This window comes from Lottia gigantea, assembly GCF_000327385.1.
Source record: "Lottia gigantea unplaced genomic scaffold LOTGIsca_9, whole genome shotgun sequence".
Taxonomy (NCBI): domain Eukaryota; kingdom Metazoa; phylum Mollusca; class Gastropoda; family Lottiidae; genus Lottia; species Lottia gigantea.
The window spans coordinates 3,222,074-3,294,162 of record NW_008710950.1 but is presented as its reverse complement, the minus strand read 5'-3'; the positions used below and the strand labels follow the sequence as shown (position 1 = coordinate 3,294,162).

General features: G+C 31.1%; 6 protein-coding genes across 6 annotated transcripts in view; 3 read left to right on the top strand and 3 right to left on the bottom strand.

Moving 5' to 3' along the window:
• LOTGIDRAFT_229832 (hypothetical protein) overlaps nt 1–11,861 on the bottom strand; it is a gene marked incomplete at its 5' end in the record, with an annotated part of 14,164 nt that extends 2,303 nt beyond the window's left edge. Inside the window, 14 exons of the mRNA XM_009068369.1 lie at nt 54–176; nt 341–404; nt 1,558–1,613; nt 1,829–1,930; nt 2,413–2,526; nt 2,933–2,976; nt 3,210–3,290; nt 3,552–3,753; nt 6,900–7,027; nt 7,816–7,883; nt 9,447–9,503; nt 9,773–9,902; nt 10,298–10,368; nt 11,761–11,861. Of these exons, the coding sequence (XP_009066617.1) occupies nt 54–176; nt 341–404; nt 1,558–1,613; nt 1,829–1,930; nt 2,413–2,526; nt 2,933–2,976; nt 3,210–3,290; nt 3,552–3,753; nt 6,900–7,027; nt 7,816–7,883; nt 9,447–9,503; nt 9,773–9,902; nt 10,298–10,368; nt 11,761–11,861 (1,341 nt within the window). The remainder of the gene's footprint in view (nt 1–53; nt 177–340; nt 405–1,557; nt 1,614–1,828; nt 1,931–2,412; nt 2,527–2,932; nt 2,977–3,209; nt 3,291–3,551; nt 3,754–6,899; nt 7,028–7,815; nt 7,884–9,446; nt 9,504–9,772; nt 9,903–10,297; nt 10,369–11,760) is intronic.
• A 3,129-nt stretch (nt 11,862–14,990) lies between these two features.
• On the top strand, nt 14,991–32,609 carry LOTGIDRAFT_108840 (hypothetical protein; the record flags this gene model as incomplete). Its single annotated transcript, XM_009068368.1, has 25 exons — nt 14,991–15,175; nt 15,689–15,820; nt 17,418–17,590; nt 17,750–17,912; nt 19,338–19,642; nt 20,496–20,679; nt 21,057–21,211; nt 21,436–21,520; nt 21,754–21,818; nt 22,265–22,402; nt 22,728–22,849; nt 23,094–23,196; nt 23,403–23,648; nt 24,089–24,280; nt 24,702–24,776; nt 25,039–25,198; nt 25,554–25,609; nt 29,778–29,872; nt 30,527–30,596; nt 30,753–30,904; nt 31,274–31,332; nt 31,564–31,642; nt 31,846–31,995; nt 32,206–32,353; nt 32,515–32,609. Coding segments are annotated over 25 exons (3,387 nt in total), but the record flags the coding sequence as incomplete, so codon positions are not given.
• Nucleotides 32,610–35,064: 2,455 nt separating this feature from the next.
• Nucleotides 35,065–38,946, top strand: LOTGIDRAFT_203296 (hypothetical protein). Its single transcript, XM_009068367.1, has 5 exons — nt 35,065–35,159; nt 35,903–36,095; nt 36,327–36,497; nt 36,683–36,892; nt 38,070–38,946. The coding sequence occupies exons 1-5, from the start codon at nt 35,100–35,102 to the stop codon at nt 38,390–38,392; spliced, it is 957 nt and encodes a 318-aa protein (XP_009066615.1). The 5' UTR covers nt 35,065–35,099; the 3' UTR covers nt 38,393–38,946.
• A 583-nt stretch (nt 38,947–39,529) lies between these two features.
• Nucleotides 39,530–41,569, bottom strand: LOTGIDRAFT_184623 (hypothetical protein). Its single transcript, XM_009068366.1, has one exon. It carries the CDS (start codon nt 41,494–41,496, stop codon nt 40,612–40,614), a length of 885 nt encoding a protein of 294 aa, XP_009066614.1. The 5' UTR covers nt 41,497–41,569; the 3' UTR covers nt 39,530–40,611.
• A 275-nt stretch (nt 41,570–41,844) lies between these two features.
• On the top strand, nt 41,845–52,022 carry LOTGIDRAFT_229828 (hypothetical protein; the record flags this gene model as incomplete). Its single annotated transcript, XM_009068365.1, has 12 exons — nt 41,845–41,994; nt 45,310–45,535; nt 46,185–46,412; nt 46,830–47,015; nt 47,696–47,922; nt 48,188–48,376; nt 48,590–48,753; nt 48,933–49,053; nt 49,432–49,635; nt 51,097–51,184; nt 51,528–51,657; nt 51,884–52,022. The coding sequence occupies exons 1-12, from the start codon at nt 41,926–41,928 to the stop codon at nt 52,020–52,022; spliced, it is 1,971 nt and encodes a 656-aa protein (XP_009066613.1). The 5' UTR covers nt 41,845–41,925.
• Nucleotides 52,023–56,421: 4,399 nt separating this feature from the next.
• Nucleotides 56,422–69,394, bottom strand: LOTGIDRAFT_229827 (hypothetical protein; the record flags this gene model as incomplete). The annotated part of the gene is made up of 16 exons (XM_009068364.1): nt 56,422–56,648; nt 56,901–56,971; nt 57,160–57,265; nt 57,459–57,653; nt 58,023–58,163; nt 58,474–58,587; nt 58,851–59,007; nt 59,609–59,635; nt 59,979–60,044; nt 60,244–60,330; nt 61,063–61,164; nt 61,677–61,780; nt 63,042–63,122; nt 68,790–68,897; nt 69,199–69,288; nt 69,353–69,394. 16 exons carry the CDS (start codon nt 69,392–69,394, stop codon nt 56,595–56,597), a joined length of 1,545 nt encoding a protein of 514 aa, XP_009066612.1. The 3' UTR covers nt 56,422–56,594.
• Between the last annotated feature and the right edge of the window lie 2,695 nt (nt 69,395–72,089).

Genomic DNA, 72,089 nt, shown 5'->3' with positions numbered 1-72,089 from the left:
TAAACTACACACTATATTATTATAATCCATAATGCTTTCAGAAAATAACTAACCTTGACTTTAAGCTGTCTGTTAGGAAGATCAGTATAACATTTATTCCATAAACCAGGGTTCCAATCATGTGTTCTCAGAATAACTTCCACTAATAACATATCAGATAGAGCATCACCTACTGTCTACAATAAGTTAAGTCAAAATAACATTCTTGTTTGTAATACAGGAAAATCTATATTATAATAGCAAAGTATTCACTAGCTGATTATTAGCATCACCACACTATTAATCTTTTATTTATAGAGATTTTAGGTGAGGTTAATAAAAAGAAAAAAAATTAACTAACCTGATTAATTAAATCTATCATTGTCGAAAGTCGTACAATTATTTGTCTCTTGTCTGAACTTAAACTGAAATAGAATCATTCAATAAAAATGTTGCAATCTAAGACTTGATGTTCAGTAGCATAAAAGATAGCTTGCCAGGCAAGGTTATATACACCCACTGGCAGCTTTGATTTTGAATAAAAATATTTAGCAGTACAGTAACAATCACCTGTATGAAATATTCAACCTTCAGTAAAACACTTCTATTGAACTCTTTAGAGCGATACTGAATAATATTGAGTATGAGTTATTGCCCTTGTTCTTGAAAACATGTTCAATCTTTAGCTCGTGAAAACTCTAAAAGACAAATATTCAATTTTCAGGGCGGTACTGAATAATAAAACCAAGCTTTGTCAGAATCATGCCTTCTAGAATTTTTACGAGCTACAAATTGAACAAGATTTCAAGAACAAGGGCAATAACTCATACTAAATATTTTTCGATTTTTCTGATTTTCAACAGGCTTTATCCTTGGCTTATAACAAACAGTCAAGTCAAGTTTCGTTAAAATCCGTCAAGAATTGTGCCTTCTAGAGTGTTTACAAGTTACAAATTAAGAACAAGGGAAATAACTCATGCTAAATATTTTTCGCTTTTTCTGATTTTCAATAGGGTTTATCCATGGGTGATAACCAACATTCACACCAAGTTTCGTCAAAATCCATCAAGAATTGTGCCTTCTAGAGTGTTTACAAGCTAAAATTTCAAGAACAAGGGCAATAACTCATACTAATTATTTTTCGATCTTTCTGATTTTCAATAGGGTTCATGTTTGGGTGATTACAAACAACCATACCAAGTTTCGTCGAAATCAGTCAAGAATTGTGCCTTGTAGAGTGTTTACGAGCAATTGTGAACCGAAGGCCGGACATGGGTGACGGCAATATACGCCCCCCATTTCATGTATAAACATTCAAAAAAATAATCTGCTATAGAAAAAACTAAATAGTCCTAAAGTTTTTTCTATAGCAGATTATTTTTTTGAATGTTTACCGATGTGTTGTGCTATACAGTATCCACATTATTTGGATCAACCAAAAATGGACCAGTAAAAAACTTTGTGAAATGGTTTGTGTGTCTTATATTTTATTGAACACCCCATTTCATGTGGGCGTATAAAAAGACATCATTTATAGTACATGTAAATGTAAATATCTTTAAAATTCTTAATATTTACCTTGAACCTTGTTTGGCTTCTTTTACCTTCTTCATTGCAGTATCACTAAATAACACCTAGACAAATAAATATAGAATTGAAATACTCAGAAAAAGAAAGAGGAATAATAGCATATTAAAGGCAATTATATAGTTGCTCACATGTTTTTTCCCAAAAAGTCATGCTCATTTTGTATAAGCTTGTTGTTATCTTTTTGTGTCTTGTATTTTAAAGTCTTTGTCATAAAATGAAATTATAAAGATCTATACACTTAAAATAAATTCAGTCTTACAGTTCCATGTCCATTAGCTTCAAAATATACACCAATATCAAAATCTTGTGCTTTATGATGTAAATGTTTTACCCCAGTTGGCACACAGGCTACAGGAACTTTCTGAAATCGAAGACATTCTTAATACAGAAAATTGAGAGAGATTTGTATTTGATATCAATTTATGCAACACTAAAATCATTCCCTCTTCACTTAAGGGATTAGGGTGATTGAAAGTAACAAGTTATTGTTCAATATAATGTGCTATATTTAGTCAAATAAGCAGAAGTAAGTAATTTGGAAAGGTTTTGTAGGCCTACGATACAAATCTAAAAAATTTTCTTATATTTATCCAAGCCATTACTGTAAAGTATATAAATAATAATTATTATCAAAAAGGGGGATACAAATGGTATTATTTGGGAATCAAACTGAATATTGAGTACAGAAGTTGAGGCAGTGTTCAAAAGTTCTCCCTGTATAGTCTTCATGTCTTGGGATTGATTACTTGCTCAATCAGTATCACCTTCAAATCAGCTAAGGAATGGTTGATTGAGTTGAAGTGGTTCCCAATTTTTGGTAAAAAATTTTTTATTTATGCTTACCAACTGCTGTGTGATATACTGAGTTGAACTACCATTGGCATAAGCTGTTTGTACTAATCCTAGGTTTAAATCTAATCCACTCCTACTTACTAAATCTTGTAAATAACCAGCCACCTAAAAAATGATAGTGAAAAAGGGTCACATTCAACTTGGGTATATGTTGTTTGGATTATGATATCATTAAAAATTAGGGCACTATCCAGTTTTTTTTAAAATGACAGCAAAACAGGAGAATAACTTTGTCACTAAATGTTGAATATATTCGCATGAAAACATACATCATGGTTATCAACCATAAGCTGTATGTTTTTGATTGGCACAGGCAATTACCTATTTTGTGCCATTAGCTGTAATAAAATCAGTTTCAGATGTAAACTCCATAATCAGACCAGCTGGTACAAACATGGGAGTTAAAGTTAATGATATTTTACTGAACATGGAACCAGATGATAGTCATAAACAAGTATCTTTATACTTCTAGAACTGTTCAAATTACCAATGATTACTCAGGAAAACTTACTAATGTAGCTATTTTATCACCATCTAGTAATCTAAATATACCATCTGAAATATAAATCAGTCACACCTTTCACTATATAACTTTTAGATTTATACAATTAGATAAGATTATTATTCTAGTATACCCAGGAAATTCAAAAACAGATATGTACTACATAAATATCATAATTGAAATCATACCAGACAGGTGTTCATCCTGTCAATACAGCTTCAATTTCAAATTGTTAGTCTTGAATGCCTTGTAATGGTGAGATAAGTAAAGACATATCTATGCTTACCTTGATCTAAATAATAATAAACAATTCTGTCAGCATCACCATCATAAGAAGCACATCTTACACCCCCTTCAACTTTCATACCTACAATAATACCATATAGTACCTAATTACACTATGTTAAAAAAAAAGCTAAACACTGACAGCTTCATTTTCATCTTTAAGTTTATGGTGAAAGTACAGTTCAAAATATCATAAATCTGAAAATTGCTTCCATGTTTCCATATATCAATATATCAGTTGCAATGCTTTCAATACAGTTACATTCCATAGGAGATACATATATCGATTTATTAAGGAAATTTCTTTTCTTTTTAAATTAAAAACAGTGTATTTTTCACTGACCTAGTGGTAATTTTTGTTGAACCTTTACATAATCAGCACCACATTGATAATTGAGTTTTCCTTCTGTCCCATCATTAAAGATTTCTATATCTAATAAGTTATTTAAATGTTTTAATAGCAGTTTTAATTTTTCAGCACCAACACCATTTGCACCATCAACATACAACTTCTTTTTATAATGTTTTAATGATCGAGAATCTTGCTATAAGAAGAAAATAATAAACAATTATAGTTAAAAGCATTTTGCATTACATCAAGAGTTCATCAACATCAAAATAAAGCTCAAAGCAATGTCAGTTTCAGTATGATTTATTAAATTGAAATACTTAATTGACTAATACAAGAGCAGGAACACTCCCTGACATGACTAAAAGATAGCTTGCCAGGCAAGGTAACATATGTCCACTACCAGCTGTCAGAAATAATAACAAAGTGGTGGTTTAATATGTGAAATCAGTCATCCGATTTTTAATAATTTCAAGCTTTACTAAGATCTCATATCAAGTTTCATCAAGATAGTATAAAAAATGTAGTCTCTATCAGTCCTTCAAGCCAAATTAGATGCAATAAATTAATTCAAAGGCAACAACTCCAAAACCGTTCACCCGATTGTTACCAATTTCAACTTGACGGAGATCTTGTCCATATCACAGTAGAAACTAAAATCTAGGAGAATTTAAAAACCCCCTAGGACAAAGTCCAATTTTACTTTGTCCTAGTACAAACTCCAATTAGAGTTTCTCCTATGGCAATTTTAAATTGTCCTAGGAGAAACTTAAATTGAACTTTGTCCTAGGACAATTTGGAATCCTCCTGAACAAGTTTCAGGACTTAAATTAACCGATTCCTTCATGTATGTAAACTATATTTTCTGCACAAATTTTTGGCTTTTTTTTTTCTTTTTTTTGAATGTGTAAATTAAAGAAAGACATTCACTAGTGATGTTAATATCACAATTTGGAAGGACATTCAACAACAAATTGACATTATCCAGTTAATTGATTATATTTGTTCAAGTTAATTAATAATATATATTTTGAGAAATATCATCTAATATTAACTCCTATTAATCCACAACTTGACATTATCCAGTTAATTGATTATATTTGGCTCAAGAAACATATATAAAGTGGCCATTCTGTGGTGCCAATTCATTACATGTTTCTGAAGGAGACAGATTAAACCATCGCAATGTCTTCTCCAGCTCAAACAGAGTTCTACAGGTTGTTAGATGAAACAGTTGCTAGTCTGTCTAATAGAAATAAAGATACCTATTTTGTAACACAAGAAAAGTATGATCGTGCAATTGCTGCATTAAAGCTACCTAAACGAGCAAAGTGTACGGATACTGCTCAGTTCAAATTCTGGTGTAATAAACATTTTAAGCTTCACACAATTGGATCAACAGATATTTTGTACTGTAAGAAGACTTCCCATCCTATAGTCACCAAAGAAGAGATGAATGTTACCATCAAGAGGGAGTTTTCATTGTGTATATAATCACTAAGAACCTCAAACTTTTGATTTTGTCATTTTGACACATAAACCTGATTTTTATTTTCGTATCACATACATGGTACTATACAGGAGTCGGTTGCCAGATCAATGTCTAAAATAAAAAATGTGTTATTACATGTATTTTATTATTATTTTGAGCAATATGTAAATCTTATAACTTATCATTAATAAATAATATATATCTTTTCAGATGTCATGGAGGTATTGCTCACTCTGGACGTGACAAGACATGGGACGAGGTTCGCAACAACTATGGGTGGATCAGACACGAAGCAATTCAACACTTCCTGAAGACATGTTCCACACGTAGTGTTCGTCAACCACTGAAACAACCACAGACCAGTAAGCCTATCATATCTTTGGGTTACCTAACAAGAGTGCAAATAGACCTTATAGATATGACAAGTAGACCAGACAAGTGGATATTGCACATGCCAGACCATTTTACTAAGTTTAGTTGGATTTACCCTCTAGTATCTAAGCATGCAGCTGGAGTGGCAGAGAGACTTGTTCAGACTTTTTGTTTATTTGGATGTCCAAGACTGCTTCACTCTGATAATGGACGAGAATTTGTGAACCAGGTTATTGATGAACTGAAGAAGTTGTGGCCAGGTTGGTGATTTTACAAGGTCGTCCAAGACACCCCCAGTCACAAGGATGTGTTGAGTGTGGAAATGGTGACATTCAGAAGAAACTAGGCAAGTGGTTACAAGAACATACAGATCAAGGTTGGTCTCAGGGACTTCTGTTTGTTAACTATGCTATAAACACTTCCAACAGCAGTACCACAAGCAAGCCACCATATGCAGGAGTATTTGGGCAAGACCCGCGTACCGAGTTTTCCATGTTAGAGCTCCTAGACGCTGAAGGTCTCACAGATGAAGATATGATACCATCAGAATACATTGAACTAGAGGTCTCTCAGGCCACCTGTGTAGCAGACGCAGAACCACACCAGCAGTTAAACGTGGACTAGAACAAGAACTTTACCATCAAGGCAGTATTGTGGCCACAGGAATTGATGTAAGGAACCAAGAAACTGTGCATGGTGTAGAAGTTACTGTTCATGAACGGGTGTTCCAGATCACCAGTGTCCATGATAAGCAGCATATTCCTGAGAGAGAGGCAACCCATTTGAAGAACCACTACAAGAAGGTCAGTTCACGCTGTGGTCTTTAGCAGAAGCCAACCCCATCTCACAGCCAAGTACTCCGCACAGCAAGGTCAGAAAAATCGTTACTGAGAAATATTTGAAGTCCGCCAGCGAGTAGCAATCCCGTTACAATGAAGCAGTATCTAAGTGTAATAACTCCAAAACCGTTCACCCGATTGTTACCAATTTCAACTTAACTGAGATCTCATCAATGTATACATGCATACTAAGTTTCATCAAGATGGGATAAAAAATACAGCCTTTATCGTGCATACAAGCATTTTTACCAAATCAAGGGCAATAACTCAGACACCGTTCATCCGATTATTACCAATTTCAAACTTGACCGATATCTCATCAATATATACATGCATACTAAGTTTCATCAAGATCGGATAAAAATTGCAGCCTTTATCTTGCATACAAGCCAAATTTAACGCATTTCTACTAAATCAAAGGCAATAAGTCTAAAACCGCTCATCTGATTATTACCAATTTCAAACTTGACTGAGTTCTCATCAATATATACATGCATACCAAGTTTCATCAAGATCAGATAAAAACTGTAGCCTCTGTCGTGCATACAACAAATGTGGACGGACAGCAATATATGTCCACATTTCCATGTGGGCATATAAAAATTAACCTGAACTTTTCAAATATCCAAACCAAATTACCTCTTGACATAAATCTAGGAATGCTTTTGATAATTTAACATAATACCCTTCTTCAGTGGGTTGTCCATAACCACCATTAGTATTAGTACATACTACTAAATAATGTAATTGTGGGGTACTTAGTAATCCTGAAAATAACCATCTTAAGTTATATTAACTTCAACAAGGAACCAGAGGGACTTGAGTTAATCATTAAATTTCCCATACCAGCCTCTTGTGTGACTTATGCATTTTGACAGAGAAGATAGCTTGCCAGGCAAGATTATATAAGCGCACTGGCAGCTTTGATTTTAAATAAAAATATATGGCAGTACAGTAACAATTACCAGTATGAAAAATTCAACTGTAAGTCTTACACTTCTTTTGAACTTTTTAGGGCGATACCGTATGATACGACCAAGTTTCGTCAAAATTTGTCAATAATAGGGCCTTCTAGAGTGTTTATATTCTAAATGGCGTTTTTAAGAACAAGGGCAATAACTCAAACTAAATATGTTTCAATGCTTCTGATTTTCAATAGGGTTCATCCTTGTGTGATTACAAACAATCAAACCAAATTTCGTTAAAATCAGTCAAGAATTGTGCCTTTTAGAGTGTTTACAAGCATTTGTTGATGTAGCGACAATATACTCATGTGGGCGTATAAAAATAAACAAAAAACAACCTTGTAACATCTTCCTCTAGCATACTGTATGTTAATAAAGCAACCTTTTTCCCGTACCTACATAATATTCATGTATCTCGTGACTGTGTTTGTAAATTGTGATTGACCTTTTTGAAAATCTTGTGACATCATGAATATTTAACTACTCAGTCTCAGTAAAACACAATAGAAATTTGTAATATTTTAGGACAAGTTGAGAGAATGGGCACAGATCACAATTAATCTATAAATGTTGATAGAAGCTTTACCTACCAAAATCTATATATTCACCTCCCATAACAACTACACCATCTTGTAAACTTTGAGATAATTGTTCACTACTTGGTCTGTAATTGCAGAAGCAAAATTCATTAAATATTCAAAAGATAGCTTTCCAGGCAAGGTAACATAAGCCCACTACAAACTGTCAGAAATAACAACAGTCTTCAGTGACTCAAATATGCATTTTATTCTTTTATTCTTCATAATGCATTATAGTTATTTATTATAATTATTCCAGATTTTTTTCTAAATCAATAGCAATAACTCAAATGCCCTTCATCGAAAAATCATTGTATTAGAACTTTAGCTCGTGAACACTCTAGAAGGCAAATATTCAATCTTCAGCGCGGGACTGAATAATAAAACCAAGTATTGTCAAAATCCAGCAACAATCTAGTGTATTAGAGCTAAATTTGAAAGCTTTTTCAAGAACAAGGATCACTCATACTAAATATTTTTCGATTCTTCTGATTTTCAATAGGGTTCATTCTTTGGTGGTTACAAACATTCACACCAAGTTTCATCAAAATCTGTCAAGAATTGTGTCTTCTAAAGTGATTACGAGCTAAAAATTGAACGCGTTTTTAAGAACAAGGGCAATAACTCATACTAAATATTTTTCGATTTTTCTGCTTTTCAATAGGGTTTATTCTTGGGTGATAACAAACACTCATGCCATGTTTCATCAAAATCCGTCAAGAATTGTGCCTTCTAGAGTATTTACAAGTTAAAAATTAAACGCGTTTTCAAAACCAAGGGCAATAACTCATGCTAAATATTTTTCGATTCTTCTGATTTTCAATAGGGTTCATCCTTGGGTGATTACGAACACTCACACCAAGTTTCGTCAAAATCTGTCAAGAATTGTGTCTTGTAGAGTGTTTACGAGCAATTGTGGACGGACGGACGGAGGGACATGGGTGACGGACGGACGGACATGGGTGACGGCAATTTACGCCCCCATTTCATGTTCATTAAAGAATCATCTTATTCATACCTGACTCAGATCTCATTATCTCATCTCATTCTCATGAATTCATCAGACCAAATTTCATTAAAATCAAATAAAAACTCGTGTCTATTCGCTAACAAACAAATTTTGTCAAGGGCAATATTTCAAAAAACGTTGAACTTGACTTAGATCTCATAAATATAAATCATCACACCAAATTTCATTCATAAATGAAAACTGTAGTCTTTAAAGTGCTCACAAGAAATGTGGACAGACCGACAGAAAGGGGAAACAGCAATATATGTCCACATTTCCATGTGGGCGTATAAAAATTTCCTTATTGCACAGAAGTGAGTGTCATTAGTGGACTCATTATTTATCAATATATTAGTTTTTACTCAGGTATGCAAGGTGTCAACACTTCACAGAATTTGATCTGGGTGAACAATTGAGTGGAAAATACTAAATTTATGTACACATTTACAAGATTTATCACCAAAAATTTTAACTGAGAGGGATCAAAAACTTTGCAAAACTCTTGTACAAAGGTTGGACACATATATCTTGGCTAACAAAATACTAGAAACTATCATAAAATTATGCTTATTAATGATTATTTATATATACTAGCCTTGTATCTTTTCCAGAAATAACTTTAGCTGCAACAGACCAGTCAATATTCTCAGCAGAAAAAATGGACTTTATAGCAGCTATCAATTCATCATCCCTGAAATAATACTATAATAGTAGATAATAGTCAATGTTTAACAATGAGTTTCCAAGAATTCCTAATAGTAAGAAAATCTGTTATCGAACAGAGCATTTGATTTGATTAAGATTAGGGGATAACATTTTAGTCTGATCATGCTGTGACATGTAAATTGTAAGAAAAAACATGAAATGCACCATCCAGATTTTTTTATGTTCAAAATACAAAATTAACCCAATATGAGACAGTGACTAGGGAGTGACATAAACATTTACTCCTTATTTTACCCAACATTAGCAAGTACAGTAGCTGATTTCTCCCATGAAGCTGGCATCATTTCTCCATGGCAATCTATTAATTTGACTCCATTATCTTTCTCTGGATTGTGTGAGGCAGTTATCATTACTCCAATGGTAGCTATAAATAAAACAGAGCAAATCCTTGACATAAGAGATAATAAATCTTAACTTGTTTTGTGCTTTAATTGATCCTTTATCAGTTGTTTATTATATAGTTTTTATTGTCTAAGCAAAGCAACAATTTTTTTGACTTTTTTCAATTTACATTGAAAAGAAACACATTTCCCTCAATTTCAAACCTCACAATGTGTGCTTATGTTTATGTTTTTATCAATGCAAAGACATTCCAAGACTAACAGTACAGGGCCTTCTATTTCGAGGCTGCTATTCCAATAATCATTTAAATACTAGAAAACATTCAAGAAAAAATTCTATTTTATTCAGACAATAGACTGAGAATATGAAGCAAAAGAACTTGGTTCTGAGGATGCGGATTAAATTAAATCAAATTACCTTTCCTTGATTTTGATGCAATGACTGCCAATATTCCCATTCTGTAGATAACATGATCAAGTTCCTCAGCCCTGAAAAATTTCAAATCACTGTCCTTTTGAAATTCTTTGCCAATGTAAATAAAGATAGTTTGCCAGGCATGGTAACATACGCCCACAACCAGCTGTCAGAAATGATAACAAAATCTTTAGTGGCTTAATAATGAATTTTCAAATAATCTTAAAATCATCTATAAGTCAAGGCAAAAACCTGAAACAGTTCATAAAAGTTTCATCAAATTCAAACATGAACAATGTCTCGGCGCTGTACACACAAGAGCAATAACTCGGACACTGTTCATCCGATTATTACAAATTTCTTACTTGATCGTGATCTCATCATATATAGTTTCATCAAGATTGGATAAAGGCAAATTTGACGCGTTTTTATTAAGTCAAGGGCAATAACTCTGAAACAGTTCATCCGATTATTACCAATTTCGAACTTGACTAAGATCTTATCAACACACACATGCAAACAAAGTTTCCTGAAGATCAGATAAAAACTGTAGTCTCCATTGTGTCGACAAGGAAAATTTGACGTGTTTTTACTAAGTCAAGGGCAATAACTCGGACACTGTTCATCCGATTATTACCAATTTCGAACTTGATCAAGATCTCATCAATATATACATGCATACCAAGTTACATCAAAATCGGATAAAAACTGTAGACACTATCGCGCCTACACGAAATGTGAACGGACAGGAGCGACGGCAATGTAAAAATACTTGTGTAAATAATAGGCTACGCATATGTCAACATTTACTAAATAGATTAGACGGCCACATGCACATACCAATGACAATACCAATACAGTGGTGTAACCTATTTTCGGGCATATAAGGATTTAACACAGAATTTCATCGAAGTTAAAAAATAGAAATTTTTTTTCATGTCTTAGATGTTTCCTCAGATATTCTACAAAATAATTAAAATTGGTTTGCTTCAATTTTCTTTATGAATCCCTCACTTTGACCCATATTTCATGAGTAACCAATTCGACAACGACGGCAAAATGCGTCACCTATTTTCGTGTACAATGTTTGATCTATACATAAGTCGAGAAAAACACATTGTATGTATGGATACACTTTAGTATTTATCTTTAATATAATTTCATTATTATAACTAGTGACAATTCTTTCAAAAATCAATGATTAGAAAAATAAAAAAGGGACTGACAAAATAAGATAGGCCTACGTAGCGTGATTTATTGCTTAACTTCATTGAAAAAACATAAGAATATGGCCCACATTGTGGTTTTTTTCTGCTTACAAGGAATCCGCTAGTTGATCACGTGACTTCTTGTGTTGGACTACACTCCAGCAGACAACCCTTTGAATTCCGATTACCGCTAGGGATTATAAGGAAATTCAACTGATAATTGATAAATTCAATCAATATGATGCTTTGTTAACCTACAAAGTTCTGAATCCGGCTGTTCCATACTGAATATGCTTGTTTTTATTCCTCGGGTGTTTATCTTTACCAACTGCCACAGCTTTTTCGAGAAACGCTTCCATCTTGCTTCCTGTTCTTATTCACGATTAACTAGCCTCAAATGCGTATGAAAAGAACTACGACCAGAACCGACTGGAAAAGCAAATATTTAACAAATCGTTGTTTTTACTTCTAAAGGAAAAGAATGAGTTTGCTGAGGGAGGTAACCGATTATTTAGTCATTGGCTGGTACTACAATAATGAAATATGTCTCTAGAACACCTAAATCTTGATTTCTGAACATATCCTGTATATTCTGATAAATCCATAAGACTAAGTACTAATTGACTAACTAATTGGAATTTTATTGAAGGATAATATATCTCAACAAGGCATTTAATGTTTTATATTATGTTAATCGTCATGTACAATTTGACCTGATATGGACCTTGCGAGATGGCCATGTAGTTTTAAGGATAATTACTTGGTATTTTGGATTTATCGGATTATAGAGGGTTTATACTGTAACTGACAAAAAGTAGCCTTAGTCCACTAATGAATATATAGGTTACCCTTAAGGTTAATTATTGTTTGCGATTAGGCTCACGCTTGCAGTTTCTGCGGCGATTTTGTGATTTGATGTTGTAGTGTTAAGAATGAAGAAGTTCCTTAAAACTTCTATGTAAAGCACTGACCAAGGTCACAAATAAAGAGATAAATGTTCAATACAAGATAAAGATAAGTTAGCATAGTTAGTATTAAGTTAAAAAACAACCACGAGTAATCTACAATAAACAAAAGTCTATAATATGAAAGTTTTCTTGTTACCAGTTCTAAAAGAAAAGAGTATTTATAGGTTCTGGAAAGATAAACATCTATATATAAAGATTAGAATAGATTATACTTAATGAGCTAGAAAATAGAGAGGGGGGTCAAGTATTATTGGATTCAATGGGATCGAGTCTACCACGGACCAGAAAATAACTAAGGTTTTTATTGCGCTTATAGGCAATTACAAGTCGTTTGGTATATACATTCGGAAATCTGTTCTGTAATTCACTGTAATACTGTTTGACGATGGATGAGGTTTTGGCAGCTGTATGATTAAAGGTGGCAACAAATGGAATCATTTGATTATCATGCTGGATGTTAAGTCCATTTGGAGCCACTGTTTGGAGTTGGTCCATCCAGTAGCTTTCTCTCTGTAATCGTTTGGTTTTTGGTTTGATAAGATCAGAGTCAGGAATTAATTCAATAGGCATGATAAGAAGGTCTTCAATGGAATGGTCAGGTAAATTAAAATGATGAGAAATTGGTCTATTTTTGCTATGAATTATATCAAAGCGATGGCCGCTAAATAAAGTTCGCAGTGTTAGGGTGTATTAAGACGAGTCTCAATGAAAGCACTGGCCTAGGTCACAGAGCAATAGATGTGAAATTATGTGAAAATTAGTTAGTTGTAGTGTTAGGCTACATATTTTGAACAATTCAAAATTCTCTCTACGTCATGGTACCAATTGCACACTCCTCATGCTAGTCCACGAAGAATCTTAAACGATAACCCACCGTCATTTCTGATAATACCAGAAGTATATTTTCAAATGTAAAGTGTCATTTGTAAATTGGAAAATGTTTGTAGTAAAATAATAAGTGCAACTTCTTTAGTGTATTATGTCTTCTGTTTTATATCAAATGTATTATCTTTTATTCAAATTACTAAAGTCGCGACCCTATTGAATATTCAGCATTGCTATGTCAATTTTTAAACACTGCTGAGCAAATATTATTTGAAATCACAATTAATAAAAAGTCGGTAGGCCTAACATGTCCAAAATATTCCGGTTTTAGAATCTATATCTACCCAAAGATCGCGATGTGCTAATTTTGGTTAAATAAGAAATATTGGATGGCAAACAAATTGCGATGCAATATCGCTTATAAACCCTAATATAAAAGGCATTCGGTGCACGTCCTTTTAAGGTGCGGGCACACGAGCGGTCTTGGTCGGAGACTTTTTTCGCCAATTACAGTCTTGTCTTGAGTTTCAACGACTGGCACGGGCACACGATGAGACAAAAATCTCCAGTCGGCGGTTTCCCCTTTTTCGATAATCACATGCGGAGCATACAATTGAAAGGAATCTGATTGGATGATGACGGTCTGTCTTAAACTATCGGAGACAAGTATCAAACTTGTTTGATATTATAAATCCTGTCGGCGACACGATAATCTTGTCGTGGACGCACGGGCACACGCGAAATTTTATTCAAGATTCGAGTCGGAGACAAAAATCTCCGACCAAGACCGCTCGTGTGCTGTTATTCTCGATTATCCAGAAATATTTACTCTTCTGGATAATCGCGGCTCAGTCACAAAATGGAGGAACGGGTTATGGCAGTATTTGTAAATACGGACATTTATCTACCTAAAAAGACTATATTTGCTGTATTTGTCATTATTTTAAGTGTTCAGTTAAGTTCTTTTGAATGTGCAGAAAGTGTTGTCAAGGAAGAGAAACAATGTTTACACGGAACATTTGTGAATGAGACATGTATATGTGAGGCAGGATGGAGTAATACACATTGTGATAGGTGTCACGGTAGAGCAGAGTAAGATATAAATTGAAACATTGTATAACATTAACATCATTTTATGAATATTGTCTATTCATATCCTTGGTCATTATCAGTTACATATCTCTTTAAAAATTTTCTTTTGTTTACTCTTTCATTCTGCTGAAAAGAGGAACATTGCCCTTATTTACTTATGCCCTATAAAATAATTAATGGGAATAGGGTACATTTATATTCATCAAGATTTTCCTTAAAATTTATAAATGTTTTTAGGCAGTTGTTATAATCATAGGCCTCACTCACATTTGTGTCCTTAGGCTTTAAAAAACAATTTTTTCTCTATTTTTAAATCTGTCGTATTATCAGCCTATAACAGCCTATATAGTCTTTCATATTTTAGCTGAAAATTGTCTTCTGGATAAAAATTCTATATGATTATAGTATAATCAATAAATGTAACACATTATGTGCCTATGTTGGCATATGTCTCAATGCAAAGTCTTTCTAAGACTATCATGACTATTCATTATGATAATCAATAAAATGTGATTTATCTGTCAGTAGGTAAGCTTATGTCAAGTTTCATGACTTTTTCCTTAAATATTATGTCCCTCTCTTTGCAGGTTTAGTCAATTAGAGGGTCATATCTCTGATGGGGTAGGGAATTATTCTTTATCAACTAAATGTAGCTGGTTATTAGATATAAACAAACCAAACCAAACTATTTGGTTTCATTTTATTGAGTTTGCTACTGAATGTGGTTGGGATCATCTCTATATACATGATGGTGATTCTGTTTTCTCTCCAGTACTTGCAGCATTCAGGTAAATAGATAGTGTTTCTTTCTTCTCATCCTTGTTTGATCTGTACAAATCTTTAAGTCAGGGAGATTAGGACAAAAGAAACTACTTATACTGTTGTTCTTTCAATGGGTTGCCAATTACAGACAAACCTGAAGCTTGAATTCTATTTTGAAAATTGATTTGAGAAACTGATATTATTACAAATTATGGACTATTCCACTATAAAAGGTTTTGTAAAAGGATTTTGCTCCTAAGAATCTGATATTATGGGATGATAACAAAATAAAAACCATCTAATATAACCTTGGGAAGTTAATATTGTTGTTACATAGTTTTAAAGCTGGTCAAGCTGGTTTCTGCTAGCATAATTTAGTTGAAAATATCAATCGGTGAAACAGAGACTCTCAATCTTAATAAAACTTGTTTTAAAACCTACTGAAGAAATAAAAGATTTTAAACGGATTATTAATCCCTTTAAATAGGTATCTGTAATTTTGTAAAATGATCAAATTCTATCATTTTATATTTTCATAGTGGTTTAATGGTTAAAGCTAGTGATAATCAGACAGATAAAGGATTTAGTGTTAAAGTGTTCAATCGTTATGTTTATGTTCATTTCTCCAGTGATGCTGCATATACTATGGCAGGATTTAACATCTCTTTTAGGTAAGTACCGAGAAAAATCCTTTCACATAATATAAAAACACAGTACTGTATAATATTAAACATTAATAGGCTACTACAAAATATCATTTACATGATAACTTGAAATACTGTTTTCAGTAGAGTCTAACGAAGACAGGAACTTGTTGTCTAATACATTGTGACATTATAAAACATTTTATATGTATGTATATACTTGCTTGGTTGTTTCCTTCAAAGCAATTGTCCCTATATTAGGCCTATTCCAGCTTGATATATTATTTGTGATCAGGTCAGTTAAAAGATATCTTACACTTATTATCTCAGACAGTCCTATGCATATTATCTGAATTGTAGAAAAGTTAAAAGTTAAAAATTGAACTTCAAGAAGAAAACTGAAATGAAATAAGTTTTATAGTTCATATGAATTTAGGTGTGACCTCTTTTCTTGAATTGTAAAGTAAGCTTTCAAATTGATCTATTCAGATTTTGTAAGATTTGCTTTACACTAAATGAGTATGAATATAATTGAAATATATTAAATATAATAAATATGTAGAGTTTGATAGTAATGTGAAGGGTAATAAATATAAGGTGTAATTGTCACTTGAACAATAAATCTATGACATATTTATTGTTTAATAGTGTTTACAGAGATAAAATTTGATATTTAACTTGCCTGAAATTTTAGAAATGGGTTGAAATGATTAATATGAGGAAATCAAATTATTTTGTCCTTCCTCCTTCCCTGCAATAATATATAGTATTATAATTCTGGCTCTGTAGTCTAGATATATTTTTTGATTTATCTATATTGATTATTTTATTGCCCTTTAAGGGATAATGTTGTCACCTTCAATTTGGGTTTATTGTGAAAGTGATTAAGATACTGAAATCAAGTTCTATCATCTAGTATAGTTTAAATACCAAATATTTAAATGAATTTATCCCTGCAATTGCATGTTCAGTGATACTGTCATTCAAAATGTTACCAGAGGTGTTTTTTCTTGACAGGAATTATTCCGCTGAAATAATCATTAATAGTACAGCTTTGTTACCATTGAAATTTTAGCTTTCCAATCCATGTGTATTAATAATTATCTCTGTTTGAAAGTTATTATAATGTGTCATCTTTCTAAGAGCCTCCACTGTGAATAAAAAATCACAAATTATCTTACGCCACCATTATTCCTATTCCTTTTAAGGCAATATGTCCAAAAGTTATCTTTAATATTACGGTATTATTCCTTATTGATTATCATACATAAACTTAAGTAATTCATTCTCATCTTTTCCTGTAAAGATAAAGACTTATGAAAAGTTAAGTTAATTTTCATGTACAAGTATTCTCTATCTAACTTTTGAAAGCATCCACAACTTAGCTCGATCATATCTTTGTAAACTGATATCCATATATGTTCCACCTCACCTTTTAAGATCGTCTTAACTGCTTTCTTGTCTCACTAATAACTGCCAACCTTCAATCATATGGAATAATAAGTTTTCCTTACAAGCCCTCATATCTATGAAACAGTTTGTCCTAGTCATCTGTATTATACACACTTTATATTGTTTGTGTTGTTATATATCAATTTCATTGATGTATTATTTATAATTTTAGTGTCAATGATTGTAATGGTGGTTGTTCTAAACAAGGTACATGTAATAACGGAAAGTGTTCATGTAATGATGGCTTTACAGGAACTACTTGCGAGATACCTATTTGTCTGAATAACTGTTCCAATAATGGTGATTGTATTTCTGGAAAATGTTCATGTTATGCTGGCTTTAAGGGTAGGTTTAACAGCATTAAAGGTTTTTTTTATTACAATCTAGAATGAATTTGTAGATCAAGATATTTGTTTCGTTTCATTTTCTGCACTTCACATCCAAGTAGTTAATATCTTGAAATTTGTAAATTTCCTAGAAAAACAATTGAATTATATTGTATAGGAGAGGATTGCAGTTTACATGAATATCAGTCTGAATGGTCTATGGTAGAGTCAACAAATGCACCAGTAGCAAGAGCATCCCATGCCTCAATAACTGAAGGTGATTCTGTGTGGATCGTTGGTGGTCATACATTGTCTGGAAATGCAGAGAAAAATCTTGCAAGGTGATTTAGATTTATATTAAATAATTTGATAAAGGATTAAAACATAATTATAATGGTTAAACATGTAAAAGTAGATAGATTTCCAGATCTCTATTTGATGACGGAATATATTTAAATTTCATAGTATTGAAGTAAATTGTCATCTTCTCATGCTCCCTCTACAGGCTGTTTTTTAATATGAATGTTCATTATGAGGCAAGGATGGTGATTTTAACTGATTGAGACTCTGCCATCTACAGACAACAAGTTTCTGTTATCATTTTTTATACGCCCACATCTCTCTATGTGGATGTATATTGTCAGCACCGTCCGTCCGTCAACATTTACTTGTAAATGCTCTAAAAACAAAAAGTTTTTGTTGGAATCAAATGAAATTCGGTATGTGTATACATAATCATAAAACGAAGTTCGAATTTGAGCGGTTTTCAACCGTTAGAAGCAGAGTTATTGCCCTTGCTTCAAAATCTTAAATATGCTATTACTCTCTTAGTTTTCAACCGATTTTGATGAAACTTAAAATGGATGTTATTGGACCTAAATCGAAAGGTTTGAGAAAGTTTAGTTTACTTTTGATTAAATTTAAGGCTTTTTCAAGATTTAGGCCTCTTACGTCAGTTTGAGGAGTTATCGCCCTTTAACCTCCATAGAGTAAGTGCTTCTATCAACATCAATTGCTCGTAAACACTCCGTCCATCAATCGGTCCGTCAATCCGTCCGTCTGTCAACATTTGCTTGTAAATGCTCTAAAAACTAGATTTTTTCATGGAATCAAATGAAATTCGGTATGTGTATACATATTCATAAAACAAAGATCAAGTTTGAATTTGAGCTATTTTCGACCGTTAGAAGCAGAGTTATTGCCCTTGCCTCAAAATCTTGAATATGCTATTACTCTCTTAGTTTTCAACCGATTTTGATGAAACTTAAAATGGATGTTATTGGACCTAAATCGAAAGGTTTGAGAAAGTTGAGTTTACTTCTGATTAGATATAAGGCTTTTTCAAAATTTAGGCCTCTTACGTCAGTTTTGAGGAGTTATCGCCCTTAACCTCTATACTGTAAGTGCTTCTATCAACATCAATTGCTTGTAAACACTCTAAAAACTAGATTGTTTGAAGGAATCAAATGAAATTCGGTATGTGCATACATATTCATGAAATGAAGGTCCGTCGGTCTGTCTGTCCGTCAACATTTGCTTATAAACGCTCTTAAAACTAGATTTTTTGATGGAATCAAATGAAATTCTGTATGTGTAGACATATTCATAGAATGAAGATCAAGTTCGAATTTGGGCTATTTTCGACCGTAAGAAGAAGAGTAATTACCCTTTCCCCAAAATCTTTAATATTTACCATCTGCATGCCGGTCTGATATAGGTAATTAAAGTTAACTGCTATTAAAATGTTTTGTTATCTACATGTCAAGGTATGATTATAAGAAGAAGAAATGGACAAATGTACCAGAAAAAGGTACAATACCCTCTTCAAGATATGGTCATGTTAGTGATATATATAAAGATGTGATATATATGTATGGTGGTGTGTCTGAAGGATTGGTATTCAATGATTTGTGGAAATATGATATTGTGCTATCTAACTGGACTCAGCTCACATCCTCCAGATACAATATATCTGGTCATACAGCTCATATATTTGATGGTACCATGTTTGTATTCTTCGGCTACAGTCCTAAATACAGTTATCTCAATATTGTTCAAGAATATGATATAGGTAAGTTGAACTGTGAGTGTATAACTTCAAATAGACAAACCCTTATTACTGACACTTTTCCATCAACCAATTATAAACTATACAGGGTTTGTGATAGTAATTAATCCTAAAAAAAGTGAAAGGCAAATATTATTAAATCAACTTTTATTGAAGTTGAACACATACTTTTCTGTAACCAAATGGAAGACTAACTTGAAGTTGAAGCTTATGCTAGTCTTTTGCTTGTGAATTATAAATAGAATAAGTTTTATTCACCACGGTCCGTCCGTCCGTCCACAATTGCTCGTAAACACTCTAGAAGGTTCAATTCTTGATGGATTTGATGAAACTTGGTGTAAGTGTCAGTTACCACCCAAGGATGAACCCTATTGAAAATCAAAAAAATCTCTTAGTAAGAGTTATTGCCCTTATTCTTGAAAACACATTCAATTTAAGGTTGTAAACACTCTAGAAGGTTCAATTATTGACAGATTTGACGAATCTTGAGGTAAATGTTAGTTATCAACCAAGGATGAACCCTATCAAAAATCAGAAGAATTGAGAAATATTTAGTTTGAGTTATTGCCCTTGTTCTTAAAAACAAGTTTTAGTCTGTAAACACTCTAGAAGGCCCAATTCTTGACAGATTTCGACGAAACTTGGTAATATACAATATCGCCCCAAAAAGTTGAAAAGAATTGTAAGACATAAGGTTGAATATTTCATACTGATAATTGTTACTGTACTGTCAAATATTTTTGTTTAAAATCAAAGCTGCCAGTGGGTGCATATTACCTTTTTAAGAAATATGAATGGATGTGGCCTGTGTTTAGGATGAATGATATAATATTGATAATTATGTTATGTTTTTAAGCCACTGATATATGGAGAGTTAGTGAAACTAATGGTGGTATTATACAAGGTGGTTATGGACATACTAGTGTAATAGAGACACAAAAAGCTCGGATATTTATATATGGTGGTTATCATTCTAACCCACAATCTGGTTATAATTTAACAGATAAACTATACATGTTCAACATATTGACTAAAACATGGTATGTCTATATATAACAAGTTATTCATTGATCCTGCTCTATGTAATGAAAAGTACAAGTGTTCTGCATATTATAGATCTTATGAAGACACTATGTCATTTGAAAGATATTTGTTGTTGGAAATGGAAGATTAATAGGCTAATACTGCTGTATTGTCCTTCATTGCAGGTGTTATTCATTTCATTTCATCTTCCAGAGACATGGTAACTAATTTATAAAAGTTGTTCTTGCTCCGTTTTATTAAGAATTCATCTCAAGGACTATTTTTTTCCGAAAAATAACCCATTAATTTGGCAGTTCTATTACAATTGTGGATATATGGTATAGAAATAGACATTAATTATTGAAGGATTAATGAAGTCAATGATATATTCTAGGACAATATTACGAAAGAGTGGATCACCAATGTATTTTCATTCAGCTATAATAACTAATGGTTTAATGTTAGTGTTTGGTGGTAATACACATAATGATACCTCTGTCAGCCATGGTGCGAAATGTTATTCTACAGATTTTATGGTATATAATATTGGTAGGTACTTACTGTCGTCTTACTCTTGTTTGAATTTTGCTGTTATCTTAAATTTTGGGACTGATTATTAATTATACAAAATCTGTTGTCAAATATATCAAGTCTTTCATTATCACCAAGTTGTCTTTGATGATGTTTGTATTTATAAATATGAATTTTTAAAAAAATAATTTTTGTCAAGGTCAAGGCTATTTTCTTTCTTGCAATATTTTGAATATATTTAGATTGTAATTCTTGGCATGTGTTATCACCACCAAACCTATATAAAAGTATAGCAAGATATGGTCATACCATGTCTAGTAATAATGGGTAAGTATATTCAATGGTTTTTATTTAAGGCTTTCAAGAGTTTGTGAATAAGGTTTGAATTATATTTGTTTTGCACATAGATTGTAGGTAACTGTTATGTATATTTGATGTTTTCAAGTCTTATTTAAATAGATATAAGTAAATAAATAGAATACACTTCAAGTGTTAAACTACTGTGTGTATATTTTTTGATATCTTTAAGAATGTTCATAGTTTTTATTTGATATTTTCAGGAATGTGTATATATTTGGAGGCTTTAATGGAATGATGTTGAATGATATTCTCAAATATTCTGTTGGTAAGTTTGTAGATAATCTGTAAAGTACGGAGCCCCTTAGGCACAATTTTCCTTACCTTTATAAAATATTTCATTTTAGTTTCGTTCTATTAGGAAATAACTAATTTGTTTCAACGAAATAACGTCATATATTTAGTTAAAACGAAATACATTTTTTATTTCATTTTAACGAAATAATTATTTCGTTTAATCGAATAACTTATTTCGTTCAAACAAAATACATTTTTTGTTTAGTTTAAATGAAATACATTTTTTGTTTAGTTTAAATGAAATACATTTAAATAAGTTTGAAATGAGTTATTCGATTATACAAAATAATAATTTCGTAAAAAATGTATTTCATTTGAACGAAATAAGTATTTCTTTGAAACAAACTAGTTATTTCGTAATAGCTATAGATATACTAACTATGCTATATAACAAGAAGTATATTTTGTTATTTGTAGGTAAGTGTGGAATAGTTAAAGATGAAGAGACTTGTAACAGTATAGAACCATTAACTATGTGTATATGGTACCAAGATAAGTGTTATAGTAGAGAAAATCTTCCTGATACATATACACCAATATGTAACCCTGCTCAAGGTAATTTGAAATTTTGAAATTAAGTGGGGAAAAAACTCTTACAACATTTCCATCTTTCTCTGTGATCAAATTCAGGGATTTATATTTGTAAATCTATGTGTTTATATTGAAAAATCTAAAAAGATTAAAACAGAACAGTGGTGTTTTTTTTTATGCTGACCTGAAGGTTCTTATTGATCTAGTCCAGGGCACTTTCAATGCATTGAATTAACAGTAATTCAAGAGAATCCAACTGGTTCAATGACATTTTCAACAATATTCTTAATAATTGAGTGTGTTGATGAATTTTGAAATTAATAGAAAGGAATATGATGCTTTATTACAGGAAGAGAAGTAGAATGTAACAAAATCAAATTATGTTCAGAATGTCAGTCTAGTGTATATGAATGTAACTGGTGTAGTAATCCTGGTAGTTGTGAACATTCAAATTGCACCATAGAAACTGAGGTAGTTAAGTTTTCATGAGTAATCAAACAAGGTACAGGATTGTAGATGTTAATATGTTTGTCCATATCCAAATATCTCACAATAGCTGAGAATTCTTGTTTGCTGATCAAAATTTGTTAAGAAGTTGGTTTACAATACATAAAGAGCAACTATAAACATACAGAACAAAAAGTTCAGGAATCTGGATAGTTTATATATTTTTTCAGATCTTCTAACCTATCAAATCTAACATTTCATCTTTTAGTTTTCTCCAGCTAACTGTTCTGTAGTACAAGATAAAGTTTGTGATCAGGAACAGAACTGTTATTCATGTATCAGTAATCCACTCTGTCAGTGGCAGAAATCATGTAAAATAAAATTAACACTTATTGAAACAGGTTTGTGTGATATTTCTTTGTCAAATTTCAATTAATGTTAAATCAGAAATTAGGTAAATTACTTTTTGAAAATTTTATAAACATTGACAATAGATTTTAAAAGTGCCCTTTTGGCATTTATAAGATATATTGATGATTAATTTTCCAATAAAATACTATGTATAAGTGTGAAAAAGTCAACTATTGTATAAATGTTATCATTATAGAAAAACAAGAAGAATCTGTAACACCTAAACCAACAGCTCAATGTGAAAAACCTTGTACAAATCATAAAACATGTGAAGCTTGTACTGAGCAAACATGTATGTGGTGTAGTAACATGAAACAATGTGTAGATACTGACTCCTATGTTGTATCATTTCCTTATGGTCAATGTATGGACTGGACAACTAAAGATGCTAAATGTCCAGGTAGTTTTAATTGTTTTTAATATAGAAAAGGTAAAGTTTGAAAAGGAAATGAAACCTGTAGATAGAGCAAGCTCAGTTTCAAAGTGGACGATGTGTATGTGAGATCATATGTCTGCACAATGACAGTTAAACTAATATAATAATAAAAATAATAATAATCATAATAATAATCATAATAATAATCATAATAATCTATTTATATCGTGATGGTAATTCCAACAGTAAAGTTGCTCTTTAGCGCACATCAATTGACCACTTGACCTTATGATCAATTTGTTGCTTATCTTTAATTAAAAGCATGCAATTTGAATAAACTATGGTCAGTGCTGAATATCATTTGGTTTTGAGATATCTCAATCTGAAATATTATTTAAGGTGTTTCTCAAATAAGCTGTAAGGTGATATCATCATAACCTCCTGTTTTTTTTAAAGATATATTTCTCAATTTGTAGCTACGAGATGTTCAGGATTAAAATCATGTAGTGACTGTCAGGCTAATTCTGTCTGTGGTTGGTGTAATGATCCTAATAATACAGGATTAGGTGTCTGTATGGAAGGTGGTGCTCATGGACCAGTTGATAACACCAGTTTAACTAATCATTCCTATTGTCCAGCTGAGAGATGGTATTTCACTCAGTGTCCTTGTAAGTCTTTTCAACTATTTTTTTTACTGAAGTCTTTTATATAAAATTCATATTATTGCTAAGTATCAATTCCCTCATGATGGTTTTGATAACATTGACAGCCTACTGTTTTACAGGGCAAAATTGTCATTGTTATTAAAATTTATATTATCCAATCAAGAGTGAGTGAACTAGACGATTCTATGCTATCTGTAACTGACTTTAAAAAGCAAACAAGAAGTTGATCTGGAATGAGAATTCAGTGTTAGAATCTATAAGGTGTAGAGCAATTGTGATTTTAGAGCAGGCAATATTGATTCTCACAAAACATCTTCATGAAATGCATCAAAATTAAAAGAGCTTATAATGAAAGGAATTTTAGACATTATTTTTGTAAAAGAAAATACTAAAAGATTCAAGACTTGATATTGAATAATTTAAGTGTGTCAGTGTAATGGACATAGTACATGTATAGAAAATACTGATGTTTGTGAAAACTGTCAAGATCTTACTGAAGGTTTGTAGTTTAGATTTCTTCATAATCTATTTTTTATGTTGGCATGTTCATTAATCACTTTGATTCTGTTGAGCCACAGTGACTAGTAGTAAATAGTAAGACTGGTATGAAATTTATGAAGACTTGATTTCAAAAGACAATCACTGAATGGTTGTTGATTTGCTAAAATTATGAAATGCTTGTTACATTTCTGATGTTATTATAATGATAAATGGAAGCTCAATTAAATGTTAATGTACTATTTCTTCAATATTTATTTCAGGAAAACAATGTGAACAGTGTAAATCAGGTTATTTTGGTAATCCTAGAAATGGTGGTAATTGTTCTGTATGTGAATGTAATGGCCAGGCTGATACCTGTAATAGAGAAAGTGGTGTATGTCACTGTAGAACTAGAGGTGTTACAGGAGACAAGTGTGAATTGTAAGTAAAAGTTACTATCTTAAAAGATAAAATCATATGACCAGAAGGAGCTAGTTTTATACTTTCAACACTGGTTACTAAATTCACCATTAGGAAAGCTAATTTAGAAATAGATGTTGACTGTCCAACTCTGTTCAATTAGAACTAGAATATCTGAAAAGGTATGCAAACACAGGATAGAAGTCAAAAATTAAAAAAAAAAATCAATTCATATCTTGTCAATTGTTACATTTTATGTTCTTGCAACGTATCTCCAATATAAGATTCATCAACAGTTTAAGGCTTGGTGATGAACCTGAAAGACTGGACCATACTGTTTGTTTGACACTTGACAATTATGTTTTTCTATCACCAGGTGTGACAAGAATCATAGTTATGTTGGAAATCCTAAAGATGGTGGTACTTGTTACTGTAAGTATCTTAAAGTCTTTGAATGGCATTTAGCAATTGTGAGTACGATATATAGACACAGCTTTATGGAACAACAATCACTGGTTAAAGTTTTATGCCACGTTTCGATGTGTTTCCCCCGTTGTCCTCAGGCACTTAATGAGAAGAAGTGATGGGCAAACTATATATACATTAATGCTTATTATTAAGAACACACAAGAGATAAATGGTTTATTGATACATTACATTAAATTTTAACAGGTACAATAAGAGGTATATAATTCTTAAAATAACATACAGGCTGATTAAGTAAAATAATTGAAATAAAGTAAATGAATTAAAAAAAGATTAATTGAAGATTAAATAAACAACTATTGCTAGTATTGGAGTCTTTTATTAATAGAAACTACATTGTTCATATAACTAACTATGCTTAAAGTTGGAAATTGTTTATTAAATACATTTATGAATATGAATAAGTTTATTATATGCATGCGATAAATGAACACCTTCATCTCTGTTAAGGTCAAGCTGATATCTTCTGATGTGGATAGCTTCATGAAGTCTCCTGGTTTTATCTATGTGCTTATTGATTGTCAGTATGTTGGTATTGTCAAAGTTGACTTTATGTCCTGTTTTCCTTCCCATAGCAAGATGTTCAGCCAAAGCAGATGTTCCTTCATTGCCGGGCTTGTCTTGATGGTCTTTGAGTCGAACATCAAGGGGTCTCTTTGTTTCCCCTATATAAGAACTTCCACAGGAGCACTCAACTTGGTAGACACATCCCTTTTTTTTTGGTTGTTGGAGGGATTCAATTTGCCACTGGCTCTGAGCAAATCTTTAAGCGTTGAGTTGCCAGAGAACACTGTTTCAATGTTTCCAACTGACTTTTTCAGGATCTTCTTGATTTGGTATGATGCCTTTTTGATGAATGGGATAGCTAAGCGGGTTGATGGTCTGTTGGGATTAGGCTGTTGGTTGGTTGGTTTTGTCATTAATACGGATCGAAAAGCTTGATGTACAAAGGCTGGAGGGTAGTTGTTGTGCAAGCAAAATACTTTCTTGATGTGTTGTAATTCTTGTTGAAAGTATTCTGGGTCACAAATCCTTTTAGCTCTTCTGACCAGCGCTGTGATGGCTGCCCTTTTGACATGTTGAGGGGTGTTGGAATGGTAGTTCACATACTGATCTGTATGTGTAGGTTTCCTATACACGCATATCTTCAACTGACCGCCTAACCGCTTAATTCTCACATCCAGAAAGGGTATAGAGTCATCTTCTTCTGCTTCTATGGTGAAATTCATCCTCTTATGCTGAGCATTAAGAAGTAGAGCTGATGGGTCATCTTCAGCTCTAAGCATGACAAAGGTGTCATCAACTTTCCGGAACCAGCAGATTGGTGAGATCGGAGAGGTTTCCATGGTCTTTTCCTCAAAGGCTGTCATATAGATTTCAGTAATCAATGGTGACAAGGGGCTTCCCATAGGTAGACCGTGGATTTGTTCATAGATCTCATCTCCCCATGTGAAGTAGGTAGAGGACATGCACATCTGAATGAGATTGACGATGCTGTCAAATGAATTCCTAACCAAAACTGTTATCAACCTAAGCCAGAAAAATCTTACAGACAAGCAAATAAACCTCCTCTCCCGAGGCCTAAAGTTTTCACCCGTTACCAAACTCAAAAACCATGATGACTTCATCGTCAACATAGAACGTGGCTTACACCAATTAGCCCCAGGCGGTCATATCAACTACCTGAGACATCAAGTGACAGAGATCCTCGCTAAAAACAAGATACAACCCAACAACTTAACCAAAGTTCAGAGGGATGCACTCACTGACCTCAGACAAGATAATAAGATCGCCATTTTACCAGCAGACAAAGGGAAAGCCATAGTTATCATGGATAAGAAAGAGTACCAAGAAACTGTCACAGAACTACTTAGTGATGCGAAAACTTACAGAAGACTCTGCAAAAACCCAATGAGCATATACAAAGACAGGTTGGACAAGAAGTTAAACGAACTTGAATCCAGTAACCAAATTACCAATCAACTCAAATTTAAACTGAGATCAAGCCGCCACCCACGTTCACAATATGCCAGAGCAACAATTAAAATCCACAAAAACCCCATCAAGGCTCGGCTACTCATATGCTCTCGGGATTCTGTCTTCTATAACATCGCCCAACATCTTAGCAGAATCTTGGCACCTTTGGGGAAAACAGCTAACTCATTCATTAAAGACTCAGAGGAATTTGTCACCAAATTGAAAGAACTGCAGATCACAGGGAAGATGTACTCATATGATGTTGTTGACTTATTCACCAATGTCCCATGTAAAGATGTGTTGAGTATCATAAGAGATAAGATATCTAAATTAGAGACCCCACTAGATACTACACTTACTACAGACAGAATCGTTGATCTCATTCAGATGTGTATGTCCTCTACCTACTTCACATGGGGAGATGAGATCTATGAACAAATCCACGGTCTACCTATGGGAAGCCCCTTGTCACCATTGATTACTGAAATCTATATGACAGCCTTTGAGGAAAAGACCATGGAAACCTCTCCGATCTCACCAATCTGCTGGTTCCGGAAAGTTGATGACACCTTCGTCATGCTTAGAGCTGAAGATGACCCATCAGCTCTACTTCTTAATGCTCAGCATAAGAGGATGAATTTCACCATAGAAGCAGAAGAAGATGACTCTATACCCTTTCTGGATGTGAGAATTAAGCGGTTAGGCGGTCAGTTGAAGACATTCGTGTATAGGAAACCTACACATACAGATCAGTATGTGAACTACCATTCCAACACCCCTCAACATGTCAAAAGGGCAGCCATCACAGCGCTGGTCAGAAGAGCAAAAAGGATTTGTGACCCAGAATACTTTCAACAAGAATTACAACACATCAAGAAAGTATTTTGCTTGCACAACAACTACCATCCAGCCTTTGTACATCAAGCTTTTCGATCCGTATTAATGACAAAACCAACCAACCAACAGCCTAATCCCAACAGACCATCAACCCGCTTAGCTATCCCATTCATCGAAAAGGCATCATACCAAATCAAGAAGATCCTGAAAAAGTCAGTCAGAAACATTGAAACAGTGTTCTCTGGCAACTCAACGCTTAAAGATTTGCTCAGAGCCAGTGGTAAATTGAATCCCTCCAACAACCAAAAAGGATGTGTCTACCAAGTTGAGTGCTCCTGTGGAAGTTCTTATATAGGGGAAACAAAGAGACCCCTTGATGTTCGACTCAAAGACCATCAAGACAAGCCCGGCAATGAAGGAACATCTGCTTTGGCTGAACATCTTGCTATGGGAAGGAAAACAGGACATAAAGTCAACTTTGACAATACCAACATACTGACAATCAATAAGCACATAGATAAAACCAGGAGACTTCATGAAGCTATCCACATCAGAAGATATCAGCCTGACCTTAACAGAGATGAAGGTGTTCATTTATCGCATGCATATGATAAACTTATCAACTTATTCATAAATGTATTTAATAAACAATTTCCAACTTTAAGCATAGTTAGTTATATGAACAATGTAGTTTCTATTAATAAAAGACTCCAATACTAGCAATAGTTGTTTATTTAATCTTCAATTAATCTTTTTTTAATTCATTTACTTTATTTCAATTATTTTACTTAATCAGCCTGTATGTTATTTTAAGAATTATATACCTCTTATTGTACCTGTTAAAATTTAATGTAATGTATCAATAAACCATTTATCTCTTGTGTGTTCTTAATAATAAGCATTAATGTATATATAGTTTGCCCATCACTTCTTCTCATTAAGTGCCTGAGGACAACGGGGGAAACACATCGAAACGTTGCATAAAACTTTAACCAGTGATTGTTGTTCCATGAAGCTGTGTCTATATATTGCAAGTATCTTGTTTGATATAAGGAGAGAAGATCAAAATAGCACTGACTAGAGTTAACAGTAAAAAATGCAAAAGAAGATAATGAAAAGAAATGATAATAACTATGGATTGCTTTTATACTGCAGCTAATGATATGGATTTGGAAACTGACTTCTTTCATGGTATTTCAAGGCTAGACATTTTGACAGATATATTGTATTTCCAATAAATATGATCAAATTTATAATATTTGGAAGCACCGTTTTCACATGGATTTAATTTTTTTTCCAGATCAATTAATGACAGATTTTCAATTCACCTTTAATTTGTCTAAGTATGAAGATAGATTTTTTACTCAGATCAACTTTAAGAATACTCCTACATCAGTATGTATATATAATATTAATATATTGTATAGTCAGCTATGTTTTAATGTTAGAAAATTATATTATATTAAAAAGGATTAATTTTTGGTAACTATAATATGAGAACTAAAAAGATCTAGAGACTACAGTTTTCATCTGATTTGAATGAAATTTGGTGTGATCATTTATATTGATGAGATCTTGGACAAGTTCAATATTCACTATTTTTCGATGAACGTTTTTTGAGTTATTGCCCTTGATTTATGAGAAACACGTAAAAATTTGTTTGTGAACACAACAGAAAGTACAGTTTTTATCCTATTTCAATGAAATTTTATATGATCATTTATAATGATGAGATCCTAGTCAAGATTGAATCTGACAATTTTTCTGAGTCATTTCCATTGACTTAGTAAAAACTCATCCAAATTTGTTGGTGATAGAGGTGACAGTTTAAATCAACAACATTTTGCACAAATTAAATTTCTGGTATGATTTAACACAGATAGGTGACCGCCCTTGATATACTGAAAATGTATCAGGATAGTGGGCGTATCTTGCTAGGCAACCACTTGTACTCTTTACAAAAGAAATAAGTAAATAACAAAGGGTATGCATTATATTTACATTTATATGATATGTAAAATATCAAGTTCAATTTTATGTTTTTTACAGTCTGACAGGGATGTTGATTTTACTTTAAATTGTTCAGGATATGCTTTAATCAATATCACAACGAAATCAGGTAACATTACGATATATTTTATAAAGTACCGTTACTTAACTCTTGTTATGTTTATGAAAGGAAAGCATCATTGCTTACATATTCCTATTCCTAGTAAATGTCTTTATAATGATATGTATTATGATGTATTTAAGTATCTATAATATGTTATTATAGAATCACGACCAGAAGAAGAATATTTTACCGTTGCTCATGAATGTGATTTATTCCGAACAAAGTTTGAACATAAAGATTATGATTTTGCTGGTGATGCAAATACAACATTTTTAGTTTATGTGTATGCTTATAAAACACCTTTTTGGTTGGTGGTAAGTATATTTTTAGCATATTCACCTGGATGAACATTTCCAAAATCTGTTGAAAACTTACCACAAAAACAATTAGCCCTCAAAGCCTGTGAAACACTATTTGTAAAAAAAGCATTACATGGATAGTTATTCCTTCATATTAGAAGCACAAGTTATAGATGAATAAGACAATGGAGAAAAAAAAAATTCATGTTGAGTCATTAACTTTATGATCCAATTTTCAAAAAACCTTATAGACCCACCATTGAGACCTGTGAGTTCTGCTTCATGTTTGGTTGATTTAAAATAATATGTTATTTACCATGTAAAGCTGTTCAAACTCAAGCCTATTTGAATCTTATTACATTCATTATTTATTTTCTATTTAAGGTGTCATTCTCACAGTTTCCTAAAATAGATTTGGTACATTTCTTTGTTACATTCTTCAGGTAATCTTTAATTCATCATTATGTTACAGGTATTTATTTATATCAGTGAGAATATTATTTGAAATATTATTAAAATGTATTTCAAAATGATTTTTATATGTTTGTAATAAAAATCATACTAAAGACAGTTGATCTGAAAATGAATGGGACTGAAATGAAAAGAATGGCATTTTATGGTGATACATATATGATATATATTTATATTTATGGTTCAAATTTTTTATTTTTCAGCTGTTTCTTATCATTATTATTGATAGCAGCAGCATTGTGGAAAATTAAACATAAATATGATAGTTATAGACGTAGACAGGTAATAATTGTTTCTTTAAATATATCTTGACAGTGTATCTTGTGGCCAGAAAAAAGTTCTTATTTTATCTTAAAGAGTTGTTGAGGATATCACAAGGTTAGCCTATAGTGAGAACACAAATTCAGGGTAGTCTATCTCTCTCAATTTTACTTTGTCCAAAACTGAATTGTTTTTACGAGAGAAAATGATTTTTGTCTTTTTAGCTAATGATAGTAGAAATGCAACAAATGGCAAGTAGGCCATTTTCTAATGTAACATTAGACATAGAAAGAAAGAAATTAATAGAACCATGTTCAGCTGATAAGAAGGAAGTGAAAGATCCTCAAGACACTTTCCCTAGAAAACGCAAGAAGGTTTGTTTAAGATTAACTATGACTTTGGACATCCATTATTGATTTTCAAAGCAGGAATCCATGGTGCACAAGGAAGTCTTTGTTGAAAATAAATATAGAATAATTCTAGCATGTTTCGCATTTCATATGATTTTATTAAGTTTGGTATCTGATATATTATTCAGTCTTAAGACACTGGTAATGACTTTGATGATCTAATTATAATTTCAGATTGGTCCAGGGGCAATTGCTATAGAACCATTACACAGCAATAAAGCTGCAGTGTTATCATTAATAATACAACTACCAATAGGTGATGAAGATTATGTACCGAATGGACAAACTGGCATAGCTATAGGTAGCACTATAGTTACTATAGGTCTGTATATATCTGTTTGTTATTGTTTCAACATCTTATTGAGATTCCAAGTAGACCTTTATACCTATTATACTTTAATTGCTGTTATAAAGTTAAGGTGAGTTTTAAGGCTAAAAATTATTCAACTAAAATCATATGTTATATTTTGCTTTGCTTTTCAGGTCATACAAGAAAACAGAGTGTAGAACATATCAAAGGAGACAAATCGAAATTCCGAAAACATTTCCACCACACCCACCCTGAAACCTGTGCATAGTTTAATGTATGCTATTGTATAATTATATTTCTAAATTAAAATACAAGACAATAATACATATCAATACATAAAATTTGAAATTATTTTATTGATTAACAAGACTGCAGTAATTTAAAAATGATATTCCATCCAGTATTTGATTGAAACTTTCAGTATTTGTCTGTATTTTCATTCTAAATACCCCAAAACAGTTTATGATTCCAAATTATGAGAATTATATGATTGTATACTACTAATCAGAAAATAATTGATATTTGTAAATCATATATATATATGGCTAACTTTGTAAATAGGCTCAACTGTGATCATACCATTTAACTTTGTGTATATTATGATTATGTATAAACTGATTGATGATAATTTAGCATGTAGCAGATAAAGTGAAACAGATATCTGAGATGAGGTGTGGACACATGATCTCTAATGTTTAGCTGGCTCTAAACTTACTTTTGTGCTTCCATATTCATTTATATGGTTCTATAGATAAAAAAGGCAATCATGTTTTGACATTTCTAATTTATTATTGTAAAGAAGAGGGATGGGTTAATGTGAAAGCTGTGATAGTTATATCGTCAGTGACTCTTCTACTAAACAATTTCTTGACGGAAATATAGATGAAAGATGGATTTCTTTAGTGTCAAGTAAAGCAAACCAGTTTTAATCTATCTTAAATGTTCGTGTATGTTCAGTCTGAATAAACCAAATAAGACTTTTTGACCTTTCTTGATTTGTCACTCATTGGAAATCTGTTGGTAATTCTCTTCTAATTAAGCGAGCTATGAATTAATTATAGAATTATTATGTGAGACAAACTGGTATTTTTCTAAGTCATTAGAACACTTCTACCTTTTATTCATATTAAAGTATTAGCATTTTCATTTCTATAAATGAAAATATAGGAACATATCTTTAAAAAGATAGTTAACTTTTTGGAAGAAATGAGATCTGGACAAGAAATATTGAAAACAGTGTTCTCTCTTTAATAATAAATGCAAAATGTTTTTTATTTACTTATACCTGCAATGCATCAGATAAAGTAAAAAAGATAATAATATGCCATTTCCAGTTTTTTAGGTCTAAAGTATATGTGGCAAAATAGAATAACCAGTCACTGACACAATATTGTAAATATTTGTATGGGGAGAACAACTAAGACGATAAAAGGAACTATCAAATTTTTGTTTGGAATTTTATTGTGGGGAATTTCATAATTTTATAAACAGTATCATTTGCATTCCCTAAGCACATATTTATAGATATTTATAGATTCACTATTTGTATGTTTTTGACTTTTTTTGTCTCTTAAAATGGTCAAGTATGTTCAGGGTTCAGTGCTCAGAAATTATGTGTTCATGATTTATTTGATACTGCAAAGAGAAAATAAAATCCCAAAGAGTCTCAAATTTAAAAACCTGAAATTTAAATGTTACCTCTCATTTTGAAAATACATGTTATTTGTGCTGTGCAGTAGGCTACCGTATAAATAACATCTGATACATATGAAATATATAGTAACCACCAAAAATGTCACCCTACTAAACTGGCTGTGCCTCTTTTTAATTAGGAATAATTAAAATAGCCTCTTTGTTCTAATAAAATGTTCATAACTGTTTGTACCTTTCAATTGTAATGAACACCTGCAACTGGTAATCCTTTCTTTTATATGTGAATATGGATTTAGAATGAGTGCTTTACATAATCTAGTTCAAATTTGTATATATTTTATAAGTTGTATATTATTTGTAAATTATGTATATTATTTGTATGTATGAGTGATATTTTTGATTGAATCTCAAAACAAGATAGTTTAAATCAATTCATTGAATCATAAAATAAAAAAATAATTGTAGTTCTATTGTGATATTATCAGTTCATTGTGCCTAATTTTTGTTGATTAATGGAGTTTCATCCATCATGAAAAACAAATTGGATCACCTATGACTTACAAGAATTAAGTCCAATACTGCTATTTGGTGGTGAGTTGGATTGTTTATTTGTCAGTATTTCCATAAAGGCAATGGTTAATCCCTTGAGAAATAATCTTGTTTACTGTTTTTCACCTTCTATAAGATATTGAAGCTTACTGTTTTCATTGGGTAAACTTATTATTGTTATTATATTATGTGCAAGTGCTTATATAAGAAGTTCCAACCCTTTCCCTATATCACCATAAAAACATACCCAGATGGTTTAATCATATTGATTTTTATACAGACCATAGGCCTACAGGAAACAGTTCCATTCCACTAACAATATCAAAGTTGACATTAACAATATTCATAACATGTTCTGAGTATCTATTTCTAGATTTCTCTTGATTCCTGGTTATCTTTAGAATTAAAACTATCAGGAATCAATAATGGCTCAGTCCAAGACAATTACAACCCCTCTCTATAATAGACTCTTCCTTATCACCTGCTCTATGAATAGAAGCAGGCATGTGATACCTGCAGACGACTTCCCTGTTAAGGATACAATTAAGCAGATAAAATGGATATGAAGAATAGATTTACCTTATATTATTTTCCTACGTCTTATTATTCTCATTTGGTAAGATTTCATATATATTTTATTAGCAAAAAAAACCAGTAATATAGTATGACATATTTCTATTTCATCATGATTTATAAAATGAATGTCAAATGAATCACCTTGAAACTGACTTGTACTTATAGCTGTCTATTTGATACACTTGGCTCTATGTATATGAATGTATATATATATACTGAGATGAAAAAAACTAGCTAATGATAAATATCATTGTCTACTGAATTTTATTCTATGCAGAACAAGTCTTGTTAGTTATTCAAGACAAAGGTCAGAACTATAGAATTAATGTCTGTAAGAGGGTTATTGATTCGGTGGCCTTTGCCAGCCTTATCAAAGTTGAAAACTTACTGCAGTTTCAATCATTTAGTAGTATTGCTCCTTGCTTATAGCTCTTTTTTTTGTTGTATATTTTTGGGTGAAAAGAATATCATCTATAAATTACATCAATCAACTTATTGTCTAAGCAAAAAAATAATTTTTTAAAATTTTTAAGTTGAATAGTAGCCTCAAAATAGTATTCAACCATAAAAATGTCACAAATTTTGACTGATATTTGAGGCTGATATTCCAATTCTCATAAAAATAATAGAAAAAATTCAAAAGACCTTATACTTTGCTCAGACAACAATCAATATGACAAGAAAAATATGTTATTGGAAAATGGTCTAACACCTTTGATTCCTACTCTTTATTTTAACAACATTTAAAAACATATTTATAAACAATATCTCTATTATTTCTAGGTATTGATAGCTTTAGAAGAAAAACAAGCCCTATATAAGGAAAAGATAATAAATTTTTTATCCGGTGAACAGTTGAAAGTTAAGTTTGTTAGGTTATATTATAAATGTGAGATACCTGTACTAACTGATGGTGATAAGGTAGTGGTAGAATCCAAAGATATAGTAGACTATATTGATAAAGAAGTACCAACAGGTAAGTTGATAGTGAATAGTCATTTTCACATTCAGAGATGCCAACAATAGGTATACTCTCTACCAATTGTAAGTGGCATGGTTTTATATATATACATATTCATATGATGAGTCAGAGATCCATACCATAATTCAGTCTGATTGATTGAAATAAGGATCTAGATGTTTTGTACACTGTACAACATACACTGCTTAGAATTTGTTGTATTATGAGGAAATGTTTCTTTTTTAGAACCTAAACTAGTGCCTGATAAAAGTAGTGAAATTGGTAAAGAAGTTGAGAGAGTAAGAGGTATTTTAGGAAGAATATGTATGGAATATATCACATATGGTTGTTTATTTTACCCTGAACTTTCACATTCTGGTCTAAAATTACCTAAAGCCTTCCTCAAAACAAGAAAAGGTTTGTTCGTTATTGTAATTAAAAAAGAGTTAATATGTTTTTAAACACTCAAAACTTCAATTCTAAATTCAGAATTTGAATTAAAAACGCATTAGATCTTTTTAATTTTATGTCATAGCCTTTCATACACTAGCCTGCTATAAAATTGATGGTCCAAAAAGCTAATGTGTTATTTTAATTTATAGAAATAGAAGATGCTTGGAGCACGTTTGCAACAACTTGTGCAGAATTAGCTGACAAACATCCTGATCTTCGTGATGCCTATTTAACTAAAAACCAATATTTTACCAAGAAAATCAGCTTGTGTAGTGATAAGGTTCGAGTTCAGAAGGCTATTGATGATCTCGATAAAGTATTTGAACAAATGGAAACATTATTGATACAAAACAAAAAAGGTATTTGATAATCAACAATGGTTTAGTTACAAAAGGCACAAATTTAAGATATGGTTTAGTCTTATATTTTTTGTTCAATTTTTAATGATTTAGAACAAACTTCAATTTTTGATATTATTGATATAGGAATATTTTAAAGAGAAATATACAAAAATAATAATCTCAGATATGATGGCAATATGTATATTGATATGATGGCAATATATTTATTGATATGATGGCAATATGTATATTGATATGATGGCAATATGTATATTGATATGATGGCAATATGTATATTGATATGATGGCAATATATATATATTGATATGATGGCAATATTATGATGGCAATATGTATATTGATATGATAAAATGAAATGAAATGACTGAAGTTTTACGTCCTACTCTTCTGCACCATGTGGGCTAATGAAGACGGGCAACGCCATGCAGGGTGCCATGAGGGAAATTTTGCCAGGACAGCAGCATTAGCCTGCTCTTTTTCGATTTCCAACTGTCGAGGGATATTAAACGTGCACAGCCTGTAGCACACAGGGCCTCGGTTTATTGTCCCATCCGAAAGACTAGACGCTTTTTCCATGTCAGCCCATCTTACCTGCATCACTGACAGGGGGAAACCGGGTTGAAAAATCCGAAGGTATTATCTCGACCTATGCCGGAATTGAACCCTGGACCTTCAGGTTAGCGAGCAAGCGTCTAACTCACTGAGCCACCGCGGCTCCCATATTGATATGATGGCAATATGTATATTGATATGATGTGTGAAATAGAATAAAGCTTTGATATATTGAAAATGATTTACAGCAAACATCATCATTATCATATTATTTATCATCATTATTTAAAGGTTTTATTTCTTCGAAATCATTTACTTACAACAAACATTGACAAATATTGGAAGTGCTGTAGCTCCTTTAATTTAAACTAATTTCCTTTAATCAAAATTGGCATATAAACATAAAGTCCAAAATTGAAGGCTTTGTTGAATTTTGGGCAGTTTTCGTGGGTTTTCTTTTTGCAAATATATTTTATTGTTTTTCATGATAGCATATCTAACTAGTCTACACTAACTGAAGTTCAATTAATGCATGTACATTGTATACTTAATAGAATATGTGTTAAAAGGAAAGGTTTTCTATTTTAAAAGGCAGGTCATGGATAGTGATTGTCTATTTCAGATGGTGTAGAAGAAACTTGGATTGTTGGACCAACATTGACAGCTGCTGATATTTCTCTAGCCACATTGATAGGAAGAGCAGTTTATCTTGGATTAGATTCCAAATTATTTTCCAGAGACAAAAGACCAGAAGTTTACCAATATTGGACTCGTATATCAGAAAGATCCAGTATAAAGAAGACAGTGTTAGGAGCTGCTAAAGCCACAGCACAGTATATGTTAAAACAGAAAGCTAAAATAGTTTTACCTGTCATTGGAGGATTAGCTACTGTTGGATTAGCAGCTGGTGTTGCTGCTCTTTTAATCGCCAAAAAATATACTTAACATTCTCTGATTAGTCTATTAAAGATCTGAAGGGGAAACTTAATATGTTTTCATGTCACATGATTTAAATATCAAATAGTACTCAAAGCTTCCAGTTCTTTGAATTTTATTCTCAGCATTTTGACCTTGTCTACCTGTTACAAGATATTCATACTACTAGACAATTTTTTTACCTTTGGGGTTTCATTTATATGACATATATATATATGAATAGGAATAGATGCATGTAATATCTTATCCTCTATGAAATAGCATTAGTATATATTCCTTTTGAATCTAAAAACTTTACCATGTAGGTCGCTAACTATCACATTTCTGAATATAGTTAGTTTATGATCAAATTCCCATTCCACCCAATTTATTCCCATTGCATAAAGAGTTGTAATTTTACAACACAGATTTTGTCCCTTTCACCCAAGGTATTTTTCAACTAAGATTTAAGAAATAATTAATTAATAAATACTAAATTATGTACTTGTAATGATATGCATTTATAAATGTATTCAGAGCTTATATTTATTATCTATTGTATTTTACACTATAAAAATAGTCATATATAACAAGTTTTATGTTTATGATATAGAAGGGAAAGTTTAAACTAATATCAACTAACCAAAATTAATTCCTATGATTATAGAGCTATGACAATATATTTTCATGAAGAAATCAATCAACTGATTATAAATGCAGTTCTGTGCAGTTCCCTTTTACCTGTCAGTTAAATCACATGCTTTGCTGTGATATAATCTTAAAAATCAGAAATAATATTCCTTAATAAACCAAATTTACATTATTAGCTATGTTGGCTCTCTGAATAGTATGCCAAGTTGTTAAAACATGATTTCAAATTGATATAAGTATGAGCAGGACTCAAAAAGAACTAAATTTATAAACTGAGATCAAATTAAATGCAGTTGTGTCCTTTTCTGCACCTTGTTGGAGATGGGTAACAGTATGCATTGTGTACTGCTGGATATGTTTTGCTATAACAGAGACAAATTTCAATTTTCAACAGTGCAGGAATCTTGAATGTGAACATCCTGAAGCAACAATATAGTGGGTTATTTCTTAGAGGCTTTCATATTCACACAATGTGAAAATAGGATTAGGTATATTATTAATGAGAAACTAGTAATAAATGGTATCTTAGGTTTATTTCATCTTCACTCCATAAAAATATTGTGATAACATTTAAAATGTAAGCTAAAATTGCAGAAGGAATGCAATCAAATTCATATAGCAATACTGGTACTGCTGAAAAAGTATTATATAATACTGCCAAAATTATGATCAGTTTCATTGTATTTTGAATAAAATAACATTCAAAAAATCTTATCATTTCCATAATCAAAGACATACCTGTGCATACAGGAGACTAAATGTATCACTGACTAGCATATATAGTGTATATATAAGATGTTTTTGCTCATCTGCGTCTGAGCGGATTGCGTTTATGTTTTGACCTGGATGGGCAGATTCAGAAATATCTTGGTTCGACTTAATCTATGATTTTGAAAAGCAATTTATAATTATGTTAGTTTAATATCTGATGCATGTAATCTGCTATCTTTAGATCTCCTCCTACAGCAAGTTAAAACTAGCAGTACCAAACAGATGGTAACCAGATGATATAATATCAAATATAATTGACTAATAGTAGAATAATGATTATATAACACTAACTACACACATAATTAATGATAAAATAGTTCTAGGTTCCATGGTGAGCCCCAAAATGCCAAAATTTGAGTAAAATTACATCATAAATCTTTTGTAATTAAATTAAGTATGATATAATTCTTAAATGAATATGAAAAAAGATTATAAATATAATATTGTGAGGTAGCACTTCAAGATCTAATTTCACCATGGAAGACATTTCAGGGTGCATTTAGATAATGTTAATGTAAGCACCACTGAAATGGAAATGCTCAACACATTGAATTCTTGAAACTGTACCCATGATGATGAAGCGTAGTAAGTAAAAACAAGGAAATATTAAAAATTTACAAAAAAACTTGAAATATGGCACATTCCATTGGAGAGTAATTAAATATATTGAATAATTATTTATGGCAGTAAATATTGATTGATAGATAGTGATAGTGTGAATTATTATTCTACTAGGCATCTGAACTCTTCCACAGTCCTTTCACACAGGCAATACCATTTTTAACAGTATATTTAAAATACAATGTAAAATATCAATTGAAAATAAATTAAATATCATATTTATAATAGTTTAAAGTACATTCTCCTGGTAAGCAAGGCATTATATCTATTTTAGTTCTAAATAACATTCTATAATCAACAAACCAAAAACCAACTGCAATAAACGCTGCAAAAACTTTCTGTGAAAGTGTATGAAATCTATAAATAATAGTTATTAAAAGCATAAATTCGAATAATAAACTTAACAATGTAATGAAAACTACATTAATCTGAATTAATGGTGTTAACTGTTTATGTGAAGTTTTAGCTTGAGAAATTTCACTTGCTGACAAGTTTTTTCTTTGTGTTAAATTTTCATCATCCAGTGACAATTTCAGCTTCGTCCAATCTTTAAAACATTTCATTTCTTCTGATATGATCAACAAAGAATGTATCATTAAAAACACATGACCGGAAATGTCAAAGCCTAGCCATGATTTACCTGCTTCTAAACATGATTTACTATCTTTTAGATTTGATAATGTACAGACTCCAACATTTTTATTCACATACACGAAGAAACTGGTACAAACATACCACCAAACGGTTCCAACAGCCAGTCTCATCACATGTCTTCGGACTTGATTCAAGTTTCCACAACAATAGACAAAACTAGTCATAAATATGAAGGGCCCAATTAGTGACAATGTCCATCCCCATCCAAGTTTTATGAAATAAACATTTAAGAAGTTTTTCTTATCAGAAAAGAATCCTCTTGGCATAGCATGTAGGTCACAGATAACAGATCCAATTAGGACAACCATAAGGTAAAGTCCTATTTTGACTGATGTATCGATCAAAAGTACTGTTCGACATAGTTTCATGATAACAATCATTATAAAGTGACCGATATGAATAGGTTCTGCTATTGGCTTCTTCCCACGATTTTTCATGTTCCCACTCGCTGTTGGATCTTTATAATTTGAAGAATACGTTCTGCGTTTCACATTTTCAGACTGATTACCTGCCATTTTGGTTGTTAATGATGTAAACGACAAGCTGAGCTGCCAGAGTACGAATACTTTATCTTTAATGTTTCTGTTATTCATTCCATACATGATACTACTAAAGTTGGATTTATTACAATTTTGTTTATTATTTTGAAAAATTATCATGAATGATTTCAATCACATACTGTTTGGATTTGAGGGGTTTCCTTATCCTATCGCTTAGATCAATAAAAAAAAAAGGAAATCTGGCAGCTTTTATTTTTCACCCATGCGCACTTTCGTTACCGCGGACATCGAACTTGACAGATCATGCTCTAAATTTGGATATAGTGTTGATTTGTAGAATAAAAAGAAGCCCTCCTTCAAAATTGTATGTCAATGGCGCTTCCTAACCAAAAGGTGCAAGAAATTAAGCAACTTATTAATAATCACCTGTCACAGGTAAGCAAACATGGGAGGATATTTTTATTTATTAAATCAAAACGGCAATAAATAAATATGAATGAGGATTATCTTTAAAAGTTCAGATCTAGCTCATTATGATTCATGTTCAAGATGAACTGATGAAACTGAAACCAAAAACAGTGACTTCCTTTACAATTGAAATGAATGTATTTTTGCAATGCGTTGTAACAGTAAGATTACACTATTACACAATTTTGGGGATTTAAAGGATTTATGCCAAGACGTAAAATTTCCCCTTAATTACAATGATTTTTACCTGTAATCATTGACAAGGGCTTAAAAATGTCTCCCAGAACAATATTTTTGACAAAAACCTTAGATTTCTGACTCTGGTCGCTTTCCAGCAGAAAGTTAATTAGGCTAGCAGTCTGCTGATCTATGACGTCATAGACGACACTCAATAGACTGGCAGCAATCAGTACTAAAATATTCTGATAGCTCTGAAAGCTCTGACAATTCCGATTTCTCAGACGACGAAACCGATTCTTTTTCTACAAATGCCCGAATCGGTAGTACAGATGGCAAGTGGATAGAGTTTAAACAGTCGTCACCATAAACTATCAGGTTGAAAACAATGATAATTAACATTGCAGAAGCTCATTGATATCCATTTCAAAAGAAAATGAAAAAGAAATAAGCATATTGGATACAGTGGTGTAACCTATTTTGTGGATATAACACCGAATTTCGTCAAAGTTAAAAAAACAATATTTTTTTTATGTCTTAGATGTTTCCTCAGATATTCTACAAAATAATTAAAATTGGTTTATTTCAATTTTCTTTATAAATCCTTCACTTTGACCCATATTTCATGAGCAACCAACTCGGCAACGGCAGCAGAATGTGTCACCTATTTTCGTGTACAATGTTTGATCTATAAATAAGTAGAGAAAAACACGTTGTATGGATACCGGGTGGTAAAATTAACTTCTCTTAGTATATTTTATCTTTAATATCAATTCATTATAACTAGTGACAATGCCTTCAAAGAACCACGATTTTAAAAAAAAAAATAGTGACTGACAAAATAAGATACGTAGCGTGATTTATTGCAAAAAGTCACTGAAATAACAAAAGAATACGGTCCACTTTGTGTTCCATAGAAATTTTCTGCTGACACGGAATCCGCTAGTTGATCACATGACTTCATTCGTTGGACTACATTCTAGCAGAGGATGCTTGGAAATCCGATTACCGCTTGGGATTATAAGTAAATTCAACCGATAAAAAATTGTGACGTTTGGTAATAACTGAAATCCGCCATTTTGTATTTGTCAAAGTATACATTATTACATTTTACCTTGCTTGAAACTACTGGATTCATTCTACTATCTGATATTGTAGAGAAAACCCATGTTTATCAAAACAAACTAATGCAGAGGTCGCGCAAGGTCGCTCATGTCAAATATTAATCCTTTCCGGAAATCCATGAATAATAGGTTTCCACGAAATTAGGTTACTCGACTGTATATCTACTGACCGTAGTAGGCCTATTATTATCATCACATAATGTCAGTCTTAATATGGTGGTGCGGGTCAAAAGGTCACCTAGGTGAATACATAGCCTCTACCATCCAGTCTCTATTTGTCTATGTACACCTTTGATGTAGATGGGGTTAGTCTGGACGTCAGAGACTAGACTCAGTCTGTATTTCCGTAAACATTGATTGAATGGGGCCATCGTGTTGAAATGCAGATATTACTTATTAAATAGCTGCCTTTGTGGATTGTGTAGAGAAATGCCAACAACACTTGAGAGCCTTTGCTATAAAGAGGTTAATGACACAGAACATAAAGCTCTGGAGGAGATGCAGTCGTGCATTTGTCAACATTCGGGGTTCAGGGCGAATTGTCTCAATAGAGATGTTCTAGATGTATTGCTAATGGAGTTTGTTGAAGTTGACGGACCCACAGATGACAATGAGTCAATTCACGAGTAAGTACTGGTCAATGCCACACAGTACACCATTTAGTCCGATATGAAAATGAAGTTGTGTGAACGTTTTGCTTATGATTCAATGGTGGCATCAGAACATATGTCTAGTATGATGTCATCAACCGAAGATTAGTAGATTCCCGATTAGTGGCGGAAAATATGCATAATTTGAGAAGCGCTAAATTAGCCTTTTTAAATGAAAAAAAGTGATAAAATCGATGTGATAATGACAGTGTATCTGAAATATTTCCAACATAAAAGAGCAACTTGGCATAAATCCTTTAAGTTTGAGTACACAGAATCTGTTTGAAATCTGTTTTTATTGAAGACAAATAAGTGAAAGACAGTGAGTGAAAATCACATGAACGTCTAGAGTTTAGAATTTATATAAAGCTTGTATTGTCACCGGGTTAGATTTTCTTAGATACTATAATTATTACAGTCAAGTAACCCAATTTTTTGGTAACCTATTTTTCGTGCATTTCCGGAAATGATTAATAATTGACATGTGCGACCTCGCGTGACCTCCGCATTAGTTTGTTTTGATAAACATGGGCTTTCTCTACAATATCAGCAAGTAGAATGAACTCAGTAGTTTCAAGTAAGGTAAAGTGTAATAATGTATACTTTGACAAATACAAAATGGCGGATTTCAGTTATTACCAAACATCACAATTTTTTATCGGCTGAATTTACTTCTAATCCCAAGCGGTAATCGGAATTCCAAGTTTCGTCTGCTAGAATGTAGTCCAACGAATGAAGTCACGTGATCAACTAGCGGATTCCGTGTCAGCAGAAAATTTCTATGGAACACAAAGTGGACCATATTCTTTTGTTATTTCAGTGACTTTTTGCAATAAATCACGCTACGTATCTTATTTTGTCAGTCACTATTTTTTTTTTTAAAATCATGGTTCTTTGAAGGCATTGTCACTAGTTATAATGAATTGATATTAAAGATAAAATATACTAAGAGAAGTTAATTTTACCACCCGGTATCCATACAACGTGTTTTTCTCTACTTATTTATAGATCAAACATTGTACACGAAAATAGGTGACGCATTCTGCCGCCGTTACTGAGTTGGTTGCTCATGAAATATGGGTCAAAGGGAAGGATTCATAAAGAAAATCGAAATAAACTAATATTAATTATTTTGTAGAATATCTGAGGAAACATCTAAGACATAAAAAAAAAATTCTTTTTTTTAATTTTGACGAAATTCGGTGTTGAATCCTTATATCCACGAAAATAGGTTAGACAACTGGACTATAATAATATTTTATTGGAATACTTAAGGTTATTGCATTATTCATATAAACACTTAAGTAAAATGTGAAATTTTCTTTTCCAAGAGTGATATCCAAAGACACTTCCGTAATGTTCTTGATGAAGTTGTGAAAACAGAATTTGAGGGTAGAGAAGGACATATTAGTGAGAATGAGTTGATTAGAAAACTAAAAGAAAGAGGTGTTGTTGCTAATATGATGAAAGATATTCAAGTAGATGGTGAAACAAATTTACCTAAACCAAGTGGTCATTTTCTAAGCAGGGAAAAATCATCAAATCAAGTGAAGAAAGGTATATTACACTGTAACTTATAGTTTTTGCATAAGCTGATCAATAGATGCCTGGTATATCATGAATTTGTTTATTAGAGGATACAGCCGTCTAATATTAAGGGATAGGTGCACCATTTATTTTACCACTCGTACCTTAGTCTCATAAACAGGAATTTTTTAGCTAAGCTAATCAGTAATAATAGTGTTCACAGCTCACCGTTGAATTTCAAAGTCAAAAAGAAAAGTCCTCTTTTCTTGAGAGAAAGCAATATATAAAGAAGACATCTTTAGAAATTCTTAATTTGAAATATTTTTGAAGGAATTATGCGATCTTTGTACACTTCTAGTACTTCTTAAGACTATTTGCATATCAAGACCCATCTGTACCTTTAATATAAGCAGTTGAGACAGGCTGGTTTTCTAGTTAGAACAGCTCAACTGAAGCGACTTATATCCTTGTTTTTAAAATTTTACTATTAGCTACTCCTGTTCTATTGTTTGAAAAAGATTCCTGTATGTGAAATGAAACGTTGCTTAAATTAAAGAGGAGTAGTATATCCATAATAGTGTTTTATTTATATAATGTTCTATCTACTTCTAAATGTTATTCAAGGATTATAAGATATGTATTTAAAATGAAAACTAAATCGTTGATGTCTTTCTTGTAGTAAATATAGATCCAACAAGAAGACATCTATATCTAACCATTCAAGAAGGAAAAGCCTTTCTTGAACATTTACATACCAATGAAGTTTTACCTGGTCAACAAGTCTCATCATATTTCACGTTACATGTTCATTTCCGTACACAAAGATTTAAAACTAAACCTATACCTTGTGCCTGTGAACCAGCATTTGATGAAGGATTTTTACTAGAACTTCACAAGGAATCTGCAGGTATATTACAATTCAAACAGGTATTTGTTTTTGCTCTTGTTTGGGGGGGTTTTATTGCAAGATGTAGTTGTCTGTTTATAGATTTATCCTGGAGAGTCAGAAACTCTATGCTAATTGAAATCAGATCAGCTTTCACAATTCTTGGGTCATAAACCTGACTTTAAAACATGATTGCTGTATTGCCAAGTTGACAGACATCATGCAATACATTAACATTTTGATAATGCACTTATCCTGGACAGATGTCGATATCAGGAATGGTGCCATGAATTACTGAAGAGTGTATGTGGATTTGAGGACTCTTAAGAAACTGCAGGAATAATCAAATATTTAACATGACCTAACGTCAGCAATATTGTTAAATTGAAAAACTTCTATTAATTTGTTGTTATAATATGACATTGTTTGAAATTGTAGGTGAGGCAGGAAGAATGGCTGATAATACAGCTATGTTATCAATGTATGATCCTATACATATTGTATTAATAAAAACAGATTCTACTGGTAAAACTTCACTTGTAGCTTCTCATTATTTTGAATGGAGACCGGTTTTAACGTCTGCTCAGAGTAAAATGAAGGTTTCTATTGAATTGAAAGGAACAGGTAAATTTATATTTTATTTTTTACTTTAGATATGTGTATCAATGGCCTGGTATCTTGCAATGATACAATACCTACTGAGATCAAAGGGATTGGAATATTACGGGGGTAATAAATAAAAAATAGCATTTTATCTTCTATCTGTGTATACCTAATAATATCACTAATATAATGTCCTTAATGAGAGATGAGGTGAGATCCCCTGCGTTACTGATTTTGTACTTTGGGAGAATAGTATCTAAAATAATATATATTTAAAGCGACAGGTGCGCCATTTTGGGGCATTGATTGAGTCTTGAATATATTAAAATAGTCTTCAGAAGTACTAGAAATGTACGAAAATCGCTTAACTTTTTAAAAAAATACTTAAACCTAGGAATTTTACTTACTGTTTCTATATTTGTCTTTTCTATATATATCACAGAGTATCTTATCTTTCAAGTCCTCGTTTAAACATTCAATCGTGGATAATTCTGGACACACATCGATTGGAAGGCTCAAATTTCAACTGTGAGCTGTGAACACTGTTACTGATTGGCTTAGCTAAAAATCTCCTGTTTCTGAATAAAGTGTGATGCATCTGTCCCTTTTATTAGATTTATTGATCTTTTGTTTTACATTGATTATGATAATAAATATGAATGCCTTGCAGACTTGTTGAAAATAAAGTTTTTTTTATGTAGGTATAGAAAATCAAGTGCCAGTCGGTGTTTTAGTGTTACAAATGGAATTATTTCCCAAACCACCTGAACCTCTACGAGAAGAAGTATTGAGAGCACAATTAGAACTGGAACGTCATAGACAATCAGACAGAAAGCGTGGCTTTTTAACATATAGTTCATTATGGTGGGAAGAATATCTTCAGATTCGAGATGCTCATAAAAACAGAATTGTTAAAATATTTGCTACTGTGAGTATGAACATATTGTTCCTGTTATTCATTCAGATTTGGAGTATAAATTTATCTCTTATATCCTTGATAATGATTTCTGAATATTCTAGAAGAGTGAAGAAACTTGTAACTGCAACATAAGCGACATATTTTATATTATTTGTTTTATTAAATAGACTTGTAAATAAATATATGGATACTACTTATTTTGTGAGTAGTTGATGTTAACTAAACTGTTAAGTACTGTAGTTAAAGTAAAATATATCTATGTGATAAATTTTAGGATGAGAATGGTAACAATAAACCAGTAAATTCCTATGTTAAACCATTTCGTACTGGCAGATTAATAGAAACACCAAGACAAGCAGCACGTTTTGTGTCATTAATACATAAAGATTACCCTAAATCTCTAGGACAAGATAAACGTGAACAATGGACATGTATTCATTCATTTCTATGTATGAATAGAGGGGTATGTATTTAACTGTGTTTAATGATGGGCGTCATTTGTTTTTGACATTTTATTTCACATATATTTTTACCATAAGTGCTGTTGATGCTTTTGAAATGGGGCGCTTCAGTGTTTTTTTGACTTGTTGGCTATACAAGGCTATGATGTTGTCACAAAACATTTTGAATTCAATATAAAGCAATTTAGTTTGTTTGTTTAAAATTTTATTTGTAGGGTATTGAAGATCATGCTACATTACTATGTAGTTTATTATTAGGATTTGGTTTAGATACGTATGTTTGTATTGGAACTAGTACTAAAGGAGCTACACATGCCTGGGTAATGACTAGAAGTGTAAATGGTTTAGTTACATTCTGGGAGAGTATCAAAGGCAATAGGTATTCATTTTATTGGATAATTTTACTTACGACTGAATTATATTAATAGTATAATAGAGAATCATCGCAAATATTCATGTGTTTCAATGGGTTCTCCTTCTTTAAGAACAACTATAAAAGCTATTATAGCTATGTATTTATGCTATACATTTGATATATATTTGTGCAATATTTTGCAGGTATATTCATGAACCAATAGATCCTAATGGTCCACCAATGTCCAAACAAAATCCATCCAAATATCCTTACAAAACAGTTGATTGTGTTTTTAATCACCGAAAATTGTATGCTAATAATCAGGTATATTATATTAATTTAAAATTCTGTTAAGTTTCCAATAGAGTTTAAATATACCCACAATATGTGGTATGTGAACATACAGCCTACTTTTGTTCAGTTGTCTTAACTTTTCCACAGACTTGATTAGATTTTGACAAAACTCAGTATGTTTATTGAGATTGTAGATGAATCTTATGTATTTTAGATTAATATTTTTTTTGCTCTAATACCTTTGATTTAGCATAAAAACTGGGCATGTAGAAGCAGTAAAGACAACACTTTTGATAAGATTTTGAGAAAACTTAATATGCTTATTAGTCTATGTAAAATATTAGTGTGGTGCAATTGTTTAAAGAACTAAAACTCTAGGTTGTAAAATTATTGGGGATTATTTTTCAGTCTTGTAATAATGTTGAAGTGTGTAGATTTATATTAGAAAATGAATCACTATGGAAGAGTATGTCAGAAGATGCTATAGCTTCTGTCTGTGGTCCATTAGTTCAACACACCTGGCCACCATTATCTCCAAGTAACCTAGATGTTCATTTTGCTTCCAATGATTTAGAAGATCAAATTAAAGCTTTAGTTACAGAACATAGACAGGTAAGATAGTGTGTACAAGCCAAACCAAAAATATCTTTAACCTTTTGAAATGATAGATTGAAAGCTATTGGAACCAAAGTTTTCTGGAATATGTTGAATGTTTGTTATAAAATAATATACACTACAGTTATAAGGAATTTATTGATACAGTTACCTCATTTCGTGCTAACCCAATTTCTTTGAAAATGATAAATAATTTGCGTGACCTCCACATTTGCATGTTTTGATAAACAAGGTTTATCTCTACAATGTCAACCTGCAGAATTTTTCCTATCATTTCAAAGCAATGTCAAATTTATTATATATTATTTTAACATATACAAAATGGCGGATTTCACTCATTACCAATTTCCACAACTTTTCATAGGCGAAATTTCCTTATAATCCCCAGCTTTACTAGGAATTCCAAGTGTTGTCTGCTAGAATATATTCCAGTGAACAAAGTCAAGTCATAAACTAGCGGATTCCATGTCAGCAGAAAAATTCTATGGAACACAATGTAGGCCATATTCATATGTTGATGTAGCAATAAATTACACTTACGTTTTGCTTATCTTTTTTTGACAGTCACTATTTTTATATGCCCACATGGAAATGCCGTCGATCTGTCTGTCAGTATTTCTTGTGAACACAATAGAGACTACAGTTTTATCTGATTTTAATGAAACTCGATGTGATAATGTTTATTGATGAGATCTTGGTCAAGTTTGAATTTGACGATTTTTCAATGAACTGCCTTTGGGTTATTGTCCACAATAGAGACTACAGATTTCATGTGATTTTTATGATGAAGGAAATGAAATGAATGGAGATTTTGATTTTCACTCTTAACAATTTTTTGCCCTTGATATTAGAGATGTGATTTAATAATTTGGTGAATTTGGGTTATTGATAATGATTACCAAAAATTTTGTGGAATTACTCAGCATAAATAACTGGAAGTAAATATATATATTATTGAATTTAAACTAATAAAATTTCTTTAATATAAGAAAATTCATACTTTAATCACTAAAAATGTTTTATCATTTCTGACAGCTGCAAGTGGGCATATGTTACCTTGCCTGACAAGCTATCTTTTTTTTAAATCATGGTTCTTTCAAGGAATTGTCACAAGTTATAATGAATTGATATTAAGATAATCACTAAGAAATGATAATTACACTGTTTTTCTTGACTTATTTATAGATCAAACATTTTACATCAAAAAAGGTGACACAGTTTGCAGCCTTTTTCGAGTTGGTCCCTCATGAAATATGGGTCAAAGTGGGGGATTCATAAAGAAAATTCAAACAAAACAATTTTAATTATTTTATAGAATATCTGAAGAAACATCTAATTGAAACAATTCCAGTTTTTTGATTTTGATGAAATTCGGTGTTGAATCCTTATATGCAGGAATATAGGTTTGTTTGATACCATGCAGGATGAACTATGTATATCTAACTACTTGATTTATAGGACCAAGGGTTAACTAGTGTATGGAATGATGAATTTAGTTATTTACTAACACCAGCTTTAGCTTCTTATGAAACAGAACGGGTCACAGGTAATACTACAATTATTATCATATATATACATGTATATATTCTTCAGTGTTTCAAAGGCAAAGCTTTCATTAAAGAGAAATTCTTCTTTGGGGAAACCTACTGTACTATTACTATCCACATTCAAGCAATTTCCATAAAAGTTTGTGCATTACACCAATTTCTTCAAAACACCTTGGCGATAATTACTTTAACAATTTGATTTTCTCTGTAGAAAGTTAATTTCTTTACAAGTTGAATAATACTTACATTGAAATTGATAATGATAGAATGTTTGTAGAACATGACGTACTTCTTGAAAGAAGAATATTATGTAAATTTATAATTTGTTTACTTATATTACAGGTATCACATGTAATAATGAAGAATTCCAAGATGCTATTCAGTCATCCATGTCTGAAGATCATACATTAAAATCATATCCAATACAATTTACACATCGAAATCCTAGAAAAATATTTACACATTGTCTCAAGTAAGTTTCTTTTGAGTTCATTAATAGTGCTAATTTATGGCTAAATGCAAAGTGAAATTATAGATTTTATTATTACTAAAATGATGAATTTGTTAAATGTTCAATTAATCAAATGCTCTTTCAAATTCTGAGCAATGCCATTTTACAGTTGTATTGTCAGTCCAATCATATTGTGTCAAAAAGATCATGGATGAGTATAGTTACATAATCTTTACATATTTTTCAGTACAACATTCTGTAATGAGATAATAAATTGTCGTGGTGATCAAGTTAGACTTGGTGTACGTGTACGTATTTATTCCTATCCTGAATCAGCTTGTGCTACCTGGGTAATGTTAGGTTGTATCTATAAATCAGTGTTATAATCTACATCATTTAGAATCTGAAAACTTGCAGATCTTATTCTCAGGTTAAAACATATATTCTGAAAGTAAAAGTGATGTTTCAAAATGATAATGCATGAAGAATGTATATGTTGATGTGTCTAACATATAACTCATTTGGATATAATTGCTGCTCCTGCCTTCAAGAATCCATGCATTTATCTAAAATCAACTTCCAAGGGGTCAAATTGTCCTGAATATATTTTGAATCCGCCTGAAACGAAGACAGTTAAAATTAACTTTAGGTAGGGGGACTGGGGTGGAGAATTGATGTTGGTTGAAGATTGTTCTAAATAAAATATCAAGCTATGTGTTTCTATTGTAATTTGTGATAGGTAGAATATTGCCATTGTATATATACAATACCAAAGTTAAAATTGTAAATACTGTGAAATCATTATTATTGTAAACAGGGATCTAATTTAAACAGTTATCTCCCATGTAAGATACTCAACCAATTTTATCATACATGTACATTGGATTCAGAGCAAAAATGGACATTACAATCTGTGCATCATAAATATATTTTACTGTATTACTTGCTGTCATATCATATCTTCTTGAAGACTATTCAGTTGTATTTATTATTAGGTATATTATCAAAGTTATTCATGCAGTAAGATCTGGAATGTTCTAAGAGAGCTGGTTATTCATATTTCCTAGATTTTGTGATACATTTAGTGGATATTCACTTTAAGGATTTCATATATTTCATATTTCTTAAAGGTTATTAAATAATAGATTTCACAGTACGAGTAAAATGTTAGTTATATTTTTTGTTAATTATTATTTGGTGCTTAATTTACTCCTATAATTTGTATAATTTTAAACATCTTTGAATGTGCATAAATATTTTATGCACCATCAGTGCTGCTGTAAATACAGAATTGTATAGTTATGTTAAAGCCATAACCGAAGCCATCATTTTTTCCAGTAAACTAATGATAAATTGTTATGGTTTTAGAGTAATTAACTCTTTTTTGCTCATTGTATGTCTGGTACATAGTTTCAATTTGTTATTTTTGTAGTAAAACTTTGTTGATAAACTCATGTTTTTTTTTTATTATTTCCTTGAGGGGGGTACATGATTTTCAAGACAAAGTATATTTTATCTAAATATTTGGCTTAGCATCATGTTCTTTTGGACAAGAATGTTTTTTAGCAGATCTTGCTTTTGCTCAGAATTTCGCTCCTCCTGGAAATTGCACATCCAAATTAACCCCATTTGGACCAGTCATTCCCTTCTATGAAATGAAAATCCATCAGAATTTTTTCATTTGTAGACTATTCATCATCTTTTAGAGTTGATATTTCACTTTGTAAATAAGAATCAAAAAGCATTCTTAAACCATTAAGGTCTGTATTTAGATGTTCCCTCGCGATTGACCTGAAACATCAATAATACTTATTTTAATGCAATGAAATAGCAAATTATTAAAATTAGAATATTTATTGGTCAATGTGTTGTACAATGATTAGAACATCAAAACACTGTAATCAAATAGAAGAAACAATAATAAAACCAGCAGACTTTTACAATATACACCATCTTAAAATAATATTAATATTCAATTTTATAAAACACATTATAGTTATTCTTTAATCAAAACAAGACAGAAACTTTCAAATTAATTGTGTAAATTATTCAGAATGGCAACATAGTCTGCATTTTGACGAATTATCTTGGTGCAAAACAATTAGTTCCAGTTTGTAAGCCAACCAATTGTAAATATTCAAAGGTGATTTTAAACAAATTATAGGTTCTGAACAAAACGGCAACATACCATAATAACATTTTGTAATAACAGGACCTCATTAAAATGCTATATTTTAAATGCGCCTGCGCATTAAAGCTTAGTACAATAAATAATGATGGTAACAATAATGATGATGGAATATTTAATGACAATTTTTTTTCTACATTTACATGGAACAAATGACAAATATCAAATATGATACTTCATGTCAAAATTGTGTAAATGAATTTATCTGACTCGGGCTTAACATACAGTAAAACAAACTGTATTGATTGATAAATAAGATAAACTAAGACAAGAGCTTGTTCATTTAGACACACTGTCAAAACCATAACAGCACTGTGTTTCTCACAAAACTGTAGCTTCCATTTAAATATTCATTAGATATATTAAGGGACTTTTAATAGGGTATTTAAATGGATTATGAGATGGAATTAGAACTGTTGGTTAAAATTGAAGTGATTGACATTCAGAATGTAAATGGAAATTGGCCAATAGTAGTTGCACTAATTATAATTTTATTATTATTCAGATTACTTTAAAATAGGAAAATCAACCTGTCTGTAAGTGACAATCTAGTTGAATTGCAGCAGAACCAGAATTTAATTCTGTACAGAAAGTTGTATTTGAGCTACATCAGCTGCCAGTGCAAATATGTATATGACTACAGGCCTATATCTGATTTTTTTCTAGGAAATTTTCAGCAGTGAAACTTCAGAACAACTATTTGTGTATTATTAGCTTTAACTGTAAAAAATAAATATTCAGCACTATTTGACTACTTTATTCAGCATGTGGATATGAAATGGAATTTTATACCATGTTTCAGCTAGCAGGATTATTTTGTTGTCTCATCAACATAACTCCTCTTAATTCTTAAGAACTTAATGTGACAAATTATTTCTTTAATATGTTTTAAAAAATAGAAAACAGTAGAGATAAAATTATCTTTTTATAACAAAAATGTATGATCTTCAAAATACATAAAATATGTATCCATATTCATCAACACATAATAAATAACATGTCACAAATATTTAACACGAAAATAAAGTCACAAAACAGAAGATAACAACAAACAAGCAACAAAAGAAACAAAATATTTCTAAGAACGCCCAAGTTAACATGAAAGAACTTAAAGTATTCATTCTTATTTCTTGGATAGAAGCTAGTTAAATTATTGCACAGTTTGTAGATTTAATAAATCATTGCAAATCGAGCAATAGTCTGAATAATCTGAATATAATTTGATAATTTCATAAGATTGTTGACATAGTTCCATTCAGGCATGTTAGCATGTATATTCACCAATGACACGAATGGGAAAAACCACAAAATAGGGTTTTTGAATCAAAAACACAGCCTCTCCAAATAAGAGCCTGTATTATCAGTATATGATAGTCAAATTACATTTACTTTGATTTTGCACAAACTCCAGCTTTACAAATTTAAAGATTTAATATTTGGATAAAACATAGGGACAAGAGACACATTAGGCATGATATCTTGAACTTGAAAACTAAAATGATTCATACTAAAGATATATATTTCTCCATTTCAGACTCAAGAATTCAGCTGATTTCAATTTATCATATATAAAAACTAAAATAAATGATGGCTCTGAGATATGAGTAACTTTGTGGAAATGAAATTTTGTCATTTTGTCATTCAATTCATAAATATCTACAAACTGGGTATTGGATTTTTGTAACTTGCTAGAATAAAGTTATGTTAGCTGTTTAATTACAAAGGATAAAGGATGGTATATGTTTAAGATATAGAGTAATAAATTGTGGATGAATTTTTGTCACCTTTCTTTATTTAATCCAATCCAATGTTGATTGTTGTCAAAAATCCTTAAAATTGTACATTATGTTTCACTAAAAATTTAACATCATAATCCAAATCTTTGGAATTGTAACCAATTAATTGAACAGTTGATGGGATTTATAAACGACATAAGTCACAATATTGAACTCTCACAATTTATACAAAATATTTAGATATTGTATAATAATATACAGTCACAGAATGATTTACCACAGTAAAAACACAATAAGCACATTTAATGCACTGGATCATTATGATTCAATTAAAAATTTATTAAGACTCATTGTTTGAATTTGTTTATGTATAGAACACAGCACATGTAGATATTATATTTCTTTATAAAAGATCATATTTTACACAATGTACACATACAAATTGAATAGAGCTGTTAAATTGTTTGGTATCAAAATAAGATATAGGTGGTTGTTGCAGATTTAGTTGTCTACATTTGATTATATCTAGGAAATGATGGAAACTTGACCATTGTCTTTCAAATTATTCCATACAATAATCTATTGACAGTACATCATAATATTCATATTTAACAGATATGATATTCATGATAATTTGGTGTGAGGTACACACTAAATCAATGATTATCCAGTAAACAATGTGATATTGAACCAGTTAAGGACATTTCCAGTACACAATGATATTGAACTATCTTAAAGTTTATCCAATACATGATCTTTTTAATTTTGGTCTGATGTTAGGATTTTCTAGCACATATTTTTATATACATAAATTTCCAGAATATGTTATTCAGATTGAACCGGTAAAGTTTATCTAACAATATATGATAATAGGTATTTAAGATATGGAAGTTGAAACCTGTCAAGGTCAATCTTTAGTAATGAAATATTTTAGGCACATTAAAAGGATGAGCTACCCTATATTTGGGTATCTGTCTGAAGATCCAAATTTATTTTAAGGCTTTTTTTTGATAATTATAATAGGTTCCATATTATCACCAAGCATCAGTATACCGTACATCACATTCTTGTAATGATGGTAATTTTTCCTGAAATTAAACAACAAGACGAAACTTTTTAAGGCAGTTGGATAAAAACCAAAAATCCCATTGTGTCTAAGAATATTACCTTAATAAGAACAATTAATTGTAAAGAAAATATTTCAAAATAACAGTAGGATATTTTTTAGTGTGATTCCATTTTACTCATATACTTCATCTTACAGCCTCAAAACTTTCTGGGATAAAGAATTGGATCTACAATTATTAAACCCAAAACATACAATCAAAGACATGGATTACCTTAAGTCCTTCAAAAGTCAAGGCTGAAAGGTTGGTACTGTTCAAATTTAATTTTCTCAAATTTTTCAAAGCTACAGGGAAAAAAGAATGATATATTAAAAAAAACTATGATAAAATAAATGAAATAATAAGAAAGTACAATGATTACTGTAGCAGGTGTCACATAGGGTATGCTCAACAATTTTTGAAGTCTGTGTTCATGTAAGTTTGGAATACCACATCCCTTTCAAAAGTAGGTATATAATATATATTCCAATACCTGCTAAGGATGATAAACCTTTATCAGTGACAGGTGTTTCACAAAGATTTAAAACTTGTAATTTATGTAGATGTTCAGATAGTAACTGTAATCCTGCATCACCAAACTGAAAACAAAGTTTATATCATTATACACGAATCAAATTTCTCATGTTGAATATTCAAGAATTAAATCCTGGTCTCAATAAATCAACCATCTCTGTTTTCAATTTTAACTCATATTATAAACCAAGCACTAAGTGGTCAGGTAAGAATTAGAGTCTCAAGTCGGTACATAAATATCTAAAAGAAAATAATTACCTGTGTGGACCATAAGTTAAGATATCTTAATGATGGGAGTTTGATTAAATCATTTGCACATGAACTTGTTACTTGAGTAAAGGCTAAACTTAAACACTCTAGATTACCAAATGATCCTGAATTTAACATCTTAGACAGGTCTCCATCAGTAGATTTTGAAGGTAGTGTTAATTTCTTAGGTCCGCCTTTCTGTTGCTGTAAGATAATATGAATCCCAAGTTATTTAGTGACATGCTAGTAAACATCTATTAAAAACAAATTTCATACTCCAGTTAATTCCAAAATAATGATTTTGGTGTACAGTGTTTACAGTAAAATTTCTGGACCTTTTAATGGATCTATGTAAGCTTCAGCTGTGTGATTTTATCAAGGGGATATAACATAATACAATACACTTTATACAGTAATCTCCAAAAAACAAAGCCACTCTAAGCATTGAATTGGGAAACTTTATTGTCTCTTACAGGATTTAAAGAATTCACCCAGTTACAAGAAAACTAAGCATAAAGGAGTATACAATTCATCTACCATAAAATTATCTATAAATGATCAGAATGCACTTACCAGTTCTCTAAGAGCTATCTGTCTATCACATAATGCAGCATACATCTTTTTACCTTCAGATGTACTTTGTAATGTTGTAATTAATTGCATCTTCATATCTTGACTATCTAATATTTCAAACTCTAACATTGCACATAACACCTGTAAATATATTGTTTGTCAGTAAAAAAAAGTAAAATATCTATTACCGCAGTTAAATGGAAATTTGAACCAATGAGGTACCCAATCAATCAATATTGAAGAGATATACAATAATAACTATACCAGTAAGAAATATTTATAGCACCGTTTTAATGAATTTCACAACTTTGATACAGTTACAATTGTTTGTTGCAGCTTATTGGAGGGTGGGCCTAATATATCATCACTGGTTTAAACTTGTTAAAGGATAGCTTATATGTATGTATATGTATTTATACAATCATTTTGTAAAAAAAAATTTTTCCATTACCTCCATTGCCGATACTGTATCTCGTAAAGCTAGTAACATGACTGGTCCTATCATTTTAGTCATTCCAATTAAAAACTTTTTTCTTCGACAACAACATTTAATCAATGTGGCCAGCTAGAAAATAATAGTTAATAAACTTTCTTTTAAGTGGTCAATGATAATAAAGGTCTGATGGTGTATAGTGGTAGTTACTAGTCAGTAACAACATAATTACTGGACCTTTCTACACACTATGGCAACAGTAAGACATTTTTCAGCTTCAATTAGTCATTTTTTGTATCCAAGATGCCTTCACCCATATTTGGTCTTCTGCCTTATAAACCCATACAAGTGTCCTTCAACACATATAAAAACAGAAGTATTGTTATAAGGCCTACCATTGTTCCCCAGAGATGTCCCTCATCATCACATGCTATTCCACCAGGACAATACAGGTGAAACCATCCTTCTTTACCTTCTCTTATACCCAGTACTGTCTGGTGTACATCACAGTTAACATCAGATGCTATATTATGTATGACATCTTTCATACTTCTAGACGAAATATAACCATACATGTTAAACTGTCATACAAATATATCAAACCTAAATTCTTCAGCTATCATAACATAAATAGAACTTTATATATTCGACTATCAGACAAATATAAGGAAAGAATTTCAATTCTTACACAAAAATATAGAACATAAAATGTCTAACGTTAAATTCTCAGTTATATATCGTGGGTAACCGCTTGAAACATAGTAGGACATATGACAGCTATAAGTGATTTTCATTCTTTGACAAATAATACCTTGTAGAGTAATTCAAGAACTCTGACCTATTCAATTAATAACTTGTATCATAGTACATGTTGTTCTGTTTCCATCTGCAGAAAAAAAGATTAAAACCTCAACTATAATCTTTTAGGAGGTTTTTAAACTGACTGTTAATAATCAATTGGTCATTTTGGGTTATTTACAAGCGAGTTATATGATGTTTTGATCTCAAGCTTTTACAAGCTTTAGAACCAAATCAAAAATTGAGAATGATCAAATATGGCATATAAGAGGTTTCAAGTGGTCACCCACTTTATAGAACATAAGATTTTGAACTAGCACTCATATAGGAATATGTTATATGGAATAAAACTTACGAAGAAAAATCTTGGTCGGCTATAGCACTGTAAAGAACAATAACAATATACATTGAACACATAAGAATACCATAGAGTAGTATCAAGTTTTATCATTGCTCTAAATGTTGAAATATCTTACAGAACATACATATCATCTACATTCTGTCTGGTATATCAAATAGTATATATAGTGTTGAATTATTGAAAATTGAGATCCTTCAAGTTCTGTCTAATATTCATGTTCATTTGATAATATATTTACAATATTGGATATCTTTTACCCCATTTACAAATACAAAAAGTCTTATTTAGATCATTGGTTATTAAATGACGTCAACAAGTTCAAAAGTATAAATAAAACAAAAGAGCACTAAGGATTGAAACTTACTCATCAGGAAAAGGTATCGGTTGTAGTAAACTTCCTAAAACAATTCTCCAATCTTCAAACTCAGATCTATAACAAAAAATAAGATTTTTAAGAAATACATGACATGATAAGAAATAAATCAAAATTTCACATACTCAAAATAAGTCATTGATTTCATTGATTCAAAAAGGGGGAGGGGGAGGCGGTTGGGTGATTGGTTCCTAACATTCTTGGAATAAGTAAAGAAATGTAAAGTGATTTATTAAAGAACCAAATGAATACATACGCTGTCTCTAATATAGATACATAACATGTTAGTTTAGATTTCCATTCTACTGCATCAAAACTTCTATCCAAGTTATTTTGCATAGCACTGAAAATATCAACATTTTTAAATTTATCTTCAAGTAAATTTCACAATGTCATGAAACAAGACTATTTATCCAACAAAATGTACAGCAGTTAAAATAAAGTATATTAAAAGTATAATATCTGGAACTGTGTCTGCCTTTTTATCAAGCTTTGATTGGCACATCGCATGTTCTCAATTTAAATAACTTATATGAGAGCACAGCTCTCTTGATGGCGAAGCCTTCGAGAGCGAAGCTCTCTATAATGGTAACACACACATATACATCAATTCGTTTCAGAAAATTTATGCCCCACGGGTAGTCAAAAAAAAAGTGAGAAAAAAGATGGCGGATCATGGGGGCCGCCATGTTTGTTGACAACTAGATCGCAGTCAATCGGGGTAGATCGGAGTGAATATTCTGGAATTCTTTAAATAAATTACGACAATTGTTTCAAACACAGAAAGGGACGTTTTGTACCAACTTAACAATCCTTACGTTTATTTTTATTTTTCCTGGATATTCTATGCGTCATAAGGTTTGTATTACATACAGATCAGGTTGAATTTCTTTTATTTAATTATTATTAATTATTGTTATTTTATCAATAACCTGCGCTCTCATTCAAGGTCATGCCTTCATTCATATTATAGAGTAATTACAAGACATGATTCAGCCTTCTTCAATAAGTAGGACATAAAACTCCATTCATTTTTTTTTTTTTTTCAGCCTTCTTCAAATGAATAAAATTTCACCTTTTCTTCTCTTCATAATAATTATAAATGGCTGCTAGACATACTGCTACAATATTGGGTAGGACACGAGGGTGAGGACAGGAACTACCTGCACCGTGCATGCTGAAAGACAAACAATAAATCAAATTGCAGATTCTTCTTATTTCTTATGATATTGAACGAGAATAATAATTAACAAAGACACATGTTTAAGCTGTTTATATGTTTCATACATAATTATATAAAAATCTATCAAGAAATCTAATGTAAATAGTGGGTTGCAAATTTCTAAAATAACGACTTAAAATATCAAGTAATAAGTTGGAAACATTCTACAAGAAGAAGACTCTTTAAGCATATGTATAAAATTATTCAAACGACTTATGTTTCCTATGTAAACCAATCATAGTTAAATGTTATTTCACCAGATTATCTTTATTATTGTACTTAATGAGTGTTTCAGTTTGTGAACATTTCCAAATGAGGTGAACAACTTTATAATGATATAGAAAATGAGAGTGACAGTAAAGTGGTATTGAAGCTGATGTTATATCATCATTATTATAACCTCTAACCTATCAATACCTTTGGGTAGACATATGGCAAATTACCAAGATAAAAAATCATTTTCGTACCTTTTAACAAATGTACTGACAACACGTTTTCCATCATTTTGACAATTTAATGCTTGAATATATTCTTGTACAAATAATCTCATACGTGGATACTTTCCAAAATCCTTAAAAATAAATTTACCAAGTTAAATTTTACAAGTATCATGCAAAACAAAGAACTTTTACTAAATACAGATTGACATATAAAGTGATTTTACAAAATAATTGCTTCTCGTTTAAAAGAACCTGTCAATATCACTTTAAATAAGGAGGTTATCTGAGTGTTTATTTTAGAGAGATTCGTCTAAGATCAAAAGAAATAACCTCAGATATAAATTACTATAATAGTATAGATTATTCCAGATAACCAATCAATATTATAAATTACTTGCATACTTTTGAAAAAAGAGAGTATTATTCGATGCATGATTTCAATAATCATCTAATATAAGACTTTGAAAGTAATTTTAAATCACATTACCAATTTTTTAATAAACCAAAATCTTCGACACTTTGGATCTAAGCAGATTTCTTTTTTTAAATCTTATGTAAATTGGAACTTTTATGTTAAAACTTATTACTTAAAGACACATACCTTATATAAATCTATTATGTTATAGATAATAACATGTATTGCACATAAAATTCATTTTTTACATTCATTTTGATTAACAAGCTATTTAACGTATGTCTTAAAGGGATTGTAAATAAGTTTTCTAAACTTTTGATGTCTATCTGTGACCGTTCAGTCAATCATCTGTGTGTTTTGCAATTCCACTCAAACTAACACTTTCTGATATAGCTATCCCAAAGGCCCTTAAATATTACTAGCTTTTGTGAAAGAGATGTCATGACACTGATACACATAAAAGGGCTAGAAAACCTCTTACACTAATCATCACAAAGTGCACTAATTATTGTAGAAGTCAATAAATTCTATCATCTTAGAAAGGATCTTTCAAGACCATATTCACAGCATATTGCAAAGGACATGAAAATTTAACACTAATTACTTCTTGTGAAAACCATTCAATATACATTTTGGTGCACATGATAAAGAGAAATTATATCAATACATTATTTCCCTGGAGTTGTATCATATAATTAAAATCATAGAAAATAACCAACAGCTGAAAATGTCATATCTATTAATATAAATATCACACATAACCAAATACACAATAATTCTTTCCTTTCATCATTTATTTTCAATTAGATATAATCATTAATAGGTTCACATAAAGATATAATTAGCTACAATATTAGTTTTACTCATTAACTAGTTTTTTTAAAATATTTAGGGTCACTGGAGGCTAATGTTCCATTTTTGATGAAATAATCAAATTTTACAAATTATTTGCCTTCAATTTAAAAATTGTTACTCACCATATTATGTTTTAATATTCTATGTACAACTGGTGTAAATAATTCAATCACTATACTTGATCTTGGACTATTCTTACAATGCTGAAATATCAAAAATACATTGAGAATATGATTTATATTTAATATGATTTTTAGCAAAACTGTTACTAGACATGTACTAAAACAGTGCAAAATCATGAAACTTTTTATTAAATAACAGCCATCTTTTAAAAATTTCAGAGTAAAATCAGTTATACTGGCAATTCATGGGATCTGTTACTGTAGAAATGAGCAAAGCACTCAAATGGACACATTAACCACCAAAGACAACAAGGGTCTAAAATTTTCAACATCTCAGTGTTCTCAAGAAATGTTAAATTGTAAACTAGGATTGAAATGTTACAGAGATAGGGCGAAGATATAAACATAGTTAAAAATAAACTAAATCAAATAGTAACATTATATAAACCAACCAGATACATACTCTTCGTTTGTTTAGAGAACTTGTGCTCAGTAAATACATTAGCCTTTCTATTTCCTAATTATAAATAACCTATATTATAACAGACCATGCCTTATTTATGCCTCTAATCCACTGGAATTCACCTACTACTCAATAACTTCTAATGTCACTAGTTCCAAAATAAGCTACAATAACCTTAGAGAATAAAGGATGTCTCAGATTAAAATTTAGATATCTGATAACAACTTTATGTTCCAGTTTATATAATTTATATTTTGGAAAGTGGAAATTCTGCTATAAAGCAAAGAAGAAGGTGTGAACAATAAGTGTATTATTCCTTTTTGATGTTAAACTAAAACCTTAAAACCAATATGGAAACCAAAGAGAAAGTTTATATCAATTATAAACTATTTTGGATTGGCTTTGTATACCTGAGAAATTAAAATTCTGCATGAAAATCTTATCTATAAATGGATACAAATAGGCGATACAATTAGTTGTTATCTATATGGACCAACATGAAGCAAAATGTTGTATTAATGAAATTGACACAAGATTAGGTACAGGTTGTTGACTTGTCTTCTTCAATCATCAGAGTTACAAAATATATAATATTTCTTTAGGACTTGTCCACATATTCATAATGAAAGTTAGTTACAAATCTGAATTTCTGAATGTAAATGTCAAATTCCAATTCAATAGTTCTGTATGAGAGATTATATCAAACTCTACTTAGTTACAGGAAGTATACTAGGTTTCAATAGCATCAACATGTTCACTAAGGTAGCTAATACAGAAATTTTTATTTTTGACATTTAGATATAAGAGGATTGTTTCCATTGCACAACATTACCACTTGAAACTATAATATCATCCTCAATTATGTCAAGTCAGGAAACAACTGGTGTTGGACTCAGATAAAGGTTAACTAACTCTAGATTAACATTAACCTCTGTCATGATTTGAAACTTTTCTGATAGTTAAATATGTTAAAGGAAGAAGAAAACATAATTCTTCTCCTTATCACAAAACACAAAAAAATAATGTCAGCTTAAAGGAACTGGATGTTAGTCTTGAGTTTGATTAGGAGAACTCTGAAGAACTATTCCAGTAAATTAATGCAGGAATTTATCTTATAGTCCAATTTATCTAAAGATAAAGAGCTAATTTATTTTTCCGGGTACTCTGATCTGATTGAAATTTATGCAATGGCATAGAAACCAATCCACTTAAAATGGATAGAAAAACTAAGAATGATTGTAAAGGGCTATAAAATCTTTAGAATGAATATCAGTGTAGAAGATATGATCAGGTTATTAGAGAATCTCATCAATTATAATACAATCTGCTCCAGTTCTCATGCCATTATCACATGACTCATTCTGCCTGTAAACTTCAGTCTGAAATAATTCAATCTATAATTACATTGAGTAATAATGCAGGGTATTGGATTTCTGAGATAATTATTAGAGGTCACCGCTATATAAACCCAGGTAATTTTACAAGATACTTTACACTACAACATGCTTCTCATATATCTCTTGAATGGATTTCTGTGTACCAATTAATCATCCAACCTTGATGACACAGATTAATATAAATGGGGTAAAATGTAGCTTTGCAATCTCATTCAGCTAACATTGATGTAAAATGTCAGAGGGTTTTTAACTTGAAGCTTACACCCTAAAGCATTGAGATCTATTTACGTTGATCTACATCAAATACACAGAAGACCAATGTACCACAGAGGATTTCTCAACCACAGATCATATAAAAAAAAACAAAAAAGTTCATTTGACAAAGGAATAAATGCAAGCTTTTATTACCCTTTATCTTTTATTCATGAAAATTTACAACTATTTGGATGTCATGACTTTGAAGACAGTAACAAAGTTAGAAAGAAAGATCAATAGTATCTCGATGATGGAATATTGATAACTTTGATATAGGGTGCACACTTTTCTAAAACGTTACCACATGACATTGAAATAATCACTAATAGATTATTAAAAATCAAAATCTTTTACATATATCTAATGTTTTAACTTAACATATTGATCAAAAACTGTTAACAGCAAGTCTACAATTTGTTGCAGCTGTCAGTTGCAAGAGGTAAAATCTGAAACCAAATCTGAATGTTCTGATATAATCACTTTAACCTATCTATATTCAAACATGTAACAAACTTGATGAAATAGCAGTGTAAAGAAAGATTGTACATTTTAATCAAAAACATGTACTTGTCTTAATTTACAACTAGAGATAAGATTAATCATATGCTTTATGTTTTAATCAGTTATCAGTTTCTATATAAAATATCCTGACTCCAGGTTTATGCTGTTATATTCTCAACACTGTAAACAACATAATAAAAAAAATGTGTATGATTATATTCTTTTAGGACTGTTGGTGGGTGATGTACAATGTAAAAAATTATATTTGACAGATAAAACAAGATAACATTGAGCAAATGTGTGAAAAATGTGAATGAACATGGGTGTCAATTTTACATTCCAAAAATTAACCATTCCGAAAGAAACAGTAAACAGGCAAGTTTCCTGAGAACTGTTCCAATTCTGACAAGCCTAAAAGAGGTGGTATTGGATTGATAAAATGGTGTACTTTTTTTAAAATGTAGTGGTTTACTGAAATGTCATATAATATTAAGCTATCTTCACCATTTCCCAACGGAATTTCATCATTATTCAGAGCCATTCTTATTCTTTTCGGGACTACAATTCAACTTCAAGAAATGTTCTGTAAATAAGCTAACAAGAAAGGTTTTCATTAAGTTAATTGTAGAACCATTCTCAAACCACTTTATTTAACTATCATAATAAAAATAGGCATATTTTATCTAGACCTGCTATGGACCAATAATGGAACACTGCATAGTAGCATAGTGTAAAGATAGTGGACCACAGCCATATACACCCTTCACGGCATGCGGATGGTAAAAACGAAACATCCATTTTAAGTTTCATCAAAATCGGTTTAAAACTAAGAGAGTAATAGCATATTCAAGATTTTGGGGCAAGGGCAATAACTCTACTTCCAACGGTCGAAAAAAGCTCAAATTCAAGCTTGATCTTTGTTTGTATACGCCCACATCAATATGTGGCCGTATATTGTCGTTGCCCCTGTCGGTCGGTCAATATTTCTTGGGAGCACTATAGAGACTACAGTTTTCATTTGATTTTGATAAACTTGGTGTGATGCTTTAGATTGATAAGATATCAGTCAAGTTCAAATTTGACATATTTTCAATGAACGGTTTTATGAATATTTATAAACATACCAAATTTCATTTGATTCCATCAAAAAATCTAGTTTTTAGAGCGTTTACGAGCAATTGATGTTGATTAGAAGCACTTACTGTATAGAGGTTAAAGGGCGATAACTCCTCAAAACTGACGTAAGAGGTGTAAATGTTGAAAAAGCCTTGAATTTAATAATCAGAAGTATACTAAACATTCTCAAACCTTTCGATTTAGGTCCAATAACATCCATTTTAAGTTTCATCAAAATCAGTTGAAAACTAAGAGAGAAATTGCATATTCAAGATTATGGAGCAAGGGCAATAGCTCTGCTTCTAACGGTTGAAAATAGCTCAAATTCGAACTTGCTCTTCCTTTTATGAATATGTATACACATACCGAATTTCATTTGATTCCATCAAAAAATCTAGTTTTTAGAGCGTTTACAAGCAAATGTTGACGGACGGACGGACAGACAGACAGGGATGCCGACAATATATGTCCACATAGAGTGATGTGGGGGTATAAAAAGGGCAACTAGAAACGAATGTCTTGATTTAGTCTACAAATTTTCAGATATCTGTAAGATGACTCTATTGAATGCATAATGTGTATAATCATTTCAGTTGAACTATTTGGTATATCAATGACTTATATTCTTTATACAATAAACATAATATTCATAGGAAATTCCATACTTTCAAAAGGATTGTCACATAAAATGATAATACAAATAAAAATTCACTAAAAACAACTTCAATCAAGTGGGAAATCAATCTACATGTTCCATTTAAATGTGTTTCATGTAGAATGTTCATGAGTAGAATACTAAAATAACTAAATTCACGGGGGATATTTCCTCCTATAAAAATGAAGAATATTGCTTTATATTCCAAAGAATACTACTTTAATAACTTTCATAATACTGAAGAATGTTAATTCTATAAAAAAAAAAGAATGTTATATTTGTAATGGTTATCATATTGCTAGGTAACATTGATTACATTTTTGCAAGCTATTTTCTGGAGGTCAAACTGTTTTGAATGCATATCTTGAAATTTTCTGTAAATTTTTCATTTTTATACACCCACATAAATATGTGATCGTATATTGTCGTTGCCCCTGTCTGTTGGTCCGTCGGTCAACATTTCTTGGGAGCAATATACAGACTACAGTTTTCATCTGATTTTGATAAACTTGGTGTGGTGCTTTAGATTGATCTCGGTCAAGAACGGTTTTTGAGATATTGCCCTTGACTTTTCTTAAAATGAGTCGAAATTTGTTAAAAATAGTTCATGATTTTTCGATCAACGGTTTTTGGAAAAAACGTGCCAAATTTGTTTGTGAACACAATAGAGACTACAGTTTTCAACAGATTTTAATGAAATTTGGTGTTAGAGTGAGATTGAGATTTAGAAATCCCAATAATGGTGTGATCATTTATATTGATGAGATCGTGGACAAATTTGAACTTGATGACTTTTCTATTTTTGAGTGATGGCCCTTGACTTAGGAAAAACGCATCAAAATTTTTTTTTTGCCCTTGATTAAGAGCTGTGTGATTTAATTGTTTGTTGTATTTGGGTTATTGATATTGATTTTAACAAATTTTGTGGAATTACTCAGCATAAATAACTGGCATATATATATATATAATTGACTTCAAACTAATAAAATTTCTTCAATATGAGAAAATTCGTACTTTAGTCACTAAAGACTGTTTTATCATTTCTGACAGCTGCCAGTGGGCGTATGTTACTTTGCCTTACAAGCTATTTTTAATGATACAAGCAACAAAAGTAACCCAATTAACTGCTGTTAATAGATCTGTATAGAAAGTTATCAAAGAGAAAGCTGTTACAGCGTCAAGACTGTTTGTATAAACATTGTTTATATGATATCAATTCTGATTATTTATAATATGTCAACTTGCCTGTCTCCTAATATTGTCTTATCTTATTATACTTGTCATAGTCTATCTGTTCACCCTAATTGCCACACTTTCTCTTCTGTTTACCAAACTAATCAAATCATAAACTGTCTACTCACCTTACTAAAAAAATCACATATTTCTTGTGTCGGATGATTATTTTCTAACAATGGAGTCAATGCTACTATAATATTTTCATGGGCCAGCTTGGTTATAACATCAGAATTCTGAAATATATCAATATTCATAAATAAACGAACACATATCATGGGCTAAGATATGACCTCAAATAAATTAACAAGTCAATAGTTTAAGAAAGTTTCTTTCGTGCAAAATATCTGATTTGACAAAGATCAAGGTTGGTTTGAATACTGAATGTCAGAAAATCAAATTTACTATATGAGAGATGAAGTATTAGAGCGTATTAGCATAAATGTGAATGGGTGGACAGACAAAAGTGCCAGCAAACTATGTCGTTATCGAGAGATGCTGGGTTTAAACACAAAGTAAAAACAAGTTCATACTAACCTCTTGCAGTAGTTCTGAGACTAAATCTAATGGAAATTGATAAACTGAAGCATCTTGTATTGGTGTACCAAGAGAAACATCTATCATTCCCTGAAACATACAAATTAATAACATCAAATGGCTGCTCATCTTGATCTACTGCCGGTGCACCTACTTTATCATTATTTAATTCAATACATAGGCAACTAAGCATCATATCTAAATGAAATCTACAAATGTTTTTCTCAATCTTTAAATCAACAATAATAAGGGGAAGAAGTAAAATACAGAATAACAGATTTCGATTCAATTATCTGATCACCATGTATACCAGTGAAGTATTGAGCAGTATAATTTGTCTATATAAACATTATTAAATTTAATGCTTTTATGGTATAACATGAGTTTATATGAAATGTTGTTTTAAATGTGAGAAGTATAATAATTAGATACTAGATGATTTTATAACATTAAAGAAATGATAAGTTACTGAGGTCAATGTTATAACTTATAACAAACTTATAAGTTATCATAAAATATATAAGTACACTAGAGTTTATGTCACCTGTATAGTATACAGTATATTTTCCTACAGGAGGCAATAGTGATATTAAAGATGGATTTCTTTGTTTTTAGTGTCAAATTAAGCAAACTATTTGATTAATTTGTGTTTCTAATTTTCTTAATCATATTATTCTGTTCTTATTGCATATGATAAAGAGTCTTGACCAATTATAAATGTCCATAAATGTATATACAGTATGGATAAACAAAAGATAACTTGCCAGGCAAAGTAATATACGCCCACTGGCAGCTTTGATTTTGAATAAAAATATTTAGCAGTACAGTAACAATTACCAGTATGAAATATTCTTTTGAATTCTTCAGAGCGGAACTGAATAATAAAATCAAGTATTGTCAAAATCCAGCAACAATCATGCCTTTTAGTGTTTTAGAGCTAAATTTGAAAGCGTTTTCAAGACCAAGGGCAATAACTCATACTAAATATTTTTCGATTCTTCTGATTTTCAATTGGGTGGTTACGAAAATTCACACTAAGTTTCATCAAATCCTTCAAGAATTGTGCCTTCTAGAGTGATTACAAGCTAAAAATTGAACAAGTTTTCAAGAACAAGGGCAATAACTAATTATACTAAATATTTTTTCGGATTTTCAATAGGGTTTATCCTTGGATGATAACAAACACTCATGCCAAGTTTCTTCAAAATCCGTCAAGAATTGTCCCTTCTAGAGTGTTTACAAGTTAAAACTTGAACACGTTCTCAAGAACAAGGGCAAAAACTCATACTAAATATTTTTCGATTCTTCTAATTTTCAATAAGGTTCATCCTTGGGTGATTACGATCACTCATGCCAAGTTCCGTTAAAATCCATCAAGAATTGTCCCTTCAAGAGTGTTTACGAGCCAAAATTGAACGCGTTTTCAAGTACAAGGGCAATAACTTGTACTAAATATTTTTCGATTCTTCTGATTTTCAATAGGGTTCATACTTGGGTGATAACGAACATTCATACCAAGTTTTGTCAAAATCCGTCAAGAATTGTGTCTTGTAGAGCGTTTACGAGCAATTGTGGACGGACCGACGGACCTAGGTGACGGCAATTCATTTCCATTTCATGTGGGCGTAACAAAAAGACTTTTTGACCTTTCTTGATCTGTCACTCATTGGAATTCTACTGGTAATTCTACTGTGAATTAATTATGGACATGTGAGACAATCTGATATTTTTTTAAGTCATTAGAACACCTCTACTTTCTATACATATAAGTATTAGCATTTTCATTTTAATAAATAAAAATAAGGGAACCCATATTGAAGTATTCCAAAGAATCTTATAAATATCAATATTGTGACACATTTGGTTAAAAAGTTTTGCAATTTCCAACTTAACTTAAAACCAGGTTATTGTAACAGATTTTCAAATCTGATTATCTGCTTATCTAACATATCTTTCTATGATCATTTATACAGTTAGGAAACTACTCTTAACTCACATGTCAATGTAGGTAAATCTTGAAAATATATGTGAACAAAATTCAGAATAGGAAATTTATGTCCACTAAAATATATCTGATAAAAAAAATAAATCTTAACAAGAAGGTACATGACAGCCAAATACATCATCGGTTGGCAGTTCCAAAATTTAAAGTGGATTTGACAAAATAACTTGATCAATAATAATCATCTTAGGTGCCATTTTATGCTAATTTACTGTACATACTTCAAAATATTTAATCCATATTCTTAAATCAGAGTTAGAACTAAATCTTATTGTGGAAAATTGTCTAAATCAGACCAATTCCCAGAAAAGTTACATGCAAGTAAGGTTATACTCCTATTTGAATATTTCTATATTAAACACAGTAATGATTTGATAAAGAAAGTCAATGTGAAAATAAAATACAATACATAGTTGTGAGCAGACATTAATAAAATGAATTGAAGAAAAAGTAGCTTATATTTTCAATATATATTTCATAATTATCAATTTTTCAACTTCTTCATGGTGTCTTAAAAGAAAACATAGTAATGGAGAAATACAGTCACATAATATTTTCACTCTTAAAATGTGATATTTATTACAGACTCTCTTATTGAGGTGAAAAACTATTCACTATGTTTCAGACAATACCATTGATTTTAATACCAGTTTAGTGTCAACTTTATTCTACAGGGAAACAAAAATCAGAGTTAAAATATAATGAAACTTCCTTGATATAAATATGTATATAAAGCAGTTTCATCTTAATCATTATAATCTTTAAGAGATTATAAAAACCTTTTTCTCTTGTCAGCGTCATATGAAGGGAATTTATCAGTCAATCTTAACACGATTAACATTATCCTCAACATTAACTTCAGACACGATGGCCGATGACCTTATTTTTC

Excerpts from the sequence above, each read along its gene's own strand:
- LOTGIDRAFT_184623 (XM_009068366.1), bottom strand. The coding sequence starts at position 41,496 with ATGAAAAATCGTGGGAAGAAGCCAATAGCAGAACCTATTCATATCGGT.
- LOTGIDRAFT_203296 (XM_009068367.1), top strand. The coding sequence starts at position 35,100 with ATGGATATGAAGAATAGATTTACCTTATATTATTTTCCTACGTCTTAT. Across the intron at positions 36,096-36,326 it reads TGATAAAGAAGTACCAACAG|AACCTAAACTAGTGCCTGAT; the intron begins GTAAGTTGATAG and ends TTTCTTTTTTAG. Across the intron at positions 36,498-36,682 it reads CTTCCTCAAAACAAGAAAAG|AAATAGAAGATGCTTGGAGC; the intron begins GTTTGTTCGTTA and ends TTTAATTTATAG.